A 72,089-nucleotide genomic window follows, 5' to 3' on the forward strand; every position below is an offset into this window, starting at 1 on the left:
TGTACTTTGGAGATGTCGATAGAATGGGACACACGTTGTATTAGGAATCAGACTCCAGACAGAGGCTGCCTAGCAACGACGTTTGGATCTTTCTCGATGCTTCCAAAGAGTATACAACAAATTCTTGGCAGAGTCTGCCTAGCAGCGGCGATTGGAAGCTTCTCGATGCCTCCAGCGAGCATATAACGAACAAAATGCAGTGGTACAGCGAAAAAGATTTTCATCAGATATTCATTCGTGTGATCGCCTTGGAAAGTGATACATCGAGCAATTTACCGAGTGCCTCAGCAATCGTATTTTTTTTGTGTTTAAATTATTCTACGCATAGTATAGAGTTATCCCGTTGACCGTGGATTCGTTTGGAATCATTAGTTAAACTTATCATTTGTTAATCTTATCATTCATTAAACTCAATACTCATAATATTTTGTAAAATCTTGTATATTCGCGTAAATATAATCTCTGTTTCATAAAACGATGGCTAATTCAAACGAAGAATCGTTACACGCCTTAAATTCTAATGTTAACCCGACATATACATATATATATATATATGTCGGAGATGAAATGAAAACCGGAGCCTTCCCTATGCAATTTTGAGGAGGCCTTTTAATGCTTTACCCCAGATCTTATCATAACTGTAATTAAGTAATTGTCATCTGTAATTGTTTGACATTTGTGAAAAGCGAAAGTGGGTTCGAGGTGACAACTGGTCGCTGAACGTAGCCACGGTCACGGGATAAACGTTTTGCCTGACGAAGGTGTGGATCGGTTGTATTGTTCTCCCTGGAAATCACATGGAATTGTACTTTGGAGATGTCGATATAATGGGACACACGTTGTATGAGGAATCAATCTCCAGACAGAAACTGCCTAGCAACGGCGTTTGGATCTTTCTCGATGTTTCCAAGGAGTATATAACAAACTTCTGACAGATATTGCCTAGCAACAACGATTGGAACCTTCTCGATGTTTCCAGCGAGAATATAACAAACAAAATGCAGTCGGATTACGAAAAAGATTTTATGCAGAGAGGCATTCGTGTGATCGCCTTGGAAAGTGATACATCGAGTAATTTTTTCCGAGTGATTCAGCAAACGTATTTTTTTGTGTTATAAAATTGTTTAAAGTTTTCCCGTTGACCGTGGATTCGTTTGAACCCCGGATCATTGTTTATAGCGTAAATTAAATTCAATATTTGTAAATTTATCAATCGTTAATTTTCATTATTCGTTAAATTAGTAAATCGTAAGATATATTATTCGTTTCTTATTGTTCGATAAAACTTATTATTCTTTAATCTAATTAATAATTTAATTTATCATTTGTTAATCAATCATATCATTTATAAAAATTCATTATTCATAATATTTGTAAAACCTTGTTTATTCGTGTAAATATACTCTCTGTTTTGTAAAACAATGGCTAATTCAAACGAAGAATCGTTACGCGCCTTAAATCCTAATGTTAACCCGACATATATATATATATATATAAAATATATATATATACATGTATATATATATATACATATATACATATATACATATATATATATATGTATATATATATATATAAATAATATAATAATAAATCAAACTTGCTCGAGCCTGCTTGAATCTCTGTATCATTGTATCATAATGTGAGAACTTTCACAAGCCTAAATCTTGGCAGTCTGACGATCGAGAATATTGCTATCGGAAGAATCGCTCTCATCCGTAAACAAGATATTTCCAAGTATTGCGTTATAATTTTCTTTGCGGCTAACCATCGAATATTCGTCAAACGACATAATTTCGCACACGGCGAACCTTATAACGTACACCTTTTTGGCGTATTATTTTTCCCACTTTTTTTTTTTTATTAACGTGGAGGAAATCCGCACGGACACCAGGTCGCTTCTGGGAAAAAGCGGCGTGGTAGTGGCAGACGCCAACGGTACCCGGGGGCCAGGGATTTATTTCGTCGATAAGTTAGGTTATTAAACTTATGTTCTTTCATTGAAGACATCGATGGACGCTGTGTTCCAGAAATAGCCAATCACACTTGGCGAAGCATAATAGTAATTTACAATAACAAATACTTAAGAATGCCTAATTTTGTTAAACATAGGGTTCAATTTACAATTATGTAAATATTACTTCTTGAAAGTAACTTCTTAATCAATTTTAACAAATTTTGTAAAATCATGTAATAAATCTTTTTATTTATCGGAATAGTTAATACACAAATAAACACTGTACATATGTCGTGACAGAAATAAAGAGAGAATTCATATTTCTAGAACAGTCATATTTATGATAACATAAAAGCTACCATATATACAATAATATAATTTCGCATGCGAAAACATTTCTTTCGTTTCCATAAATCCCATGATATTCAATTTTTATCGTTGTAATCTGTGTTATTGTTTATACGTCTGTATTTATCTCTGAAAATTCTCGCTATTCAAATGAATATGAACAGAACGAAATGATGAAACCACATTGTAGCAATAACAATGCGATAGAATAACAGTTTTATATTGTGAATAGAAATAGTAACATGGTGCAAAAATGAGTAAATATACGAATTAAATTTGCTCTTAATCAACAAAACTAATTACTTATTCCAATGGTTGGCTTTGGCAAACTGATTCGACTAAGCAATTGATTACCTAATGTATCACAACAGCATAGAAATATTAGTTTGACGTCAGTAATTTCTGCACATGATTAATACATATTTGGTCAGACAAACATAACATGGCTGTGTGACTGCAAATGAAAGGTTCTATTATTTCTGTTCAATATCTCGCGTATTATATATTAGTATATAATTGTAATTACGTAGTAATACAAATGGGAATAAAATATTTGGAATTCTCCATCTTCGAAGAAAGATACCAAGTTGGAAAATTGTATTTCTAATGATTTGTACCAATTTATATTTTTAACGAACGTATATACGTGTCAGTATCAATGGTATACTTTAATAACGTGTGACACGTAAGGGTAGAAGTGTTAAAAATATCTGTAGACTACTTTGTTTTAGAATAATAAAATAAGAATTAAAATATTTAATTTTTTGATTCGTCAAATTTAAATTTATTGTTACTCGTATCGATTCACAAAATCATAAAGGTATGTTTTGTCAATTCCACAGGATATACACCATGATAACATATTTCAAATAATTCGTCAATAAATTATTATTACAATCAATTTTTAATTAAGTAGTAGATAACAAAAAAATATGGAATACAATTTTTTCACACAACGCATTGTTTGAGAGAAAAATAATAAGCCAATTGCCAACCGAACATGTTCAAACTGTATTTTTTTCAAAACGGGACCTTAAGCTAAAAAGCTTTATTTCACATATTCGACTTGTTCTTGTATGTGGTATCAGCACCTAGTCGGATGCCCGCGTTATGCAGGACACTCTGATGGCGTTGAACGCAACGATTCAAATTGAACTGAAAAGTCGTTATGTTTTTAGAGGATTTGTAAGAATGATTAATAGATATGATTGTATGTACAATTTTGTAGAGTACAATTAGATTTGTAAGTACAATTTTAACAAGCTGTCTTAACAAGATCTTTATGAACACATCATACATCAAATATGATACATGCAAAGTATGTATAACATTTAAGATACATGTATGTATGTATAGTGGAAAACAAAACTGTTCGTACAGTTGGAATGTAAAAATAAAAAGAGCAATATTTCCTACATTATTCAAATATATGTAATTGTACACCATAAGAGACATTTATATAAATAATGTAATTGTATAATAAATACACACAAAACATTGACATTATTTATTGTTAGGGAAAATTGTCGTTTGTAATGATCGAGTTTATTTTATTGACCAGTGACTCATCGGCTTATTTTATTTTTGCCGAGCACCCGCGTTTTTGTGTCTTGGCGGCAAACTCGACCTACCCAGTTTTTGCTTTACCTTGGTCTAGGCTTTAGAACACAGACTTACTCACACAAGAGCGACATACATTGTTATTTATTTAATATTAGTAATAATTATATAAATTAAAAATAAATTTTTAAAAAGATTTTTTAATAAAAATTTGAATAATTTATATTTAATAATAGATATAAAATTTATTCTTATTTAATATATATGTATATAAATATAATTTTAATAAAATTATTTAATAAATAATTTAAATTATCATATTATTATTATTATTATTATTTGAAATAAGATTATTTAGATTAATAAAATATTAATTATGTTTAATTTGTAAAATTAAAATTTTTATTTTTAAAATTATATTTTAATATATTATAAATATTATATTTATTAATAATACATATATGTAATATCGTGATGTAATATGTTCACAAAAAGTGGACAATAGAGATGTTAATCAGACAGAAAAGACGATTGTGGCTTAACTTGAACTATTCACACCAAACGTACAGAAAACAGCGCAATCCACACTCTCTCGGCAACGCCACTCGCAACCTCCGTCTCCGCTCGACTCGCACTCGGCTCCTCGACTCGCACTCTCGTTCTCGACTCGCACTCTGCTTTTCGACTCGCGCTCTGTTTCTCGACTCGCACTCTGCTTTTCGACTCGCGCTCTGTTTCTCGACTGACACTCTCTGGCCGTTGTCGCATTCCGTTGTCCTTTTCCTAGGCCCACCGCACACTTGTTCTGCAGACGCTCGTAGCCAGGGTCACGTAGGTCTTTTCCACGAAACTATGCACTTGAAAAGACCGATGACACATTGATGGGCCCGACGGCGCCTCGGCTCTCGCGACATTGTTCATAGTTCGCCCGATATTTCCCAGGCCTTTCGTCCACGATACTACATATATAATATAATTATATATATATAATTTATTTAAATATATTTACATTTAATAAAATTTTAATTAAAAATTATATCATGTATATATATATGTATATTAAATATATTAATTATATAAAAATTTTTTTAAACTTATCGATAGGGTATGAACCTATAAGCTTAATTTTAGCTTATATATATATATTTTTTTTTAAATTAAAATTAAATTTGCTTAGTTAATAATATAATAATTAAATTGCATTTAATAGTAATTTAAATAAGATATATTTGATTTTTATTTAATAATTATGTTTGCAGAGGATTATGTTTTAGAGGATTATGTTTTCAGAGGACTTGTGTGTAGAGGATGGTTGATCGTGAGATTTATTAGACAAGATTGCTCGTTGTTGAAACCTTCAAGTATATTTTCAAATGATTAAATAAATAATTATAGATAATGTTCGCAAAGACGGTAGATACTCGTAGATACTGATCCATAACTCTCGTGAACTCCTTACGATTGCGTCCGTTTAAACTGGTGTAGTATAAACAGGTCGGGGGAGAGTCGGAGAATTCAAATTCGTCTTTGTTCGACGGTTCGACGGTAACGTAACGGCGACATTGTTTTGCCCGGAGTTTATTTATTAATATATTATGTATGTCCTAACGATCTTGATACTCCGAAGCAAAAAAACAACAACATGATTTGAAATGTTCTCTAGCTCATGTACCGCTGCGTGTACTTTCAAGGAGCAAAACCGGCACAGTTCCGCTTGTGACGCGAACGGAGATTATCGTTTCACTTTCTTTAACGCATTTTTGCCATTGAAAGACACTAATTTCTGTGACTTGCTTTATCTCTGTTATAAATCTCTCTTTATATTTAAAATTTTATAGTTTTTGTGCAAACGTAAAACGTAAGTAAATATTAATAAATATTATAATAATATAATATAATGCTATATAATAATATTAATAAATACTTTGCTATTTACTTATTTTATTTCCATTAAAGTGTATTGTATTTTTCATTGCATTACTTTCATTTTTATTTAGTGTAATAATAAATGCATACGTTAATATTCATTGGCATTAGTGTAATTGTAAGCTTCACTGTAAATTTAATAAAATTTATAAGAACGGAATTGTTAAAAGGGTATATATGTGTAATTAAACTAGATTCTATTCTCAATGTTACTTCATTATTTTATTATTGTTTCATATATATATATATTTTTTTTTAATTTACATGTGCTTCTAAGTTAATAGAACTAAACACATGTGTATGTATTAATTGCTATATACGTCATAATTTCAACCATAATATTAAATTATGGTATGTATTATTAAAAAGTATAGTTTAATGTATATATTAAATACATATCATTTATTCGTAGATTTTAAATATGGATACTGGATCAAAGAAGGAGATTAATGAAATGATTACCAAATCAGTCCCTGGCCCTTCAACTACAAAGAGGCCGAAAGTTTTGAAGGAAAAAGGTTGTCGCCGTAAAGAGACTATCCCAGAAAATGATATTATCAATACTGATAATACAGTAACAGATTCAGCAGTACATGATAAAACAGAAAATAAAGATGTAAAAACTGGGGATGTGCTGGAAACAACAATTGACCGAACAAAAAGAAAGGCTGCAATAAAAGCTGCAATTAATATTAAAAAGCAGCAGTCAACGTCACTTGTTACAAAATTACGAAGGCTATCTCTTGATGATGACAGTAATGTAAATGTTTGTGTCATATTATGATGAAATTTAATACTTTTAATCTTATGTTACTAATCTTATCTTATCTTATGTTACTAATCAATACTAACCCTTATATGTAGTACCCAATAATGTTTGATATCGGTTAATTAATACGTCAAAATCTAATTGCTTATATAATTGTATGTACATTGTGTATATAAATACTACTATAACGTTGTTAAATATATTCTAAATTTTTAGAGGAAACGTGGAGGCCGACCTAAAAAAAAGGAAAGTGCTAGAAGTAGTTCAGATGAAAAAAACGCAAAAGGTCCTACAAAACATAGTAAAACAAAAAAGAATGTTTTAAGCGAAACAATTTCAAAAGAAGATGCAATACAGCCAGAAAGGATTGAACCATTAAAGTCTTCAATGACAACAAGAGATAGTAATATAAAGAGAACTTTTTCACGGAGTGAAAACACGAAGGGTAAATATTCTAATATTATTGATGATACAGTAATTCCATCAGCAAGAAATGATATTGAAGATCCTTCAATGTGCGAGGATGCACTTGAGAAATTTACTCCTCTTATGAATTCCACGATGGACATCAATTCTACTTATACGCAGAAGATGATGGACGCTACCGCAATTGTAGAACCTTTATCACCAATAAAATCAAACGAAACGGTAGTAATTAATAGAAACTTGGCTAGTAGTACAGGAAAAAATAATGAACCTAAATTTACATCACGGTCGCCAATAACTCTACAGGAGGAGGTTCAGCAGCTGAATCAAGCGATTGGACTCACCGAGTTCGAAGAATTATTCGCAGAAGATGAGCCATCCCGTGAAAGGGAAATGTCTAATAGAAACATGACGAAACAGGACATTCAAAATGAAATGAAGAAAAATGTGCCCGTAAGAAGGAGAATCGAGGCCTTTGAAAAAGAAAAAATTTCAGAAAAAGCCATTGTTCAAAAACTGGCACGAAGATCTGTCGAAAAAGCAAAAAAAATCTTATTAGCGAAACAAAAGAAGGAGACTCGGATGATGACATTGCAGGTAACATTACAAACAGTATCAAAGTATTCTTCTGTTATAAAAACACAAGCTATTATTCATTCGATATTTTATCCAAAATATAGCTCCAAACAGTAAGATCCACCTGACGACCTGACGACGACACATCGGACGATGAAGCCAGACCAAGTCGTACAATTCCACATTAGGCGCAATGTAAGTGTTGTTTTACTTAATGAGTTAATAAACATTATAATGCATGGAGTACTGGAATTTTTATCAATTTTAGCGTACATACGCGAAAATGAACTTGCAATGCAACGATAAATTCCGAAGAAAGCAGTCTATAAATTCTTTGATAGAAGAATGTGCACACCAGATTTAACTGAAATGTTTGAAAATATAGATAGGAGTAGATTACAACGCACGTCCAGTGCAATATGGAAGACACCACCGCGTTATTCCATGATGGAAAACGAATAGAAGTTATAATTTGTTAAACTGAATGTTGTTGATTTCAAATTGTGCCTTGGAGCAGGAATACTTGCCATACCTTGCGTGTAATATAAAAATGATGTTACATTGCAACTATCGTTAAAAGATGTATGTGTTCTTAAAATATACCAATGAACGTAAGACTATTTCACTTTTTATACTTTAGAATGATCATAGGCATATATTACTTTTATTATACTAATCAAATTTTACCATTTTTTCGTATTTATATGTATCTTCTTAAGAATTAATAAATAAACCAATTAATAAATAATTGTTTTGGTACGACTTTTTAATGAGAAGTAAATTTTATTAGATTTGCCTTATTATCACTGTTGTGTAATAATTCGCGAGATACTCTATGCTTAGCTACGCTAAGCGAGATACGCTAATATACTCTATACTCTATGCTTTATACCGTTCTTTTGCCCGCTAGTTACCTTGTACGCGAACTTTTTATCGCTAGTGGATTGTAAAAAGCTCGAAGCGGCGGTACCAAAACATAGTTATCTTCTATTAGCAAATAAAATTCTATTTTTGATGAAATTTAGTAAAAAATATTAAAGTATCCGAGGAACAATTTCTTTTGCCTGCAAAAGTCTGCCTAGTATCGGCGTTTGGATCTTTCTCGATGTTTCCAAAGAGTATACAACAAACTTTTGACAGAAATTGCCTAGCAACAACGATTGGAACCTTCTCGATGTCTCCAGCGAGCATATAACAAACAAATGCAGTCGTATAGCGAAAAAGATTTTCATCAGATATTCATTCGTGTGATCGCCTTGGAAAGTGATACATCGAGCAATATAGTCGTTATTTTTTAGCTTTGCCTCTATTTGATCTTCATCTTATCTGCTTACGCGCTTAATAATAGAACTAGGTTTGGTCTACGTAAAAAGTAACTTCTTTTTATTAAGACTCATATTTATTAAGATTTAATAAGATACAATTTATTAAGATACATGTAACGAAAGGCAGGAAGTAGTAACATTTTACGTGAATTTGCATGGATCGAATATGCTGATGTGCTTACGAATAAGAGAGTATTGATCGATAATTATTAAAGCCAATTGTTTGTGACATGGGAATAAGCAAAAGTCATTTTTAAGTTTAAAGATCTTTAGTTTAGTATTGAAATGTGTTTAATGTATTTTAGCAAAAGTAGATAAAATAGGAATATTAAAAAGTTGTGTTTGGAAGACAAAATTTGACAAAAATGATGCATATACAAATGCTATCTGTGGTCATTAATATATTTTTTCGTTATCGACAGAACATTTTCCCTTGATTTTATTGACATACTGGATTAATCACTTCTTTAAGTTACTCGTTCTTGAAACAACATCAAAATCGTATATTGTTTCGTGCTAAAAAATCTACTAAATCCATTGACAGTGAAACGATATTTCGTATACGGTTCTTACAAGAATTATTATTATTTAAGACTTAGGAAAACGTATATACAGTAGCCACGCACACTGTGCGTATTTCTGGCGCGCGTTTCCGTTCAGTGACAGTACTTCGGCGGACTGGATTGCCGAAGCGAAAGGGTTAAAAAAATACGATAAAATCACATGTAGCTCTCTATTTGTCTAGTCGCTTTTGTAGCAATATCACTATGTCCTCTGACATACTTGAGGTTTCTTACAATTCACAAATTAAATGAACAACTGTGCAAGCGAAATCGCTGCTGTAGAATCCCCGCTTCTGTAGAATCAGTCGTATGGATTTCAAAATTTAGTGTGTCGCCGGGATTAGCGTTATCCAAAGTACGCCACAGGAATAGAACATAAAGATATTTCTCAAAATTTGTTATTGCTGGTATGATATTGCTGAAATACAAGGCTGCAGTTTCGTAATGTCGTCAAAACATTCAGTTCTTTTTTGGTCAGTCACTTTTCGCGTGCTTTGTATTGCTCTGTCGAATTTGAAAGTTTCTATTACGATAGCGGATGGTGCGAAAGACGCAAGTTTCTAGTATTTTAGAGATGTCTGAACGTCAGCTGCGTGATTATGTAACAAAAAATGGAGATATCCACTGAAATATTTTAACACGCAAGAGATTTCATGTTAAGACAATACACGCAAAGTAAATACACACGAATATAATAGTATATCCCTTTCGATGTCATTCGATTTTTGTATCATTCATTTTTTCCCCGATATATTTGAGCGATTCGAGATAAACAGGATACACTTCTAAACAATTTCTCTCAAAAGTGGCAGGAATTAATATTTTTTTATTCTGAAAACAAATAACTCTGGAAATATTGAAGATGTAAAAGAATAGGAAGCTTAAAATCCGTTCACTTGTCGATGCAATGAGCAGAACAATACATATTTGCGATAATAAGAAGAATATCTCTAATGATACTTTTAATACATCAAAAGGCAAATACTATAAAAAGATTCGACGCGCTCTTTGAATACAGCTACTATCAAGATGTATAAACATTAGAACACATAATTAGCCTAGATCGTGTCGAAGTAGTAAGTACGTATGTACTTTTGACGAATTTTTAAATTCAAAATTCTTTTGAAATCACGTTTAAAATACAGTTATTCTTAGAATATGATTTAAAATATAATCTTCTTTTTACTTTTTGCGTAATTTATTACGCAAATCATTACTAAAGAAAGTTACTTTCCAGTTGTGTTACAAAGTAATCCACTTTGTATACAGGTATGTAATAAATTGCCAGAAACTTTGATGAGAACGAACTTTTTATTAAAAAAAGTGACATCTTTCATGTATGATTTCCTCTTCAATCTAATATTTGCTTGGTAGTAGTATATCAAATATTTTTGAGCTAAAAGTAAGTAATAAATATTCGGTAGGTTTATATGCGGAATGCATAAATAATTGTTATGAATATTGAAAGTATTACATTTTTCTGTCTAAATCGTTTCGGTTCAATTTGGAAAATCTTATTCTGCGTGTGCAATTAATACCAGCAGCATGTCAACTCTAAAGTTTCATATCACGAAAAGAGTTTATGCAAAAGACGAATAAGAGTTAAGTTTGACATCGAGTAAAGAAAACCCAATTTGAAATTGATCTAACAGTGTTTTTCTAAATTATTTCTAGGTATTGTTCAATTTGTTCTTTTCTCAATATTGTTGGATTTAATTATCGCAGCGTCATATTTACGCTAATATCTGCTTTTTAAGCATAATTTTAATATACAATAACATGATCTATAACTCTTTACAATTTATATTTTATCATGGCATATGTTTTATAATATTCTCCGGCTTCTTGTAATTTTTATTCATACCTATTCCACGTGTATCATGTTCTCTTTATTAACTTGAAACGTTTTACACGCACAGGTGTACGCGAGTACTATCAATTACACGTACATACAGAACTTCCTCAAGCTAATATTATCAACTCTAGAGCTATTAATAAATGTTCATAAAGGGGATACTTCTTCACGACATGTAGTTTAATAGTTTATTAACACATTGACTGCCACGCGTGTTTTCAAAAAAATCTGCGTCAGGCCACGCGTACAGCAGTACCAAGCGTTCTCTGCTAGGTGCTCCTATCGATATTTTAGTAATGCGAATCGCTCAAGTGGTGGTCTCAAGAATGATCTTTCGTTTCGCTTGTTCGCTACATTAAAACCGCTAGCTGTTGTCGAATATAACGAAGGAAAGTGTGGTATAGATTATTCCGATCAAATGGTTTCTTATGCCACCACAATTAGAAAAGGAATCAAATGGTACAGAAAACTTGGCATTCAATTCCTTCTGGGAATTTCTGTTGTAAACGCTTTGACGGTTTACAAAATTGCAACAAGGAAAAATATAAATATTGGAATATTGTTATTCTATAAATTTATTATTATTATGTTATTTTTATTTATTATTATATTATTTTTTTATTATTATTATATTATATTATTATTATTATTTATTATTATATACTGTTATTTTATAAATTCAGAAAGATAGTTATATCCACTGTATATACTACGTACATATATGTATAAAATATATGATTTTTTAGGAATATCTCTCTACTTTAAACTGTTACTAGCAAAGATACTTTGCAAGTAGCATTCTTATATGTTGGATTACAAGCTATTTTAATTAGCCTTGTAGTGAATATACCGTACAATATTTGTAATTTTAGCGAATGTTGTGATACTGTTCTGTAGGAGTACCAAAACATAGTTATCTTCTATTAGCAAATAAAACTCTATTTTTGATGAAATTTAGTAAAAAATATTAAAGTATCCGAGGAACAATTTCTTTTGCCTGCAAAAGTCACTTTGAGCCGGTGAAATCGAATCCTCAAGATTTTGTTTAACTTGTGATGATCCGAGATACAGTAAAACTTTGCATCGCTCTATTGAAAAATATTGGTGCGCTAGGAATAAATCTCGAGTAAATAATGAGTTTGCTATTTTAAAGATAAAACGTGTAACAGGCATTACATGTAAGAAATACGATGCGGGCAAAATAACAGCTCACTTAACACTTCTGTTAATTTCTAAATACATAGGATTTTTCACCAGATATTAGCGCTTTTATTGGAACAAACAAATGAAAATGAACAATTCCGTGTAACATATTTCGGAGCCATATTGATCTGATATGTCAAACATATACATTGATATTTCGAAAATTAAAAATTATTTTCTAGAGTTGACATGTTGTTTTTCAGGTAAGTAAAATTTTTTTAATGTATACTATAACTAATTTATTAAGTGTAATTACCAGTTATTTGCCCCACTTTTATAATTTCCTTTGTATATTATATACATTATAATCTAAAACGTAACGTAAAACTCGAAGCATAGGGTCTGCGTGTGGCGAGCCACGGGACAGAAACCGTTGGAATGTTTACTGTCGCGTGTCGCCACGAATATTTCTTTTAAGGAGAGCTATAGAATTACTCCATACCTTTGTTAGGCAAAGCGTTCATCCCGTGACCGCGGCTACGTTCGGCAACTGACTGTCGCCTCGAGCCCAAGCTCACTATCACCAACCTCGAACAATTACAATCGGATTGAATAACTACAATTGTTCAGTTACAGCTATAGTAGACTCTAGGTTACAATGTTGCGGGATTATCCAAAATTCCAAAGGCTCCGGTGTTCTTTCATCTCCGACATATTTATGTGACACAGGTATATTCGTGTCGATACTTGTCTATTTCTACCGAATATTAATATACATATTTATAAGTACCACGAGTATATTCTCAAATGTACATGTTTCAACTAACTATTAAAAAACTAATTATTATAATCGCGATGTGCGAGAAGACCTATCCTGAACTAATAAATAAAGATTTGAGAAAAATGTTACTACTCACGAGTTTAAAAAATATCCGCGGTCATTATGCTCGCAAAAAGTTCTACGTAATACAACCCCACGCCGATTCGCATCTTTCCATCCTATCACACGATTGAGTGACCGGAGGAACAGAAATGCATGCGACTCACCGTTAGGAGGAACAGAGGAACAGAAGCGTTACGCCATCGAACTGCCGTGCTATCCCAGCAGAACAAAACACGATGAATGACTGCTGATTATTTGGAAAGCTGGAGATAATGAAAAATGCAAGTTTATTGAATTTGTAACTTTGCTAATAATAAAGATTGAAATGCTAATAAACTTCGATAAGTACAAAAACTGAAACTCTGATATGAAAGTTTAAAATCTAGAATAATTCCTGAAATATGTTAGTTATTTGTTTTACACTTCGATATTAAGACTTTAACTAACACTCTTTTTATTTTAATAGAAGAATAACCCGAGAAGATCCTAACCTCCCAAGTTTTTAATCAAATTGTATTCCCTAATTAATAGCGTTCAAAGCAAAATATACAAAATATACAAAATATACAAAATATACAAAATATACAGAATAGACATAATTAAAGTACGATATGTAAAGATACTTACGTTCTTGGCTTCTGAGCCACTGTTAGAACATTCCCAAAGAAGACGGAAAAGTTGAAGCTGTGATATGTCTACAACAAAACATAAGATATCGTTTATATCGTTAATACATAATGTTACGTCCGGTGACTCTGTACACAAACCAGGCCCCAATCCGCGGGCAACATGACAGCCAGTTGTCTACGCATCGTTACTGCGTACCCTCAATAGTCTTCAGGACCCACCATAAATCTTGGCATTTTCATAGTTCTTTTATTTCAAGTGTTCCTTAAATTTATTGTCTACTACGGAATGATACGGGAAAGTTGGTTTTTCTCACGTTCGGTGTCTCCGGCTAGCAACTTTCTCTCCGGGGCGGTTAGAACATTTCCTTGCCCACCAACCTTTTTCTCATCCAATCAGAAGCAATGACTATTGCCCTCACTTTCCTAGTCAAAACTGTCATCTACAAATCCGATGGTCCCGTGCGCTAGACACACCCATCGCTAGCCTTCCTCCGCCATAGTGTCACGACCGGCATACTTCAAATCCGACGGACTGACGATAGAGATAGAGATAAAGATGTGGCGGCACTCAGCGACAATGTATATCGCTGAAGTGCCTAATGAACCATCAACATCCCAACGGTCCTTCCACCGAAGGTTCTAGAAGAAAGAGCACGTGGCAACGATCGCGGACGCCTAGCAAATGCATGGACGGTAGGGATGTTGAGGGATGACAAAAGAAAGTAATCGAATCCGATTGAAAGTAAAATCGTAAGAGTCAGTCTTAGAAAGTCACGTTTAGAGTTCGGAAGTAGATTGTAAAGTGTATTGATGTTAGAAAAAAAATAAAGTTTTCTTTTTTTATTTTTTTACCTCAAATTCCTTTTTTATTTTGTTATTTTACGTGACAATAGCATCGTCACCGAACTTTACTGATTTTCCATCTTTAGAACAGTCGACATCTCTTGACCGGGTTTCCACCCTTAGATCAGTCACCTACTTCACTTATCTATACGCACCAGCTCAACTATCTTCTCTACAAAATTGTTGGAATAAAGTGCGAATTGTAAACCGTTATCTCAGTGTAATACTTCATATAACCACCTCTATTGTCCTAACCGAAATAGGGAATCGATCATTTCATTTGCGAGAATCATACCACGAATGTTCGTTATTAGAACACGAAACATAGTTAACACACAACGGTCGCGTGTTATAAATATCCGAAAATATTTCCAAGAATTCAAAAGTTCACAACTAAAAGAATGCTTAAAGAATGCTAGAGAAACGCGCGCGAAGCCTTGCTTTGAAGTATTTCAGTCTATTTGCGCGCCACCTCTATGAAAAAGACACAAGTTACAAAGTTGCAATATATGACGGAAACTATAGCAAATTCACGTAATATAGAAAAATAATTTGAATTCGATATACCAATACCTAGTGTGTTACAATACCTATAGAAATAGTTAAAGCTGTTATTGTTAAGATTTCTATGTTTCAAACTGTCTACACGAAGCTATCGTTAAATTATCAAGGATTCTACATTATGAATTACATTGAAACAATAAAATAATTTGTTACAAGTTCGTTTGAAATAAGAGAATGATTTCATATATTTGAATGAAAAAAAGTGATTTGTTTAATCGTATTTACTTTCATTTTAATATTCCAAATAATTACGAAACGATCTATTATGAAATATGTATCAAGTATATTTTAAAGTAGACATAAATTGTATATCAAATGTTACCCATGCTCGAATAAAAAGGCAATAGAACCGTTCATACACAGCTGTCTTAGTTAAAATAAATTAAACGTTACCAGATTTCCATGAAAATTCATCAGACTGATCGTTGATCGTCGTTGCGTCCATATATTAATATTCCTGTTACTTCTATATTATCCCTGCCATCGATCGATAACCTGCACAAAAACAAACTAGAAATGTATAAAATAATTACATGAAAATACGATCAAACGATCAATAACGATTTTATTACGAAAGCTTACGATACAAGCTACCAGTAACAGTATCATTTTGTAACTAGACGATTAAAGAGAGATACAAACAAAAAATTTCAGAAAACCACCTAATTTCATTATCTGAATGTTCGACAAATCGTTAAATAAACGTGGATTGATTAAACGATATTAATAACGAGATATAAACGATAGTAAAAAATATAGTAATGACAGTAATGAAGAAGTGACGCCGCTAATAGGTTAGAATAGGTTACAAACCTGACGCAACGTGATCCATGTTATCGATAGAAAAGAAGACGACTGAATGGACTCGTCGCACCTTAGTTTCGCTGAGCAGCTTCCAAAGTGGCGTAGTGGGAAGGATAACGGAGATACAAGCAGATACGGAAAGTCAAACGATCTACACAAAACGATCTTACACGAATCTTTCCAAATTTCAAACAAAGGATACATCGCGCAATATCTATATCTCACACAATGATTACATCCATCTTTATAAACATCGTACTGTAAGATCGAAAAATAAGGATAGAAATTTTTTTTCGCTTACTTACAATTTATTAATATTAAACTGAATATACAGATATAAATTGGACAGAGAACGATATTTATTTAACGGAACTAAATGCAATACTCGTATCTATATCAAATAACTTTACAGTTATTTGATCACTCTCGTCACAACGAATCTAACACACACACTCTCTCTCTCTACAACTCTATCAATTCTCACGACTCTACTCTTCGACGACTCGAAACCTCTAACGACTCTACTCTTCAACGACTCGAAAGCTCTAACGACTCTACTCTTCAACGACTCAATTAGCTCTGCTCTTCGCCAATACAATCCTGCCCGGTCGTGCTCGCTCTTGTTCTCGTCCTCTCACACACACACACTTTTCGGCTCACATACTTTGGCCTCTCGATTCCTTGAAATATGAAACCGTACCTCTGTTTTGACACTGCTTATCCTTTCTCGCGTCGCTGTTACTAGGCGCTCTTGGATGTAAACAAACCACGAAAGACGACGTACACGGTGCTTTCTAATTTCAACCGATCTCTAATTCAAATCTATTCTACGATATTACAGTACGATAATTCGTAGCCCCACTGGTTTGCATTCGGCATCAAAGACACATTTGTCTAACCTGGGACGAGAGAAAGAAAATGAAGCTACTGACGCTGTATGTGCCCCTAAAAGTAGGCAGAAGCCAAAGAGAAACTGCAATCAATCGGAAAATCAAATAAAAATCACGGCACGAACGAACGAGTTTGCGATCTTTCGGAAAAATCAATGGACGCGTGTTTCGGCAGAAAAAGAGAATAGAATTTTAATTTTCCTTGCAAGATGGATAAGTATCATTGTACACGATGAGCTCACAATGCTCTTAACATAGACTAATCTATCTTACGAATAATTAAGGCTAAAACGCACGCATTCCACGGTGTCTCACGGCGTATGTATTGAAATTTATCAATTAGAATAGGTACAGCATGTGGTTCCAAATAATTATACATGAACATTGAACTTATCGTCGAAGAAACGAAACCATGCGACTTACCAATGGTAGCACGCATCAATGGATGATGAAAACTGGTTGGCTTTGATCTAAATTGCACTTGCTCCCTTGATTCCATGAATACATTCTATGAATAAATTGATATAAATGAATAGAGTAATTATCATAAATTATTAGTTTAACTGTAGGTAAGGAATTAATTAGGAGAGATAAATGATTTTCGATATCTTACGATTGGTATAAAAGAAACTAGAATGCTTATGCAAAAATATCTTAACCGCAGAGAGAATTGTTTTATCAAATGGCCGTCATTGAACGCTTGGATCGATTGATTAGGACGGAGTATTTAACGCCACCCTTCGGTGCAAACAATAACTGTATACGCCGAAGGTAAAGAATATGAACTAAACCACCGAGCTTACTCAATGAATAAACCAAACTATCGTTCATCATGCATCTAAAGTAGTAAGTAATAATAATATACATAGTATCTGATTATTAATATATACGTATTGTTATTGGCAACGAAAATGTTTAACAAAATAGCAACTTGCAAATCAAGTATGCATACATATATCTAATATTTTTATATTCCAGATTAAACAAATTATACCCTGAAGCGCAATCTTATTTCGATCTTATCTCCAATTATTCTCCGATATTAATTGGCTAATTAATACATAGAACTATATTCGCAAAAACAACACCATAATACCTGCTATTACAGTAACAAGTACAGTATCAATTAACTAGAGTAAGGGAAAAAATGAAAGAAATGGGCAGAAGAAAATATCCGTATTATTCGTTATCATAACTCGTTTGAAGCAGTCGACTAAAGTGGAAAATTGTTCGAAAATAATTTATTTGATCTTATAACTTAAAGTTAGTTTGTTTCTATGTTATTTTAAAAATAAACATAATAAAACAGTTAAAATGTTGGTTTCAAGCTCGTTCGGCTTATTGGGCTTATTAATAATAAAATAAGCAATATCGAATATTTATAACATTGTATATTTTGCCGAATATAATTAAAAAGATGTAATCTAGATAGAAAATTATTTCATCTAATAATTTGTATACTTTGGATAATTTCGATATTTTTGCATATTATATACGTTCTGTGGATCGCTTCGCTTTTAGATCTGTCGTAAGTGCAGAAGAATCTCGCGCTACAATGCCTTAAGAATTATACTATGCGAATTATATTATTGAGAAAGTAAATAGATGTTTTTAAAAATGTTATTTCCACATAGCATAGCATAGCATAGCATAGCATAGCATAGCATAGCATAGCATAGCATAGCATAGCATAGCATAGCATAGCGTAGCGTAGCGTAGCGTAGCGTAGCGTAGCGTAGCATAGCATAGCATAGCATAGCATAGCATAGTATAGTAATAGCGGTATAATTTTTAAGCAACTTTTTTAATTCAATCTATATGTAATGCTGGAAAAATGTGCAAAGCGCAGAATTCGAGGAGGATAAAAAGTTTGGCTGATATAATACGCGAGGGAGAGAGCGCGTTGCGGTGCGGCGTCGCCGCGTCGCCGCGCCGTCACGTAGGTCGGTTGGTAGGGTAGAAGGAGACAGGCGAATGTATAGAGAGAGCACGCACGTACAGGTCGCGAACAGGAAAGGAACGAAGCCACCGCGGTAAGACTGAAAGCATACGAGATAGATCTCGGTTGAGAGGGGCGGAGGGCGTCAGAGGAGGGTCACGAAAAAGAGCCAATGAGCTCGACGACGTGGCGCCAGTCGTCGAGTCGCCGTGTTAGTAAGAGTACTTGCTCTCTGATCGTGACTCGCTGCATCCTCGTTCGGAAAGGGTCGTGTCCTGACTCTGTCAGTAGGGGTTGGAGACCCGTGGCAAATTCTTCGATTTTTAATCCATCCGATACTCGATCGATTCGTCACAATTTATCGATTTCGTGCTTACCGACGCGGTAACGTCACTGCTACCGTGTGTTATCGTTTCACTCGCGTTTTCTATCCGCGCCTTTTCGTTTTTCTTTTTCCCATCGATACGATACGTAGGCTGAATCGACGACGGCCGAGATCAAGGTCGTCCGGACACGAACTCGACGACAGTGGCTATGTGCAGCTATTACGCTCGAACGAACCGTTGATCGTCGATGATCGACCGTGAGAATCATCGATAATGGAACTGTTTGGTGGCTATGTGACGGGTATGAGGCTGTAAGAAAGCCTTTCCATTGGAAGATAATGTGAGATCGATTCGTTTTAAAGTCGTTCGACGATCAAATAATGGTGACGGTGGTCGCAATGCGACGAAAAGGGCATCGTAAAATAGGTAATGAAAACGATTGCCCGAAGATCTTGGCACTTTTCGCAGTGTGAACGAAACTGCATAGAACGTTACGAAATTCGTAAACGAAAGATTTGAATTTTTGTGTATTTAACCAACGAGTATATGCCCGTTTGATACTTTGAAGATTTTTTTTACGAGAAAGGGGAGAAAAAACGAAGGGATCGACGCTTTGTTGTTGCAAGACGATCGATATTTTTGCGAATTATACGGTGTCATTTGAAATAGTTGGGAAATTAATAACGAAAAGTGAAAATTATTGATATCGATATCGTGAATATCGAAGTAATATCGTTCCTTAAAACGTTCTTTCTTCGTTCGTTCTTAAAACACGCGTACGACTCTATCGTTGATAACGATCGATAAATAAAATTAATCGAATTGAAAATGAAATTTTTTACAGTCAAGCGAACGCTCGATCGGGTTGAGGAAGTGGAAAGGCAGAAATTATATTAACCGATTCAGCATCGAATATCTTTTAGACTGTGAGAAAAAGATCTCTCTTGTCAATTATCGATAATAGAAGTACATTTTTTTTATCTCTCTTACTTTCCTACATCGAATAATCGGACGCATTTTTTTTGTGGAGGTGGAGGAGGAGGAGGAGGGCGCTTACAATCCAGGCGCGATAACCGAGCTTCAACGTGCCAAAGCTGAGTGAAAGGGAGAGAGAGAGAGAGAGAGGAAGAGAAGTCTGATTATTAAAATCAACCTATCGACTGCCGCTTCGTTCAACGTGAAAGATCTGGTTAAGCAAAAAGTGAGAGGAAAGCAAAGGCAAAGGGACTCGGTCAGTGCCGTCGGTACTCTTTTCCATTATGTAGCCACGATCTTCAAAAGGGTTAGAGACCTGCGGAACAGGGAAACTCGGTCAATGATATCGATGTCCGCGCGCGTTCGACAGCCAGCATGTTTAAAAAAGGTGGTTTATCGATGGTAATAAATCACGCAACTTGGCACCAATGCTACGAACCTCGAAGCTTTCAACGGATAACTAGCGATGGTATCAAGTTCGTTATATACTCGGAGATCTCTGTTTAAGGCTGTAGTTTAGACTGTTATCCAGATTTCTTGTTACATTTGCTACTTTTGCTACTACTTTGCTACTTTTGTTCGGAATTGTCGCATCTTTCGCCCTCGAGCGATTTTCCAGCTACGTATATACAAAATTCAGCATCTACGTATAAATCGGAATGAAATGTAAAACTCGCTAACGCTCGCTTTGTAGCGTTCGAATTCGTTTTTGGAAAATAAATTTCTCGCTGTCGTATGAAAATACATACGACTAAACGAGTAAAGATACGAAACTTTGTATATTCGAGCGCAATTAAATAGTAATAAAATAGTAAATGCTGTAATACTTAGAAGGACGTACAAATACTTTTCGTAGCCGTTGCAACAGTTGGTGGCTACAGTTACGCTGGCCAAGTATTGGAATTCGTTGTAGCTCTTAATGAGGATGAACCGAGAAATTATTATAATTATGCGAACGGAATACTGGCCGTGGTAAGGTGTTGACAGAGTAATTCCGACTCTGTTTCTGGAAATACGGATTCGAGGCGCGGGAATTCGAATCTGGTTATCGGTCGACCTTCTCTTTCTTTCTAATTAAATAATGAAATTTCGGAAACGATCCTCGAATCGGATCGATTCGACATCTCTGAACAATGTATTCGTTTATCCGTTTGCCCTCTGCTCGATATTTTGTACGCTCTTACAAAAAGTATTTACATTCTACGACATCGATACGAAGATAATATCTTGACTGGCTGATTTTAGTAAACGAGACGAAGCAAAGAAGAAACTAGAATTCAGAAATTAACAAACGTTCTTTTTCCTTTGCAAATGGTAAATCTACGATCTTCTTAGCGTAAATCGGTGGTTAAGTTGGTATTGTTCGTCGTTGAACATAGTAATCGTTTGTAACGTATCTAATACAGCGATCGATTTGAAAGAGGCAAAGAACGTAACAGAGCTACGGGGGAGCTACGGTATCGACGTATTATCGGAAGGTTGCAGTGTGCAAAGTTTTCGCACACGACGAAAGTGTACGACGTGCTTTCTACGATTTTCTGTCGTTGCTGTGGCTTTGGTAGGAAAATGACGCTGTACACGTTAATATCTCGCGTATAATAAGACGGACGTTTTTTACCGGATCGGATTAAAGGTGAACATTTCGAGTAGAAGAAAGGTGCTGTTTCGAGCAATTACGAGATCGTGGAAACGGAAACGGAAACTGTGCATCGGTAAAGATGGCGGGAAAACTATTTAAAGGGGGAAATTTAAGAGGAAAGAGAAGAGAGAGTGGAAAGATGTTGTGCTTGGACATAAAGCTGGTGTCTCGTTTGCGAGGAGTCTCGTTGACGAGCGGCTCGTCGACGAACGTGTCGGCAGTCTCGTTGCCGGTGAGCTCGACCTCGTCGACGACCGTCGGCATAGAGAAGAAGAATTTCTCGAGCAAGCGAAGCAAAGGGGGAAGGGAGAGTTGCGCTGGAAATGGGAATTCGGTGACGGAAAGCGACGGCGACGAAGAGACGTTGCCTGCTTCTCGGACGATCCAGAGGAACAGGTCGAGATCGGTTTGCGTGCCTGCCTTGTCGTCTGCTGCTCGTTGCGCGCATCTTCACCGACGATCTAGCCATCATGCGTACGTTTCTTTAAACACGGTCTATTATCGTTGTGTCGGAAAACGGCTGAGCGATATGCGAGTTTGCGATACGATATAGCAGTTATAACGCGTGTCGTATAGTAACGCGCGCTATTTTATATATTCGATATATTGGGTTTGCCGCTACGAGGCGTTCGAAGTAACCGGTTCGATGAAAACACGCATGAAAACACGCATGAAAACACGCATGAAAACACGCATGAAAACACGCATGAAAACACGAAGAACGATTGGAAAGCGGAAAAACGCGAGGCGAAAATCTCGTTGCGGATAAATTCTCGTTGGAAACTTCCTTCGCTGCTCTGCTAACCGTTTATCATCGCTTGCGATTCTACGCATCGCTATTGCATCGAATGAGACGGCGACGCGTATCGCTCGTATCGTTATACGAGTACGAACGTAATTCGCGCTGTGTCGAAGGTCATTGCTAGAATCGAGGTATATATATACCATATCGTACGCTATGGCTAAGATCGTACACAGAGTTTAGGTCTAAAACTCCTAAAATACCCGCGAGAAGATACGAGGACAAACGGCAAAAGGCTGAAAAATTGTCCACTCCGGATACTATAGTTTATCCTTTGAATTTTCCTTACCTTTTCGGACCTAATAATTTCTCCGAGTTACCTGTTTCCATATTTTTAATCGTTTGTTCTTTTAGAGATACGCGTCAACGACGATCGTATCGACGCGTAAACGCGACAAAGTCGGACGGATACGCAAAATTGGACGGATGTATTGGATAGAGCAGTGTTTATGGGCTGGTTGTAGTTTGCTACTGGTTCGACGATCGTCAACCGATCGCGGTTATACGCTTTGGTAATCGATGAACCTTGCTATAGAGATTCACTCGCCACTCTGAATTCGACTAGAAACAAGAGCAACGACACTATTAGAGAAACTATTATTCGATGGTTCGGATATCGTGGAAAGTTTTAACGAGCACCGGCAAATCGTTCAGCAGAATTATTTGGATAACTCGGGTGAAAAATAATTGCGACCGAGTGTCTGCCGTAAAGAAAGAATTTCATCGGGAAACGTGTGGTTCGTTTCTTAGGGGCCTCGTTAACCCAGATTTTTTGCTGGGAAAGAAGCAATAAACACGGGCAGGAAGCTGGGCAAAAGAGACCGCGACCGTTTCTTCGTTTCGTCGTGGCCGCGTAGAACGTTAAACGCGTATTGTAATATCGTAGAATAGCTTTGATTGGAGATCGGCTGAAATTAGAAAACACCGTGTACGTCGTCTTTCGTGGTTTGTTTACATCCAAGAGCGCCTAGTAACAGCGACACGAGAAAGGATAAGCAGCGTCAAAACAGTGGTACGGTTTCATATTTCAAGGAGTGGCAATCGAGAGGCCAGAGTATGTGAGCCGAAAAGTGTGTATGTGTGTGAGAGGACGAGAGCAAGAGCGAGCACGACCGGGCAGGAGTGTATTAGCGAAGATCAGAGCTAATTGAGTCGTCGAAGAGTAGAGTCGTTAGAGGTTTCGAGTCGTCGAAGAGTAGAGTCGTGAGAATTGATAGAGTTGTTAGAGAGAGAGAGTGTGTGTGTTAGATTCGTTGTGACGAGAGTGATCAAATAACTGTAAAGTTATTTGATATAGATACGAGTATTGCATTTAGTTTCCGTTAAATAAATATCGTTCTCTGTCCAATTTATATTTGTATATTCAATTTAATATTAATAAATTGTAAGTAATCGGAAAAAAAATTTTCTATCCTTATTTTTCGATATTACAGTATGATATTTTCAGATGCAGCACGGATGCCATTTCGAGGCGGGGTGTCCTCTCCAGGCGATATTACGGCAGCGTGGAAATGGTGAGTTTGGAAAGCAGCGCGGTGGTCATTTGTATGGAGAGTGGGCGATTGAAAATCGACTTGATATAGATGTGCGCGCCGAGAGAATTTGGCAGTAACGCGTAATACGCGAGACATGGTACGCGAGACTATTTTTAAAATAGTTTTTCGTGCACGCGTTCCGAAAGGAAGAAAGGCGCGCGCAACGATAGCGCCGAGAAAGGGGACGGTCTATCTGTTTCTCGTCTCCTTTTCCTTTTTCCGTGTGTCGTCGGAGGAGATTCGCACGGTCTCGCTAACCTTAGTCTCTCGATATGGTGCGTTTCAGCTGCCACAAATGGAGCAAGACGGGTCCGACAATGGAAGAAGATTTCGAGTGGAGAACGGTGATTCGCCGGGCGAGAAAGAAGAAGTAAGAGATCGGTAATTATACGAATCCGTTTGCTTTTTAACTGGTTCTCTCAACTTGATAAAATTCCTTCTTCTTTGTTACGGCGGCATGTTAGTTTCAACGACGTACAAAATACTCGTTAACGCGTTGGAAATATTCGAAGAACGAGCAAACTCGTAAATATCCAGAAACCGGATATGCCATATTGAAACCGGATATTGTTTAATTTTCATTTTTTATCGAGAAGCGAGTACCATCCATCCATCCGCGTACCATGGACGACTGATCGTCGTGGTGCTTTTCAACGAACCATATATAAGTTATCGTTAACGAATTGAGATAAGATCGGTGGGAGTACCGGCTTCGCAGATAATTCGATAAAACGATGCTGGAATGCGTTTACTTTGATTATTCGTGGACGATGCGCGACAAAGGTATTCGTCGCTGTAACTGACTATGTAAATGGTTTCTAAAAGGCACTTGTTTATTAGCGATCCTAATTCGTTCGATGTAATGCGATGTAATTCTGTACAGTTAGATAATTAATTAGTAAGGTAGAAATTAGGCATGAAACACGCGATATTCCTGCTTTCCGCTTTCCACTTGCGCCGTTTCTTTCCCCTCGTTTAACAGAAAATTTGATTACGTCCGTGGCGAAACTGATTTTGCACGTGTGCAGATGTTCGGATCACCGAGTACGCCGATATTGGAAAATCCAGAGTACCAAACGCGCTGGTACTTCAAATACTTTCTCGGAAAACATGAGTAAAGAACATGCTGTTATGTTATACGAGTCTTTTAGAGTATCAGTGTACGTATATTCGATATACATGTACAGGATAAGAGGAACGACGGATGAACAATATCCTATTCAAGCGTTTTTCAAGCAATATCCTATTCTTTTATTTTGGATTTAGCTCGATCCGTTCTCGTCCGACAGTCTTTTACGTTTATTATCGTAAAAAATTCGTTATCCGTATAATTTCTTACTTTACTTACTTACTTACTTACTTATACGTATATCGAAAATATTTGTCACTCGATGAAAAATTGGTTTACAGTGCATCAAAATTACGTTGCCGCGGACCAAGAAAGGAATCCCTTGTTTCTATCGGTGGTGACGAGCGAAGTCAGCGATCAAAGCGTGCCGCATTACAGAGTTATTTTATGGAGAAAAACTGTGAGTATCCGCCTGTACCTCTACGTACCTCTACGACAACTACTGCAACTTGTCAGATACTTTTCTATTCGAAATGAACGATGATTTGATCGAAACTAATGAAAAAATAAAACGTAAACGTAAATATCGGCGATAAGACGATAAAAGTAAATTATAGAAAATAAGAAAGACTAAATTTACCGCGGAGCTGACCGTTTCCAACATCGTACTTTGACGAACCATATGTTTTTCGTGTACCGGGTTTCGCGTACAGCTGATCGCGTTTCGTCGTTTTAAAGATTATTCAATGGACGAGTAACGAACGAATCGCGGAATAAATTGACGATCCCGTTGTGCAATTATCTTGGACAGAAATCGAAAGCGATAAAAAGTTAGGCGTCGGTACGCTTGCTACGAATGAATTTCTAAAAGCAGATTTCTACGTGAAAAATGCCAACGCACTTGCACGCTATACCCATGTATAGTTATATATAGAAGAAGTATCGGCACATAGCCTTATCTCGCAACGAAGGATACCGTTATCTACTTATCGCGTTCTCCGCGTTTCATTTTCATAGAACGAAACGCACGAAAGTCTACCGCTAAATGCTAGAGAATCGAACGTTCTTGCGAATCTCTCGAGAATCGATTGATTAGTAGGTGAACGGTAGAACGAACCGTTTTATTACTAAACAGTGTCGATACTGTGACTTTTTATAGCCACACTTTTTCTTCGAATGTTATTACGTATTAAAAGACACTATGTAAGAGAAAAGCGAGGCAAAAAAAAGTTTACAGCGATCGATGAATGAAAGAGTAACGAATTTAGGGCGCACAGAAGATATCGCTGCCATACTCTGCGAACAAAACGATGACGATCAGGCAGATCTTGAGGTACGGACTTGCTTACTGCTCGTTGATTGCTAATTTTCTTCGGTTAAATTAAAATTAAGTCAAGTTGAAGTAACTAATTGGTAAAATTTCAGCAATTTCTTTGGTCTTGAGAAACTCGATAAGGCTCCGCGCGAGGTTTTCAGAAGGTAAGTGGCCAATCCTGCGATTAACTTAATAAGAAACAGCTTTTCCGTCTTTATTTCTACAAGTGTGTGTGTGTGGGAAAACGGCAGAAACCGTACGAAATTGCGAGAAACTGTAGGAAATCGTAAGAAGGAGACGGTGGAGTTGAACTTTTGGAAATTTTTGCATCGCAGGATCTGCTGTTGCTGGAAGAGCAAGAGGGTTCCGTCAACTTCAAGTTTGGCGTGATATACGCGAAGAAAGGGCAAACGACCGACGACGAAATGCTATCCAACGGTAAGCGGAGGAAAAGTTTCGATTGAAATTTAACCAAGACGAATCGACCAACCCTTGAAACTTGGACGACTATGCGGAAGAACGGCGGTCGCTTTCGCTTAAAGCGTACGTTCCACCTATTACGACCGTTTTAACCGTTTCGATCGTTTCAAGCATTTTAACCGTCGTACGAAAAAGTAGCTTCTCGCGAGTCTATAGCACTGTTACGCGAGCAATTTTTCACCGCCTTGTATCCGTTTCATAGCGAGTTTCAAGTTTTAGAAAAATACGATTCCAACGTTGATTCGTAATTCGTCTCGATACGCGATCTGTTCGCTCGGTTTACAGAGAAGGGTAGTCCAGATTTTGACAAGTTCCTGGAAATTGTGGGCGAGAGGATAGAACTGAAGAATTGGGACAAGTATCGAGATGGTTTAGACGTAAAAGGTACCGTTCTTATTTCCGTTTCTATGTAGTTAGTAGGTGGTAGCTATGGTTTGAAAATATGGTCGACGGTAAGGTAAACGCTAGTTTTTCATGTTCGTTTGTCGTCGTTGTTATTTTTTCTTCGTGTTGTATTTTTTTCGAGTTTCTTCTTCAAAGTGCGAACTCTCTCTGAACGTTTGCAGGCGACATGACTCGCAACGAGAGTTATTATACGGTGTACGCGGGACACGAAGTGATGTACCATGTGAGTACGATGCTTCCCTATTCGAAGGACAACCCGCAACAATTGGAGAGAAAGCGACACATCGGTAACGATATCGTTAACATCATTTACACGGATGACTCGAACGCCATAGACACTTTCAACCCAAACTGCATCAAAAGTCAATTTACCCGTAAGTCGATACGCCATTTATCTACATTTTTTCGATCTAGGCTGAGTTTCTAATATCATTTTTAATCGATCGGTAAGATAAGGAGGAAAGAACAAAGTAAGATAAAAATATAAATACGTCTATCCGTGTAGGCAAGAGCTGCGATCTTTTCGGATATAACGGATATAACCGCGATATAACCGAATCGTGTGGAGAAATGTTTCGAACGAGAGCGAAGCGATTGGTTTCGAGGTCGAGGGAGACGTTAGTCGACGTAATTGTCATTTTGACGAGCTAATGCCTGGTCGCAGCTCCTAAGAATCCCGTAATATAACGACGGTTACATAACGATATACCGTAGACGATACCATTTTTACCGTAAATAACCTGACCCACCGACCGGCCGGCTGCAAAGTCGCAGACCTGTTTGTCGGTTCTGCTACAACGGGCGATGCGCGGCGCAAATTTGCAGCTGGTGGTCGACGAGTTCGCACCTTTGCGAACAATGTGTCGGCCCATTCTCGCAAATACACGCCACTTTTGCGGAGAAAACTCTTTCTTCCAACGTCTTGTTTCACCATCTTCTTGTATATTTTCCTAAGGATAAACAAGATCGTTAATTCGACGTTCACGCGATACATTTACAAATACAGACGTGTTTGCCGTGGTATCGGCCGAAGAAAACGGCAAAGGATGGTGCGTGGCCATTTACTGCGACGAAAACGTTCCTCTGTTTGGCCCGAGCCTTCCATGCCCGCCTGTGTTCGAGGACCCGTACACCCTGCGAGAATTTCTTCTCGTCAAGTTAATAAACGGCGAGAAAGCCACGTTCAACACGCCAACGTTCGCTCAAAAAAGGGAAAGGACCCTGGACGCTCTTCTTCGGGATATGTATCAAGAACACTCGCAGGAGAGCAAGAGCAACGTAAGTCTAATCGATCAATCATATTTATATGCATTTCCTCTCGCTTTTAGATCCTTCTTTGATAAAGTTGCTCTTACTTCCGACAGTATTATCGGCACCTGTGTACTCGTTGTTATCCAGTATCGAACATCTCTGTATTTATACGTGCTTGCGGTATTATTCGTTGTTATTAATAAAACACGGTTTTGCTGTTATTTGTTCGAGTAATGCGTTTCGATTCGTTCGTTATCGCATCTATAATATTCTTCGTGTTGAAAATTCGTCCGACGACTTGTAGCTAGAAAGCCAAATTAGGGAAATCCGAATTAGAAGGCATGTAAGAAATACTAGAATACTTTGGATAAAATGCTGAAAGATTCGGTCAAGCTGCCTTTAATTAGTACGCTGTTTGTAATTGCAATCGCGAGTATTTATCAGGAGTATTTATCGCGAATTCGTTCGTCTACGCGGATAAAACTACTCGAAATACAATATTTACACAAGCTTCGACGCGTTTTCTTGTACGTAGGCGTTATTCGACCAAAGCTATCGCACGATAACGAGTACGTAAAAGATGATACAACGTGAATTCTGGCTTCAAGCGTCTCTTTTAATAGCGCGTTGCCGTTTTTTGCGTTGCGACATTTCGTCGACGACGTCTCGAACAACGCGCTATCGGAGAACGCGATCGGAGCACGGACAAGCGATAAAATGATCGTGAAAACGGTAAATTGCCACTTTTCTCCGCCTTTGCACGAATTTCCGAACCGCCCGCGTCGCCTGGCGAGCAACGAAAACTGTACTAGCTGTATATATTAACTGTTGGCGGCACACCCTCCCCGTAGAAAGGAAAATCGATGAAATTTTCGCAGAGTATGTTAAACCGACGAGCATTGTCGGATGTCGTGGAGGCTCCAGGTCGACGTCGCGAGGAGACCCGTGCCGTGGAGATGGTGCGCGTCGGACAGGCCCTGAAACTCGAAGCGATCGTCAGAGGTTTGGCGCCAACTTCCTTGGCCACTGCTGGTCCTTTGAAGCCTAGACCGTGGGAGCCGAGGTGTATCTATCCGGATTTCCCGCACGAAGTCGTATGCGGCGACGTTTGGCTGGATAACAAGCTGATCTTGGCTACCGAGAATGGAACTTTTCTGATCGAAGGTGAATCGAGCATTATCAAAACCTTATTTTACCATTACAGGGAATATTTTCGAAAATACGTCTTCTCTTACAAATTGTGCGAAACTGTACAATCAGAAAATTGATTTATTTATTAAGCGAAAACCTCGTTAGTATAAAGGAAGAAAGGAAAGAAAGAAAGAAGATGACGCGTGTATGAAATAACAATATGAAATATATGAAATAATAAAATATATAAAAGGAGAGCACGCTTTCCTTCGTCGAGGACAGAGAAAACCGATGCTCTCTCTCTCTCTGTTCCTAACTACGAAATTACAAAACGCAAGAACCTTCCAATGCATTTTCTGTTTCAGACAGTTTATCGCACAGACTGATCTTCGACGAGTTCGTGCAAATTAAACAGCTAGACGTGGTCGAGCAACACGGAATATTGTTGTTTCGAGCCGGTGATAAAGGCAAAGATAGCAACGTGTACGTTTTTCGTCTAAGAGAATTCGAGAATAGCACGACGAGTAGGCCTGCCGAAATTGCAAACGATCATGAAGACGATCAAGAGTGCGAAGACAATGGCGACGAGGACGATGCGGACGACGACGGCGACGAAAGCGAAGAAAACGATTGCGACAATTTCACGCGAGCCACTACAAAATTTAAGCCCTTGATTCGTCGTACTCGTGTTCGTGTTCGTGTTCGTCCCTTGGCTGTTAGAGGACGAGCGCATATAAAGGAAAGAAGACTACCTAGAACTCGGGGCTGCCATTTATACACCGTTACTATGCCTGGTGGCTCTCATTTGCGCATGGTATGTACCGAACAAGAGAAAAGGAAAAAGGAGAGAGAAAAAGAATAGACGACAGTGGCTTTTCAAATTTTTCCCAAGAATTGAAATTGTCGAGTGGAGAGAGTTGATCGTTTCGTACGAGCAACTTTTATATACATTTTTCCTCTTATTTCGATTTATCGTTTTAACCGAACGTACGCAGTACGTAGCGCGTATGTTTATAAAATAGACTGTATTTGGACAATCGACTCGAGACGACGAAAAACGTTGCTGTCAAGGAAAGGTCAGTGGCGGCTTAATTTTTCGAGTTGTCGACAATTTACGTAATTTCTCGAGTAAAAACCGCTGTACAGATGTAACTCGCGTGGATCGGCTGACGCAAAGCAATCGTGTTTGTAACGTGTAAACAGACGCGAAAAACGATCGTTGCTTCGCGTTGCTGAAATATTTAAAGAAATTATTTTCGAATTAGCGCTTATACTTGGAATCGATTCTTCTTATGTAATTTTGCTTATTTAAGCTTTGTTTGCACATGGAAACTACAACCGCTACACTGCTGCGTATATTTATATCCGATAAATATATCCGATATATATTGATTAAAAGCTCGATAATTTACGATCTTGCTGTCGAAGCTTTGGCTGTTCGTATAAAGATGAGTTTTTCTTTGTTTTTTAACGTAATACGCGTATTGGGATCGCAAAAGCTTGAAAATCGCTTGGAACACGATTCGAAGCTGAAAATATCTGGATCGTATGGCGAGTAGTAAGTCGCGAAAGTTTAAATGTGTTTCGTAGGCGAGTGTTTTCCATTGCTTTTGTCGAAACAGCGTATCATCGGACTCGGAATTGTCGTAAAAATACTAAAAGATTCCAGACTCCGATCGAATTCGAATCGTCTGCCAATTTATCTGATATATATATATATATATATTCTATCAGGATTCCAAGATTTTCGGATCGTGTCGCTAAACATAGTATAGTATAGTATAGGTGCGTGTACGATGTATCAATGGCGATGGCATCGAGACCCTAGAATCTACCGGACCGAGTAAAAAGCAAATTTATCTAATCTTCCATTTGTCTAATAATTACTTGAACTACTCGTACGATAGTTATGTATATTTTTGTTAGTAGTAGTTTTGTTCGAGTAAATTATAAATATAGGAATTATAAATATAGGAAATATAGGAATAAATATAGGACGATAATAGAGAAATTCAGATTACCTTGGTAATTCGGATATCGTTTTTTATTTTATTTAGTGCCTAGCGGTCGGCCGACGTTTGATAGTTTTCCAATGGAAACATAGCGCCGCGTGGACCGCATGGTGTTCCGCTACGGACACAGACACCGTGGAAGGATTTTTGCATTTGAAGGAGTTGAACGCCAGCGAATCTCCGACGTTGGTAACGATAGTAGAAAATACAGATTCGAACAACGAATGGACGCTTTGCTGCGGTGTCCGACATCATTTTGAATTGATCTCAGCTTCTGGAAGCACGAGAATTCTTCACATCGAGGGAACACCGAAACCACACGTGGTGGCTGCTTTGGATCTCTGCGAAGACGAAGAACCCGAATTGTTACTCTGCTACAACAGTACGTATTTATATATGTATATAGTATAGAGGTTGGAGCAAACGCACCGCTATACGCTAAACCGATCGAACGTATCAAAGTCGTAAAGTAAAGTAAAAAACGTAAAGGTTCTTTGGCCTGTTGTACTTACTGCAGTATACTCGACGAAAGAGCGACGTAATACGAAAGTACAGTTGAAAATTGTAAACAGCCGAATAAAGGTGAAAAATGTAAATTTAAAGGTAGACAAAATTTAAAGATAGAAGGTCGTCGTTCGATTTCAACGATACGTCGTGCCTACGTATATCGATCTAGCTAAAAGTCGAATAAGAAGCGAAATGGGAAACCGAAGAATTTAATAAATATAATAAACGGTAGAATTATGGTTAAACGGAGGAAGAATTGGTGGCAGCGATGCAACAACGACGTGGTCGATCGATACTCGCTTACCTGCCTTTCTTACCTCAGATACGTGTCACTTTCAAAAACTCTTAGAAGAGAATACCGTAGCAACGGAATTCGATTTCAACTGGAATTCCGTTCCTGCGGCAATAGGTAACGTATCTTTGCATCTTTACGTTTCGTCGTTCTTTATTTTTCGATAATCCTTCGTGTCCCGATACAAACTTTCAGCCTGTGCCTTTCCCTACGTGATCGCCTTTACCAACGACACCATGGAGATACGATTGATAATCAATGGAAATTTGGTGCACACGATCGCCATGCCAAACCTGAATCTAATCACTTCGAAGCAAGACATCTTCTTCGCCACAACGGCTCCGGAATTTCTGCCTGGAAAATGCGAAAGAATTCGCCTGGACTCGAAACCCATGGACAAGGAAGAACCGGTTTCCAGTCCGCCTCCTTTCCCCCAATCTTCTACGTCTCGATCCAATCAGCAAAGTACGTGTCCGTCTTCTCCAAACCGATCGTCATTTTCTACTTATTCTACTTATTCTACATTTATCCTAATAGGATAATTTATTTTATTTATTTATTTATTTATTTATCTATTTATTTATTTAGAACGATATCTATACGGTATATATATATAAAATACGCTTGCAGCGATAAACACGTTTACGCGCCAACACTGTGCCAACAACTTGCTAAATCGAAAAGTCTAGAAAACCATGACGTACTATATCTGGCGTTATAGTATAGTATAGTAGCTAACGTTGATACGAGTAGGAAATCGATATAATCGAGAATAATTGTCTTTTGCTTTCTATAGACAGTCAGGGCGACTGGAAGCCGATAAGAATCTACCAAATACCGTTGCAAACGTTATCGAGAAGTAGCTTGTCAACGTGCTCGCAACGACGCTGTCCCAGCCCTGCCGAGCCAGAAATCATCTCGGCGCCGCCGACCAGCGACAAGAGTTTCCTCAGCGTTGAGCCTCACAGAGCGTTGAGCAGATCGTGTAGCAGCAGTCCAACGCCATCGCCGACCAACGTGCTTCCGCCTCGACTCAGAAAATAGGCTGGATCGCTAGCGATCGCTAGCGACACTCGCTCCTTACTAAGTTAATCCCGTAACCTTTTCCATATCTAACCGATGAAAAATGCGCCATTTTCTTTTTAACGCGTTTCTTAATCGTTTCTTAGCTGTATAACGATAGATGTTTTTCCAATACTCTACGTCTTACGTTCTTGCTGCGTTTAGTAACTTACGTTTAAGTTACGATAAAGCGTAAAACGCAAGATAGGAAAAGCACGTGTCTTCGTAAATACGAAAATGTGATTTCTATTAGTACAAAAAGTTACATGGTTGATCGAGCGTGCCTGCTATTTATTAATAACGTCGTTGGTAATAATCGTCGTTGATTGGTTGCGAGTGCATGAGCGCCGACGGGTGAAACAAAATTTCCTTTAAACTCGAGCTTCGCGCACAACGTATAAACGACCTTCCTTCCGACAGATCGCAACTGCGATCACCTGAAGCTCGTGCCTCGATCGAATTGTAAAAGCGACAACGGATCGTGCACGATTCGGTGCGTTTCATCTGTAGCTAGAATTTACTGCCGTTGCAAAGAGCAATCGAGATAAAATACACGTACGCGCGCCGTTTCTTTCTCTTCTTTTACAATTAGACCGTTTAATTAACAGTTTTACAATTTTTATGCGAACCTGACTTTGTCCGCGTTAGCGTTTATTCGAACGTTGATCGAACCCAGATCAAATTTATGTTTCTATCGCGTTGGAAAAATGTTAGAGAAAGAGTTGGAAAAGTATCGGACGGCGGATATTTATGCATTTGTGAGAGATTTAGAATCGCGGAGATACGCAGCATGGGTAGGAGTGAGCGACAGGCAGAAATATTACAAATGCCAAAAGTAAATGCAAGTTAGAACGTGCCATCTTTGTTTTTCCTCGTTTCGCCTAAAATATCTAGTCGTATATATTATAATTATAGACGTATATACAGTATAATTTCCAAACAGTCTATACGATATGATTGCGACGTATCTTGAGAAATGAAAAAATGCCGGATAGCTTGTTTCGATCAAGGAGAGAGCGATACGACGCTTGTTGTAATTTAGCCACGTTCCTACAAAATTCACGCTTCGCGAGATACGTACAAGCACACACAAGCGTCCATCGATTCGATTCAACGTACGGAGAACGAAACGTACGTAAGTGTAGGAATTACTCTACAAACTGGTTTCTATATCATAAACGTAAACAACGAAAAAATATGTTTTTTAAATAAATCTATACGAACGTATTTGTTTTAACGACGTAGTATCCGAGGAAATAATTACACAGAGTGTCCCGTTTCAAGTTTCGCAGACTATAGCTATATTTGTCGTTATTCGTCAAACTATAGAAGCACAAAGCTTATCGGCTGTTTCAGTTTCTACGAAATTACGTCTACGACGCGATTTCGTTCGCTGCTCGTGAAAGAAGCGTTGATCTTGATAAGTTCTTGTCGCAAATACGAAAAATCACTCTATGCCTATATAATAATAATAATAATAATACTAATAATAATAACAATAACAATAGCAATGATAATAATAGGTAGAAGAATGTTTAGTACGAGACAAGGCACCGGATAAAAAGATGCCCCGATAGTACTAGCACGATGGTAATAAATAATAAATAATAACTAATAAATAATAAATAAAAGTAGAAACTGAAAAGAGAATGATACGAAATTTTACGTATAGTTGGATCTGATCGTAAAAAGTACGTGTAAAGGACTCGTGTAAATCGGTATATATGATAAATAGTACGTACAGTGTATTTTGACGGGTATTATATCCCGTAACATACAACAAGTTTGATTATTCTGTTAATGTTAGAACGTTAAAGCGTTATCTTAACGACAAAGTCGAAGAGTCTGCATAAATATCCGCAGTCCACGTGTTACTTTTATTCCTTTCTCGTCTTATTCGTATTTACTCGGCTTTAAATTTCGATCAAGGGTTATTTAAAAGCTGAACTCTTTACGGAGAACTGGAAAAATCAAAATGATATACGCGATCTAATTTAGCCGCTTTACGAGAATTATTTTACCGACTTATCAACTCGAGCGAACGAACGATAAAGAGCAAAGGATTCTCGTCGCTTTCAAAGGTTTTCCAAGGTCTACGCGCGAGTTGTACCAAGTTTTACGATTACTTTTACGCAATTCGTAGATAACTTATACGTCGATGGTCTCGTTCGATGGTTGTCGTGACGAATTACCTCTGCCGATAATTACAACAGGTACGATAGGAGCCACGGTTAATACGTAAAAGGATAATTAAAGAAAATGTACGCCGTTAAATCGCCTAGCGATTTCTATATGTATGTATTTACCGCAAATAAAAGGAAGATGATAACCTATTAAACGTTCATATTTAAACAGGAATTTGCTAATTATGCGATCCGATCGAACAACTTTTCTTCTGTAAGTAATTTTTCATTCGGACGGTATATGTATATTTGTCGTACAGTCGACCGACTGTCGAATCGAAGATGGACTCGTCGAATTATTATTATTGCAAACCGTATTGCCGACTGCATATTTATCTGGTTCAGCCTACGCTATGTTTATTTATTTATACGATATTAAAAATGATTATCGCGTTGATAAGTTTAAGATTAAGCTAGGTTGGCCTATGTGCGTCAAATGTACATAATCTGTCGTAACATAAAAATGTATTCGATGAATTTGATCCAAGCTTTTTACTACTTTACTCATATTTCTCTGTCGCTAACGTAATACGTCAGAGTCAGAGGAGGACAAAGTAAGGCCGAGCCCTTATAATCGTAGTATTATATGTACACGTACATTGTATCGTGTTTAACGCGTTTTAACACAGTTAAAATTCATTTCCTCGGAGACGTATCTTAACATCCTCTCTTTTTTTTTTATGACACTCTTCTTTTTCATCCTTGTGACGTAATTGGATTTGATTATAGAGCAATTTTAATGTTTTAATGTTTAATCTTTTAATGTTTCGAATGTTTTCAAATGTAATATTCCAATATAGATATAGATATATACACGCACAATTGGTACATTAACAGTGTTTGGTTACGCATCGCACCGATCCGTGGAAAGGACCTGGTTTTATTATTATTGCCGCGTTACAAGTGGTACTCGTATTGCTGAGCGCGATGCCGGGCGCATCGTAAAACTGCTACAGACCTCGAGGAATCTTTCTCGGACCGTACTCCAGCGGAGGGAGTTTCTTCGACGGCGAGGACAGTCTTCGTCTACCCTCGTTAACGGACGATCATCGCTCGGAAGCAGTTGATCGTTGCTATCAAACACGCGTTCTAGCCACGGAAAGCTGTCTGTAATCATCTTATCGTATACGCCTATTTTCTACCTTTCGTCTACAGCGCTTCTAAACTTGCTAACTGGACGCCTGTTTCTGACAGTGTGCGCGGAATCTTGTCGCAACGGAAAACGTCCTTTTGCTCCAGTCTGTCTCGTATCGACCACCGACCACCGACCACCGACCAGCTGACGCCGATACATCACAACGCATATTGAAAATTTATTCAAATCCACGCACTCGCGTATTTCATCGTCCATCTCCGCTTAAAAAATGTACAGGTGAATTTTTTTACATTTGCTCAGACGATTAACTCCTTCAAAAAACTATATTACATTGTATTCTGTATCGTTAGTTTTTTTCCATATACGTATAAATAATCTTCTTCGCGAAAACCACTGAAAATAATCTGAAAATGTTATTCTCACGAAACTTTTCTCTTAGTAAATTCGTCGATGAATTTGTCGAATCTTTCCGTTCTCTCCGATCTCAATGTATTTTTTTCATATGCTGTAAAACTCGACATTTTTCTATTACAATCAATTTTCTGTTTTCTATTGTGTCTATTACGATCAGTTGAATATTCGCATGTAAGAAAATGTTCTCTTCGATAATTTTATTTTTTCGATTTAGCACCAGTTTCTTCTCGATTCTCGTATTTTTATAAAATGATTTCTAATCGTCAATTTCACCGATTGCACAACGATTGTTTACATAAACAAAACCAACAAAATTGTACATATACGAAAAGATACGTAGTTCAAGGTAAATGTTGAACTTTCATCTATACATATTTTATAAAGAATTGCTGAAAGTCTGAAAAATCCGCTCTCGTAAATCTATAAAATTTCAAATACTCTTCAAATACTTTCGCAACCCTGCCTAGATTAATTTATTTCCTTTTTCTCTTTCCTAATATTTATACACCTTTCGTGCTTCGGTTATAATCGCTTAAAGGAAAACGATCGGTTCGATATGATCGTGACGAGTGGAAAGGGCTGGCTCACGTTTCCTGAAACGCGTTTAAACGGGTTCAAATCAAACGCATTCCGCGACTTTTTTGCCACACCGCACCGTCGAGAATTATAGATGCCAATCGCTGTCAAGCGGAGCTAAAGGAAAATGCTTTGGCGACCCCGGTCAGTCTCGAGCGTTGAACTATGATCATTTACGTTTACCTGACTTATATGCCACTATCAGCCGAGTCTTATAATAATAATTGTCCGCGTTCTTTCCTCTAATTTATCTGACATTAACGTACAAAGAATAAATTCCCGTCTTATTTTCCAGATTCGTGACGACATTCAACGGGTTTTCGGAAGATAGACGAAAAGAATTTTAACAAAAACCATTAATTATAATAGCGATTGCACAATTTCACAGAAGAAATATTAGTTTCCCTATTGATCTATCGATACACTTTAATTTAACGAACTTTCATGTCAAACATTAGATTCGATTTAATCGTTCAAGTCGAACCGTAATTAATAACACTAAATATAATCCAGCTAATGGTTTATTCGCGCCAGTAGCAAAACAATCATTTTCTCTAATTAAAACACCTTGTTTCTCTACAAAATCCCATACAATCATTTCTGTACAATTTATTTAATATTGCGCCGCAATCTACTTGTCGAATGGAATCTAATTCATTTCAATTGTTATGAAATTTTTTTATTACTTTCTATACTTCGAGCTTGTCAAGTTTTACTGATTTACTTTAAATTAATAACTAGCGATATTACTAACAATTTAATTAAATTAATAACGCTAGAATCATTTTTTTGCAATCGGTAAAATAAGTTTTCCCCGACACTTGATTAACGCCGAATTCAATATCGTAATCGAACTCTAATATAATACTGTAATATCAGCGAAATTCGTTTTAACCTCGTTGTTCACTATTCACAGACTATTATATATTTTTTCATATTTTCTAATTATTTCCTATATCTCTATACCAAATAATAATGAGCGAAGAACAAGTACATTAAATTAACGAAATATTTCATAAATGCTAATTGACGTAATGAAATATACGTAATAAAACAATACGATATAACATATATACAATAATAATAATAATAATAATAATACTAATAATAACAACAACAGCAACAACAACAATAATGATAATAATAGTAGTAGTAATAATGATAATAATAATAATAATGGACGAATAAGTAAAATAAAATGTTCGAATCTCGTAACTAAAATACCTATGAAAAACATTGTGCACAAAATAAAATCGATCGATTTCGTTGATCAATCAGTCTGTGAATAAAATTTTAATTAATTGTAAAAAATCATGAAATACAACAGTAATTACTAGACTGCGGATTTTCATGAGTTTATAGAAAGTTTGAGAGTGCAGGATTTGAGAAGATAAAATACAAATAATATAAAAAAATATGTAAAACGTGCAGGGTGCGGTGCTTTCTACGATACTTGGTAGGCACAAAACAATTTTCTATCGAGGTTCTACCTTTTTTAACTATGTTCTCAAAAATGATAGACTGCATACTTAGTTGATTGCAAATCTACACTTATACCTTCCATATTCTTGCAAAGATCGACTTGTGTTTCTCTAACTTGTTCTATTCCACTAAAATCACAGGATAAACGATAACAAACCGGGTACACGTAATACTCTATTAGAAAATAAACGATGCATTATGACGAACCATGTGTTCGATCTACTAGCGAGATTTCGGTTAGATCAAGTTGCGCGTCCGCCATATTGAAATCCTGCTTCCGTGTAACGTTTCGGTTGTTTTGCACGTTCCTCGATTAAAATTACCCCAAAAATCGACTCTAAAGATTATCTCGCTATAACCTATCTAATAAATAATACGACTGTTTAGTAAGATATTCGGAGAGGTAAAATAAAAGGTATCGATTTACCAGTTATAATTAAATAGGTTATTCGTCGTATAAATCTGTACTAACATTGATAATCTAAAACGTTTTACAATCATTCTTTAAGTTGCTTCGATTATCGATGGATCAAAGTATTCTAAAAAAAGAACATCCTAAATAAGATAAGGTTTTCTTAACATTTATATAATTAATCTGTAATTTTTCCTTCGTTACTTAACAATTAAATTCTATTATAGCAATAGAAGTTAAGTTCAAGCGTTTAACATGTTTCTCCAACTAGTCTTTACGATTGTACCACTGATTATAATAAAAAAAGTTACGTTTAAACATATTTATGCTCAATGATTATTACGAGCTGTTACGTTTTATCTTATACCTTATCAGTCCACTTTAACGAACGTACCTGTAGATACACTCGATGAAACGCCGAATGGAGCAATTTCTGAAATTTCTTTTCTTTGGTGTCCATTTCTCGAGTATCGTTTCAAATCAATTTCGTGTAGAATCGCTCGCTATATGCATTATGTACATTGATACACACGTCCATCTGGTGGCAATGCACTGTACTACCGGCTGCTGGCTCGGAGCACCAGCGTAGAAAGAGAAAAAGAGAGAAAGAGAGACACAGGTACGAGACGAGCTTGTGGTGCGAGGTAGCCACCAGTCAACAGCGGAGACGGAGACGGAGAGTCCGAGGTAGCCCGTGACTGTAGCTGCCCGTGGCTCGTTGTAACGTGACGCGAAGGTGTGCCAAGCTCTTTCGCTTGCCTGTTACTTCGTCCGAAGACGCCCGATCGTACGTCTACCATAGTGTCGCGTATCGAAAGTGTCGGTAGTAGTGTTGTGATCTATTGGCCTGTCTGTCCTCGTGTGCTAGCCGAAAAAACTATACCAGCCGAGCCGTACATCATCGCGGAAAACTGTCAAGAGTGTTGTGTGATCTCAGACGCTGGCTTCAAACGCGAACGCTTACGGGCAATCTTCATCGCGATCGTAGGGTTGCACGAAACATAAGGTAAGTGTAGGATACGCGGAAGTGTATCGGAAGTGAAGGTAAAGTCGAAAATTACTTCGGTCGGTTACTCGAACGTTGCGCGTACAGAGATTATGTTTCCCGATGACCCCTCGACTCCCGCCTCCTTCTCCTCGTTATCCCCTTTCCCTTCGTCGGTCTCTTCTTCTCTCCTCTTTTACTCTACCCTTCTTCCACGTCTCGCCCTTCATTTCGCATTTCGCCTTATTTTTTCCCTGACAAACGTGTTCTTTCGCTTTAAGGGCATCACCGCAATTTTGGTAGGACGATATCCTAGCGACGCAGTGAATTTCGATCGCAGATCGATCGATTACCGATTTCGCGCATTCTCTCTCTCTCTCTTTCTCTCTCCCTATCTATCTATCTATCTATCTATCTATCTATCTATCTATCTATCTATCTATCTATCTATCTATCTATCCATCCATCCATCCATCCATCTATCTATCTATGTATCTACCTACCTATCTATCTGTCTGCCTATCTCTAACTATCTATCTCTCTCCGTCTCTCCCTTTTGTCTCTTCACGTCCTTTTCCTCTTTCTCTTTCTCGACCGCGAATGCACTCGCGAATGCACTCGACACGCACGTTCTCACACACCGACGTGTTCCGTTTCTTTCCTGCGAGACTGTGTCGTAGCCTTTCTCGTGGTAACGAGTTTCGTAACTTCCCTCGATACAAAAGTCACGAACTATCAGCTGTCAGCCTCCGTGTTTGTACCACCTGTCCTAGAGTCGATTATCCGCCTCTCCTTCCCTTTTATACTTTATACATCACAATTCTATCCCTTTTTACTCCGCTCTGTATATTAATCCATGGGACGGAATTGTTGACACAAAATTTTCATGATTCCGCGACTTTCGTCCGCGACAGAAGAACGAGAACGTGATATAGCCGCGTGTCTACGAACGGGGCGAAGTAATCGGAGCAGCAAGAGAGGCTAACCGAGTTGAACAGTCATGATATTTCGGCGCGCAGGCTTTCTGGCATGACGGCGTGACCGGTCTTGAGCCCCTCTGCGCTCCCCTCTTGCACTCTGCACCTCTATCCCCACCTCCCCGGGGTAATACACGATGCACAGTGCGGATCAGTGCTCCTTAACGCGAGATTCTTGTGGCTGAAGGTTTTCTTCTATCGCGCGCGCGCGCGCACGCTGACTTCTTTCTCTCGCAATGCGCTGTATATGGACGTTTCGTGTTCTAAGTGAATCCGTCAAGCCAAGAAGACGAGTTATCGAGCTCCAGTTCGACCTCTAACTCGTCTACGAAACCACTATGTTGACTCGTCGACGCTCGACACCTTTATGTGTTTAAAGATCGACATGGAAATTGGAATTCACCATCTCATGATGCAATTTGGTGACTTCTGTATGTGAAACGGAGCTATCGAATTCCAGCCCATGCTTGTCTACGCATCCACTTTATTATTATGTCGTTATAGATGTTTAACGTCTTTATGCGTTTAAACAACTACAGAAAAATTCGAATTTCGAACGTTGGAAAAATTCGAACGTTGGAGATTCTAGTATGTGGAAAGAAGGATCGTCGTGGAATAAGTAACGAATAAAAATGTGCAGAGATCATTTAATTGAAATCATTTTCATTTAAATTTTTGGTTGTAGTAATGCAGAGAAAAAAAGTAAATATTGTTTTAATATAGGGGGAAAGTATTTGTAGAGTGCTAGCAATATTTTTAGTAGTTTTAGTTTTATCTATTTGTGGAACGCTTTTATTAGTACTAGTATGTCGTGTTTCGTTTTTCTTTTAATAAGGATATCACTTTTCACGTGTATGAAATCTTATGTGAGTCGGTTTAATCGCTCCGCGTGAGGTGATAAATGCATTCTCATCGAAATGTTATCCTAACGTTATCAAATCGAAGGTCGAACGCGAAATCTAGCGCGTAGTCAAGTTATCTTCGATCAAGGAACTTGAAACGAAAGTCTGACATTCTATGATCGTATTGGATTTTAATTAATGTTCGCTAATGGAATTTCTGTATTTATTACCAAATCGTATTTTGATATACCAGAATTATGAAAACTATATAGAACGATGCAAGAATTACACTGTTATGTAGACTAAAAATTATGTAAGAATAATTAGCTGTCCTGTTTAGGTTATACGATTCTTTCATCTCAATATCGATCTTTTTTACTTTCCTCCGACCTAAACTATAGTACTTCTCATTCCCCCCTTTCACGATGAAGTTTTTATAATGGGAAGTTACTCGAATTAATAAAACACTCCATTTACAAGAATTATTTCGAAAATGTAAACTATCGTTGAATCGAATCGATTTAATATATAGTGTATAGCGTACAATAATCTTGTTATGCCAGAGTTTATAGTTTCTTGCTAGTTCATATATATATATTTATTTATTTATTTGAGTTCGTGACAAGAGAGTATAGGCAATTAGAGGGATCAGTAATAGCATATATAGATATTTAGTATAGGAGAGATAAAGAACAAAGGAGTAAAAATAGGGCTGTAGACTGATGAAGAAATTGGAAAAGAAGAAGAAGGACAGTGCGAAGATAAAGTGCGTAGCTAATTAACTAGGTAAATTAGATAAAAAGGTAAAGATTTGTGCAATAAATAATAGATAGACGTATACACATAATGGTTAGTAGTTGGATAACGTTCGAATACGTTAGATTGAATAGACAATAGCAAAATAATAAAATAGCAAAATAGCAAAATAGCAAAATAAATGTAATAGCAAGATAAGGGTAAAATAAGGTTGTGCATTAAGATAAGCAGTAAAGAAAATAATTAGAAAACGAGTTCATCTTACGACATATGGTGTACAATCAAAGTTATACAACTTTCTCAAACAATTTAATAATGCTTTCTGTTCTACAAAATGTATGTTACTAATAATTCTTTACTGAAATTGTATCGTATCGCATCGCATCGTATCGCATCGCATCGCATCGTATCGTATCGTATCGTATCGTATCGTATCGTATCGTATCGTATCGTATCGTATTGTATAGTATTTCCTTATTACATCGAGGCTTGCGCATATTACAATCAATCATTTTTGAGTATGTACACGAGCACGCTGGATGTATTTTGTTTCTGCTTTAATTTATTCCTTGAAGCTAAATCAATCTTCGTATAATAAATTAAGAAGAATTCGTACAGTAAATTCATTCTTCTTATATTCTTTATCGAAATAATGAACTAAATTGAGAAAGACAAAGGAAAACGGTTGAGAGAATAGGGAGAAGAAGTAGAAGAACACGAGAAAATCACTGACTCGAGGCTGGCTGTTACAGAAAAAAGGAAACGGGATCGAATGAATGGGGCGTTAGCCTATAGCGGTATACGTGAGAATAGCGAACACAATCAGTAATGACGTTATTGATACAAATTTTAGCACCGACATACTTTCTTCTATATCTATCATGTCGCTTGTCATTTTTCAAAAATAATACAAGGTCGTTAACCTGAGTAAAGCATTGCGAAGATTTCAATTAGATGTCGCCGTTTGTTAAAAAGTTATTGTCACATTGAAAAGTTTATATTACAATTATTTGATATTTCGATACAGTAGGATCAATATACATATATACATATATACATTGATTATTATAATTGAATATAATAATATTATACTTTATCATATATATGATAACAGTGATGCAAATCGAATTTTAAGTTAATCAAGAATCAGCTTGTATTTCAATGTAAATAATGTGCGAAAAATGATGTACTTTCGTTTAAACATTTTTTAAATAATAAGTTTTTAACGAACGGCGACACTCGAACAAAAGCTTTGTAACACTGCTCGGGTTGATGACCTTGACGACATGTCAAAGAATCATGGACATGTTTTGCGAACATTTACCAATAATAATGATAAAAATTCGCTGCATTTATTTATATATCTATTATATATTTATATCTACCTAAGGTAGATAATTGCTTTACTAAGATTACAGGAATTACGGTTGTTTACGTACTACTGCCCATTTCGGAATTAGCCACGTTCGAGCATAGAATCATTGACAAATTTTCAAAGCCGATTTTCTCGAGAACGAAGCGTCACATAAGAAAACTTGTATTCTATATGTCCTTCTTATTTCTGCATAAAGAATCGCCTCGTGTTATTATCAATTATTATTAATCACGTTATTCGGCCGAATCCTCTGTCGTATATACATGTCGGAGATGAAAGAACAGCGGAGCCTTTGGAATTTTGGATAATCCCGCAACATTGTAACCTAGAGTCTACTATAGCTGTAATTGAACAATTGTAGTTATTCAACCCGATTGTAATTGCTCGAGAGTCGTGATAATGAGCTTGGGCTCGAGGCGACAGTCAGTCGCCGAACGTAGCCGCGGTCACGGGATGAACGTTTTGCCTAACAAGGTATGGAGTAATTCTATAGCTCTCCTTAAAAGAAATATTCGGGGCGACACGAGACAATAAACATTCCAACGGTTTCTGTCCCGTGGCTCGCCACGTGCAGACCCTATTCTTCGAGTAAGATGATTGCCAGATGTCGATGCGTCTCCGCAGGACATGTTCGGCTAGCCCGAGAGCCCGTTATAAATCTTAAGGTTTAGTTAACTAAAGTCCTTCAAACAGACAAACAGTCTTTGTCCCAACTACGGGAAGATAGGGGAGACATATTTTTCAACTAGTGGCGTCTCCCACTAGCAACTTTCCCTCGAGGGCGGCTAACATCCTTTTCTAACCACCGATATGGAGATTGACCAATTAGCAGCAACGCCAATTTCCCTTACTTTCTGAACGAAGGCTTTTCTCGACGAATCCGATGATCTCGTGTCCTTAGACACACCCCATTATAGTTTTCCTCTGTGGCATCATCGGGACAGGAAAGGCATTCTCGCTCGCGATCTCATCGATGAAAGGAGTAACCCTTTACGACCAGTGAATATTACGCGTCCGACTTAGATTTTGTGAGCACGTTCATCTATCATCCCGTCGACCGCGGATTCGTTATTGAACCTAGGATCATTGTCATTAGTTTCTCGAGCACCTAACTACCGCGGTTACTTGTCCGGTTCTATAATAATCGTATTTGCACTAGTCAATGTCTTCTCCATTGCATAACGACAACGTGTAACCCAAACGAAGATTCGTTTCACGCCCCTAACCCTAATTCTAATGTGCGCTCCGACATCAGAAGTGGGATCAGTGCCGGTTATAACAGTGCAAGAGCTTACGACCATCGTGCGCGAGTTAATTCCGTCGCTAGTGCAAGAATCGAGTGTGGAACCTAACAATTTTTCGACTCCGCTGCATGGTGCGCAGCTACCAATCTGATTATGGAGGAAAATCCTTTACAAAGCAGTTTCCTGAATATAATTTCAATACCGAGTGTCGAATCGACTTCCACGTAGTGGAGGCGCCAACTGGTAGATCAAGCCATCCGGGTGAGTCGTTTCCATTTTACCCCGATTTCGGAGCCGAGTGTTCGCTAATTAAAGAATCCGTAGTCTTGAGAATTTCTGGCAAAAGAACGATTGATATAGTAGTAATGCGAGGAATAAGAGATATTGGTACTAAACGTATCGCTCAAATCTTGCCCGTTGCAGGTGTTAGTGGTTAGAGATAAATTTTTCATGTCCTGGCTGATAGTTATTTAAAAATACGATATCGCGATTGCTCGTCAAATTTTAAGCCAAGATCTTGACGTAATATTACACAAACTAGCCTCGCTATGTGTAAAACAAAAATAATTCATGCCCGTAATAAAACCGCTGAAAACGAGATCGATGTCAATGCAGTTGACAATGAGGTACGTGGTAGTGATAAAAGTCGATTAATCTTTCTTTTCGAAAATTCAGAGATTCATCCGTTACGGGTTCCCTACGTACTCGTACAAAAAATACAGGACAGTTAGAAGTACAATTAATTGATCCTAACATCGCCGTACAAGGAGTCCTAATAGACTTCGCGAGCGCAGAGTAGTACGTGATAGAACAAGCGACTTAATTACAGCCAAAAATCATAAAGCCTAGTAATTCACCGTTCGCGAGCCCCGTGTTACTCGTGAAGACGAACAATGGTACAGATATATGATAGACAGATTTTCGAGAACTAAATAAACATACGGTCGCGGGTCGGTAGCCTTTACCCCTCATTGCGGATCGAGTCGCGAGATTGCAAAAGCGAGATATTTTATTATTCTGGACATGGCCGGTGGGTTTCTCCAAACCCCTATTCATCCTAATTCTAGGAAGTATACAGCATTGATTACCCTCGATGAACAATTTGGATAATAAGTTGTTGTTTTCTTCGAATTCTTTTGTGCCTTTGTTCGATCCATTCGATGTCCTTTATTTGCATAACATAAGTGCGTGCGCGTTTAATGTTTCTTCCGGAAGTCATTTTCGGGACGGCGATACTATGCTGACTCCGTCGAAAATGGGGATTCTTATATCTTTGGACAACCCTAATAATTTTGCAACTCATACTTGTCTAAATATTCTAATATTTATGTTCTTCCTTGCTACAATTTTGTAAACCATCAAAGCGTTTACTACGGAAACCCTCAGGAGTAGTCGCGTGCCAGGTCTTCTGTAGCATTTGACCCTTTTTAATTGTGGTAACATGGGAAATCATTTGGTCGGAGTGATCTGTACTACACTTTCCTTCATTGTATTCAGCAGCGGCTGCTGATTTCGATGTTGCGAACAAACGAAACGAGAGATCGTTCTTGAGATTCCTTTGAAAACACGTATAACAGCCAACGTGCCATTCGTACGTTGTCGTCTATTTGGATGATGTCCTAATTATTGCCGACTCGATAGATCAAGCTCTAAAAGTATTGCACACCGTACTAGATACCCTTGTAAAAGCCGGATCCTCCTTTAACTTTTCAAAATGTTCTTTTCTAAAGGCATCGGTACTCTATTTGGAATATGTAATTTACGTCGGAGAAGTTCGTCCCAATCCGGGTAAAATGCACGCCTTGAGTTCTTTACCTGCGTCAACGACCGTCACACAGCTCAGGCAGTTCATAGGTTTAGCCCTTTATTTCCGAAAATTCGTCCCTAAATTTTCACGGGTAATGAAACCCTTGTATGCGCTTACTTCCGATAATAAAAACATGACTTGGACAGATAGGCATGGAAAAATAAGGCAAAAGTTAATTTCCGCCCTGACCGACGCGCCGGTGTTAATGGTATTTGACCCGAACTACCCGATAGAACTTCGTATCGACGCTAGTTCGGATGGATATGAGGTCATTTTAATGCACAGGGTTGAAGGTAAAAATCAAGTAGTGGAATATTACAGCAAAAGAACTAGCCCTGCAGAATCTAGGTATCATTCCTACGAATTAGAAACGCTAGCAGTTGTAAATGCCGTCAAGCACTTCCGTCATTATCTCCACGGACGAGAATTTCTTGTCGTCTCCGATTGTAATCCTTTGAAGGCTCCCAGTAGTAAGGTAAATTTAAATGACAGGGTTTACAGGTGGTGGGCTTACTTACAAACTTTTACTCTTGACATTCTGTACCGGGAAGGTAAACGAATGGCCCACGTAAATTTTGTCTCGCGAAATCCCGTAGACTTGGATCACCTTACGATCAACGAAGTCATAGAGAAGGAAATCAATCTGACCGAAACCTCCGAAGACTAGCTATTAGTGGAATAACGTCGCGACTCCCAAATTTCTGGGATCGTCAATAAATTACAGAACGAAGAGCTCGCGGAAGACGTCGCGAATACGTATGAGTCACGGTCCGGTACCCTTCATCGTAAAATACAGAGAAAAGGCAGAACTCTCTGCTTGTCCATTGTCCCCAGAGGTTTTAGATGATCTGTTATTAACCATGTGCAACAGTCAATTATGCACTTAGGTTGGGATAAAACGCTTGAGAAACTGTGCGAGTGTCACTGGTTCGAAGGAATGGCGGAGTATGTTCGCCAATTCGTAGAGAACTGTCACGCTTGTCAAGTTTCAAAGGCCAGTTCAGGTAAAATACAAGCTGAATTACATCCTATACCTAAGACCAGCATACCTTGGCCTACAGTTCACGTGGACATAACGGGCAAACTAAGCGGTAAAAGTGGTTCGAAAGAGTATGTCATTGTTTTGGTCGACGTCTTCACTAAATTCACATATCTGCATCATACTCGCAAAGTAGATTTCCTTAGTACCGGTAAAGCACTTAAGTACTATATTTGTATTCGGCAGTCCTTGCCGGATAATAGCGGACCAAGAGAGGTGTCCTAACGGGTAAAGAATTCCAAGATTTCTGGCAAGGTGAAAACTAAAACTCCACTTAATCTCAACCGGTGCGAGTAGGGCCAACGGTCAGGTAGAGCGTATTACGGTACGTTGAAAATTATGTTCACGATCATAGAAACGACCGGGCGATCGTGGCTAGACGCGGTTGGCAAAATACAGCTGGCTTCGAATTGCACCACCAACCGCGTGACTAAATCGTGTCCATTGGAACTATTAATTGGTGGAACAGCAAAGACCTTACGACTCGTTGATACCCGATAATATCGAAGAAAAAGAAGTAGATATCTCTAATGTAAGACAGCGGGCAATAGAGGATATAGAAATTGGTGCTAGGTACGATAAAGGTGGAGTTGACAAAACTAAAGCTAAGGTAGTTAGGTTTAACCTTGGTGATTTTGTATTATGCAAAAACGAGGAAAGAAACCAGACGAAGTTAGATCCGAAATTCAGAGGTCCATTCGAGATAGCAAAGATTTTGGAAGGAGATAGATATACTTTAAAAACCTTAGACGGCAAACAATCATATAAGGACAGACATGACAGACTGAGAAAGATGCTAGAAAGTTGCGCCCCTGCTGAGATTGACGTCTGCGGTGATGATAACGATGGTGATAATAACGATGCAAGTGCACTGACCTCAGAGGATCATTAACACCACGTTGTGGTCGTAGTGTATACCCACAGTGACGTTTTGCGTATCTGCAATATATCCACTGTGATGTCTCATATATCTGTAATATACCCACAGTGACGTTTTGCGTATCTGCAATATATCCACTGTGATGTCTCATATATCTGTAATATACCCACAGTGACGTTTTGCGTATCTGCAATATATCCACTGTGATGTCTCATACATCTGTGATATACCCACAGTGACGTTTTGCGTGTCTGCAATATATCCACTGTGATGTCTCATACATCTGTAATATACCCACAGTGACGTTTGCGTATCTGCAATATATCCACTGTGATGTCTCATACATCTGTGATATACCCACAGTGACGTTTGCGTATTTGCAATATATCCACTGTGATGTCTCATGTATCTGTAATATACCCACAGTGACGTTTTGCGTATCTGCAATATATCCACTGTGATGTCTCATACATCTGTAATATACCCACAGTGACGTTTTGCGTGTCTGCAATATATCCACTGTGATGTTTCATACATCTGCAATATACCCATAGTGATACACCCAACGTAGCAATATGATCCAACCAACTGAGATTCATCAGTGTACGAAATCGAACATGATCTGTCGTGTCATTACGGTCTGGCGACTCACAGAACGCAACTAGCACTTTGAATACAAATTATAACGCTACAAATTCTTGTTCTCTTTTAGTTTTGTGTTGTCAAGCCTCCGAACGAAATTTTGTTATTGCACTGGACCCTTGACTTGCTTGGACATTTAGTTAAATCGTAAATAATGTCAGTTGAATCTAATGAAAGAAAACACGATATTTTAGTTACACACGAGGACGTGTGATAGTCAGGAAGGCCGTGTCGGAGATGAAAGAACAGCGGAGCCTTTGGAATTTTGGATAATCCCGCAACATTGTAACCTAGAGTCTACTATAGCTGTAATTGAACAATTGTAGTTATTCAACCCGATTGTAATTGCTCGAGAGTCGTGATAATGAGCTTGGGCTCGAGGCGACAGTCAGTCGCCGAACGTAGCCGCGGTCACGGGATGAACGTTTTGCCTAACAAGGTATGGAGTAATTCTATAGCTCTCCTTAAAAGAAATATTCGGGGCGACACGAGACAATAAACATTCCAACGGTTTCTGTCCCGTGGCTCGCCACGTGCAGACCCTATTCTTCGAGTAAGATGATTGCCAGATGTCGATGCGTCTCCGCAGGACATGTTCGGCTAGCCCGAGAGCCCGTTATAAATCTTAAGGTTTAGTTAACTAAAGTCCTTCAAACAGACAAACAGTCTTTGTCCCAACTACGGGAAGATAGGGGAGACATATTTTTCAACTAGTGGCGTCTCCCACTAGCAACTTTCCCTCGAGGGCGGCTAACATCCTTTTCTAACCACCGATATGGAGATTGACCAATTAGCAGCAACGCCAATTTCCCTTACTTTCTGAACGAAGGCTTTTCTCGACGAATCCGATGATCTCGTGTCCTTAGACACACCCCATTATAGTTTTCCTCTGTGGCATCATCGGGACAGGAAAGGCATTCTCGCTCGCGATCTCATCGATGAAAGGAGTAACCCTTTACGACCAGTGAATATTACGCGTCCGACTTAGATTTTGTGAGCACGTTCATCTATCATCCCGTCGACCGCGGATTCGTTATTGAACCTAGGATCATTGTCATTAGTTTCTCGAGCACCTAACTACCGCGGTTACTTGTCCGGTTCTATAATAATCGTATTTGCACTAGTCAATGTCTTCTCCATTGCATAACGACAACGTGTAACCCAAACGAAGATTCGTTTCACGCCCCTAACCCTAATTCTAATGTGCGCTCCGACATACATATATGTATGTATTTACATGTGACATGTGAAAATAAGAAAAATGTTAAAAATTTAAAATAAGAAAAATAAATTAGTCGTGGAATTTGTAACATGTGAATAAATGTCTAGCGAAATGAACTAGTAAATTGAAAGCAATCGTATTAATCGTATCGTTTGCATTTTCAATTGTTCAGATTAAATGTAAAATCATATAGGAAATCCAATAATAACGTCTATAAGTTGTCAAATGTTGCTCATCCACGATGTTTCACGCTGCGTATCTGAAATTTCATGGAAACGCGTATTGCTATCAGACATTCCGATTTTGCAATCGCCTCTTCCAAAGCCTGCAAATCACTTTCGAGGTCATCTCGCGGATTTGCAATGAACGAACGGTACGTATTTCCTAACCTAGAAAAATATTCTGTAAACACTCGGTCGATTAAAATTTCTTCCTTCGAAACTTCAAATTCTGGATACTAGATAGATGGGAAAAAAATAAAAATGTAATGGCAACTATTACGCGATACATGCGATAGAGATAGCCTAGCCTCGTTGTATGTATCTCGTGTTAACGTAACCTTTAAGCACCGACTTGAGAATATGGCAATGCAAGATAAAAGTAGAGTTACCGTTGGAAACATTACGAAAGTCATTTTCATTAAGAAGTTTCATACGATTCTTGTATCTATCTCTATATCTTAAAGTTTTAAGGTAACGAGTAGTTTCTCCGTTAATAGAATAGAAAATACAAGATACAGGTAAAATCTATCGACAGTGGCGGCGACGGGTCTGTCCACGACAGTGGTAATCGCAACTCGAGATTGCGCAAGTTCCTTCTCGATCTTATCACGACCGCAAACTATATACTGTACATGTGTATACATTACACGTGCAATACGTATACGAATACGCGTACGCATACACGGACTGTCATGACTATATGTACAAATACATATGATCTACATACGTATGCGCGTATGTATGCACGTACAAGTAAACGAACGAACTAAGTAAATGTTATAAAGACTATGTTAAAGAGAAATTGGCATTAACAGAGAATGTTTTTTAAAATTATAACGTAACGTAGGATTGGATAAAATTTGGTAGGTATTTTCGGCGAGTATCAAAAAGGAGTGAGCAAACATTTTGTTATAAAGAGATTAAATGTTAAAATGTAAAATTAAATGTTGAAATAATTATTAAATGGTAAATGAATGGAATTTCGAAGAAAAATTAAATTGTCAAATATTTATTTTAGATTAAGTCAATGTTTATAAGCCATCTTGTACAATTAAGGTTATTAAGAATATGTTAAACTTTTAAAACAACTCGACTCTTATTGTGATACACAGCTTATCCATTATACATTCTAAACGCACCTATCAACGCACATTTAAATACAACTAATTCGTAAATAATGATTTCTGATATAACTTGTTTGGTTTTAAAAAGCAATAGAAATACAAAGAAAAATAAGAAACAAAGACATCTATATTCGTATTATCCAAATATAAAGAGTCAATATATTGAAATTATTATGGAAAAGTTGATATCTTTTGTTTGGCTGAAAAATAGTTGTTGACAATACCGATATTACATATTATCTAGTCTCTGCGCATGCATGCATACGTTTTAAAGTTAATTATTTGAATAATTTCCTTCTAGTTGGAAATCTAGTTGGAAGAAAAATTTGCAAATGCCGTTACCGTTTGGTCAACGTAATAAAACGTAATAAAACGTAATAAAAATGATTAAAGTTCGTTATTATAATATCGAAATGTACAGGTTGTTTTGCAAAATTTTCTTATTAAAACTGAATATTATTTACATATAGAATATATACATACTATATAATATCGAAACGAATATTTCTTAATTAATCTTGGTCCTGTTTGTTTAAACGGTATTCGATATTTTTGTGAAAACGACGTAATTCCAGATACAGCTAACTTGAACGATGAGAAAGCGTGAAATACTTTAGATTCAAATATATAGCACAGCTGATATTTCAGAGTATTTGTCTTTGTTTATTTTGCGATTTTATCAGAGGTAGAAGGAGTATTGAGGTAGAAGGAGACATCCAAATATATGTTTGCCCCGACGCACACAGGGATATGAAAACGGTAACGCGATATGACAATGTCGATATAGAATGCAGTTTATGCAGTGGGAATAGGTATGCGCGCATACGTGCAATGTGCGCATTACGAAGACAAATCCGTGTCGCGCGAATGGCTTTCGTCGGGTATACGTAGTCGCACACGACACGTACATGAAAAGAGAAAAAGAGAAAAATAGAGATAGGGAGAAGGAGCGTGTACTGGAAACTCCCTGGATCCTTGAGACGTGGATAGGCCTAGTGAGACTTATGAATATTGATGAACCTTTCCCGACGTACTTACTGGCCCGACCGCACCTCGATCATTTGTTGCTACTCGACGGCAATCTTCCTCTTTTCTTCCTCCTATTTGTTTTCACAAAGTAAGTTCTTCGAGCATGCCGCGTACTTATTGCTAGCTACACTTATTCCTCCGCTCATCTACTTTCTTATCCAATCGACTTACGACGATTGTAAACGTACCGCCCCGTGTATTATAAATATTGCCAACAGAGAAGCGTTAAATACGAACGTGCTTCGGTTGCACACGATGATCGTTAATACGAATCCCTTTTAAATCTGTTTGTTTCCCATTGCCAATTTGCTATTAGCATTTAAATGTTTTTGGTGAAAATAAATTAGCCTGAATGATTTTTTAAATTAATCAACCTAACCCCAAGGGGTTCTGGAGGACAATTCTTCGATCTCATCTATATGACGATGAACGATGCGTTTGGAAATATGCAGGATAATAAATCTGTATTTTTGATTCAGCAGATACGCGACTGTAAATGCAATTAGGCGGTGATGTGGACAAGTCGAGGGGAAAGTAACGCAGAAACGCAACATTCCTTTACGTTCCAGTAGAAACGTAAGATACGCGACGTTATAATTAGTTTTTATTTATTTTGGGGTTAGGTTGACAGGACTTGACAGGATTGGACAGGATTTGACAGCATTTGACAGCATTTGACAGCATTTGACAACATTTGACAGGATTTGCCAACATTTGACAGCATTTGACAACATTTGACAACATTTGACAGCATTTGACATCATTTCACAGCATTTGACAGCATTTGACAGCATTTGACAACATTTGACAGGATTTGCCAACATTTGACAACATTTGACAACATTTGACAGGATTTGCCAACATTTGACAGCATTTGACAACATTTGACAGCATTTAACAGCATTTGACAGCATTTGACAGCATTTGACAGCATTTGACAACATTTGACAGGATTTGCCAACATTTGACAGGATTTGCCAACATTTGACAGGATTTGCCAGCATTTGACAACATTTGACAACATTTGACAACATTTGACAGGATTTGCCAACATTTGACAGCATTTGACAACATTTGACAGCATTTGACAGCATTTGACAGCATTTGACAGCATTTGACAGCATTTTACAGCATCTGACAGCATTTGACAGCATTTGACAGCATTTGACAGCATTTGACAGCACCTGACAGTATTTGACAGCATTTGACAGGATTTTACAGGACGCGTGATATAACCTGGAAAAGAAAATTGCGAATCGAAATATTATGATTTACATTTACTTATTTCTATATGAAATAACTTTTTTGTCCAGTTGTAACTCGCGTCTTGCCACACCCTATATATATTTTATATATACATCGGATTTTCCTTTTAAATAAATCATACAACAATAGGGTAGAGGCTGCGAATGTTACGCTATCTGTATATAATGGGAATCATGGGAAGGCGATCTAACTAAGCTATTAGGCGCCGCTACCGATCGTTTTCTATCGGCATCGGCGGTGTGAATTTTGCCGAAGCGCGAAACCAATTGGACGCGATCTCGTTGAGCCAGGCGAAAACAAAATGCGGTACTGTACTTACACGAGACGACGGTAGCTGGCTATTGCAGCCGATGCCAAAGCGAACCGGTTTCCCGATGCTGCTGAAAAATGCTTCTCGACCGGCTATAATAATTTTAATTGACACTCAGACCAGACCGCTGAGTATCCTCGATCGGCATGCATGTACATATAACCTCGTATAAAGTGTCGTATCCAGCAAATGAAAAATGGGCATTGTTCGTATTTTTATGTAATCTTGGTCGTCTTATCTAGAACGTTTTTATGTTTTTCCACCGCTTTCGATCGCTCGCCGATCAACTATCGTAGAATATATCGTAATACAAGATCGATCGCGAAAGCAACGTATTTGAAATTCACGTTGATTATAATTTTTCTTAAAATGATCTTTAGCTGTGAAAGATAAATCCTATCGAATATGTTACATTTTGGCTCGATCGCGGATAACAGTTTTATCTTTAGCGCTGTACAACGCCGATAATATATTAATTATAAAAATCTTGATTGTAGCAAGTATTTTGAAATTTGTTTGGTATTTCGATTTCGATTTCGATTTCGATTAATCGTCGTCCGTAAGTAAAAGGAGAAATCGGAGAATGCTGAGAATGGGTAAAATAAGAGAAAAGAGGAAAAAGAAGAAACGAGAAAACGAGAAAACGAGAAAACGAGAAAAAGGTATATGCGATTAAGGTTAGAAGGCGCGTTCATAAGCGCGCAGCCATGGAAAATATTCCTGTGAAGTTGTTACGTAGGAACGTATGCGCGTTCAACGAGATATTAAGCGTGTACGTATGTATATGCAGTTAGGCCTACTCGAGCTGACTGGCCCGGGTGAAAGGAAAACCCGCGCCTACCTTGCAAGTGAAGCACAGAGAGGGGGCAGAGAGATTCCACGTCGAATCTAGTACTTTTTGTACTTACGTGGAACGCGATTGCAAGGAAAGCTTCTATGAAATACCTTAGTATGCTCATTGTGTAACGTACAGTCTTTGTAAACGTGCAATTATCGCACGTTATCGTTCGGTAGAAGCAGCAAGACAATCGATCGTATGAAATTTTTCGACTCGCTCGCATGTTTCTCCTTGCTCGCAGCTTTAGCGTGTACTTTCTAAGTTGAGTAAAAGTGTTTCTTCTATCGTATTTAATTCTTCTATCGTATTCATTATTAAATAATTCGATTGTTAAAACGTCTGCTATAATTTTAAATATAAATGTTAGTTTCTCACTAAACTATCGACTCAAATATCGACTAGGCTATAAATTTATAAAATGTTGTTTCCTAGCAACCGAGTCTAGCGATTCTCTCGTAGTAAGTCTCTCGGTAACTTTACCATACAATCTGATAAAGTAACTTTAATTTAGATACGCCGATATTTTGTTATTTTGACGTAACAGAAAAATACGTAGGTGAATTAGAAAAAGGATTACATAGGATTACAAAGGATTGCATTGTGCGATACCGTTTGTACCGACATTTGCTTAAAGAAGCGTACGTTTCGAATACGTCAATTCTTTTTACTTTGACATGGCAGAAAAAAATATGTGAAAAAAGTTATATGCGTTCTGTGTACGTAATTTTTGTATTAATTTTTTTATTCATTTTTGTATTCATTTTTGTTCACGGGACGAACGCATTCGTTCGTTTTATATAAATTTGAGTTTGACAGTTTGTCTGATTTATGCACTTCGTAACTCGTTGCGCACGTATATCCTTCTTTGATGTCCGTTTAGAGAGGGAGATATTACGTCGCCGATACGCATTTCCGCGAAACATGGCGTTTTTTTTGGTAATTAAAATTTGTCTCTTGGACCCAACCAATTAATCCGATAGTTTTTAACGATTATAAGAGAATCAATGTTAATAATAAGTTGCATTTGTTGCAAATGTTAATAATAAGTAACGTAGCATTTACGAAAGAAGACGCGTTTCAGTCGCTCGAACGTAAATTAACTTTTGTTCGCGCCAGCGTCGATTAAGAGAAGAGGTACGGGAGGAGGTTGTAACCCTTTTTTCTTTACCTTTTTTTTAAATTTACCCTTTAAAAAGATACATTTGAGGGAAAACTAAACTAAACATTTTTGTTTATATTTCAAAGACCATTTAAAGAATGTTTCTACGAAGGAGGCCTGCGGAAGCTTTAGTCCGACACTGTCTTTGCGTCATTCTGTAAGTTATGAAAATCATTCTGCAGCGTAACGTTAAAACGACGCGAAACGTTAACGATAATCTCTAACGAAAAGTCTGGACGTGGAACGAACGGTGGATGTGCTCAACGATAACGTCTTACTTGGCCCGCGTATTATCAGCATTGACAAGACTAATGTAATAGGAAAACAAACGTGGCTCGTCGTACTTGCTTCTTTCATGGTCATTCTGAATCTTAATCGGGGCCTACGGTATATACATATGTACGACCCGCTCGAAATAGAGCCGGCGTCGTGTACTCTTAAGGTCATCGATCCCTCTTCCGCGTCACCTGCCATCCTCGTATCTTTTATCTAGGCATGAACCTAACATCGATCGATAAGCAAATCGAAAATACCGTAATTATGCGATTTCCTAACTTTTCCCAATTTCCACTTTTTATATTTTCAAATTCGATTTTATGGCGAACGAAGCGTTGTATGAAAAGAAATTCTCTTTTGTATTATCGATTTATTCCCTTTTATTATCGTTTCTATTCGTTCATCGCGAATCATACAGACCCTTGTCGATCGTGCGACATACGATTACATAATCGTGCCGATTAGGGGCAAAATTTTGTTTGCCCTGTAATCGAAAATCGATTCTCGGATATAAAAACACCGATGAATTTTTCAAATTAGCGACAGAAAGTATAGCCAGAAGCTTACTTTTTTTCCAAAGCTTTATTCTATTACCAAATGGACAAGTGAATCGGCAGAGTTCGAGAAACTAACGTACTTTTTAATACACGTTTATAATTCGCATAAAGAGAACGGAGTAGGTACCTGTGGAATACTGATAATCGATACACTCGATCGATAACGAATCTTTGTATATTTACAACCGTAGATGAAATATGAACGTCGTAATTACGCTATAGGACGATTCAGCAACGTTATTCGTTCCACTTGAACGTATTAAAGTTACTTTTTTTTACTAAAGCTTTTACTATCGTTTACTTACTATCGTCCAGTTATAAATAACGTTAAATTCAAAATTCAAGGATTTTATGGTATATCGAAGTATATAGTTATATATAAAAATAATAATAACAAGTATACAAAAATAATTTTATTTCCTTTTGTTAATTATCATATAGGAAAATTTGCATCGTTTGTATGTCTATACACTGTACACTGTACACTGTACACATAAAATACATGTACATATACGGATGGTTTTTGAAGAATGCGTAACTATACGAAACATTTTTCAAGGATCATTTTTCCAGTAGAATGGTAAATTGTGCGATACTGTGCAACGTAACGATAACTTGTATCAAAGATTTATAAATAATTGCGTACGGAAAATCAATCTGCAAGTGAAATAGTAGTACTGTTAATAATATTATACCGCTTTTACCGTATAAAATATTCGATTAGAACGAGGCGGCTGGCTAAGGACGCGATCATGCCGCTCTCTGAGCGGCGGACGCTGAGCGGCGAACGCTAAGCGGCAAAATTGGCATGTGAAACGGTGGCGTTGACTGTATCGTCGCTCCTTCTGCTGCTTACCGTTTACCTCTCTGTATGATCACGGTGTTGGCGGTTCTGCAGTTGGCATCTTTTTCCGCCAAACGTTCGTAAGGCCGAATTTTCATAACCGTCCATTTCCGTGAACAGCGATCCTCGTTTACGGCTTTAGCGACCCAAAATACCCCCGAAAAGACACATCCGAATGAAAAATTGTCCATTCCGTGAGAGAATAATAATTCTTCGTCGCCAAATTAAAACATGTACGCAGATAATCGGACTAAGGTAAAAAAACGACGTGTTTTAACCACTTGACTAATTAACTGCCATTCTTATATCTTGATATATATATATCGATATTTACGAATCGAAACTATACGATATCCGATACCATATCGATAATATGCGTAATACGTATGATATATCTGATAAAATATATACCCGTTCTCGTTGGTTCGTTGCGTTTTATTATACAAAGTCTTCGCTATATTCTTCTATATCGCTATATTCGCTTCGCTAATAAAAGAAAAATTTATATTAGAAGAAAAATATATGAACATTGTATGTAGAGTGTTGGGACAAAGAACAAGTTTCGAAGTCTGCGGATAGAAGCGAAACGGAGAACTTGGAAAATAGGCTGGAAAATAGAGAGAGAGAGAGAGAGAGAGAGAGAGAGAGAGAGTGACAGGAACGAGAACGTTTTCTCAATTTCTCGATAAAGGTAAAACGTTATGAGACTGCGTTCGTCCAAATATACGAAAAAAAGTGCAATCCTGGTGCATCGTGGTGGATGGCGTGGTTAAAGTAGGGAGAAAAGACCTTGAGTCGCGTCACGTGACCACGAAGCTGCATGGGAGTTGGGTAGGGCGGTTGCAGAGGGCCTTGACCTTACCGTCGGCGTCGCAGCCATAGTTGTAACTACCATCGTCGTGGCCTTTGCGAACATCCGAGAAGAGGCCGATATAGCCGCGTGACGCTTCATTTTCCTACGGTTTAATTCTTCCCGTTCTCCCGCTCGTTGGTTACACCAAAATTTCCACTCTTCCACGATATCCTACCGACTAGTAGTTACCGCTGTACGAAGCAATGTCGTCCGTTCGTCGAACAGATGTTTTTAAAAACTTTACGAGTCACAAGTTAGTAGTATGAAAAATATATACAAGATCGTATACTTGAGATTTCAAGTGTATAATCTAACTTTACGTAACGTAACGTAACGTAACGAAAATAGAATTAAATTTTATGCGAACAAAATTATGTATAAAATTGGTAATTTCTATAGAAATAAAATGAAATTTTCCCCCGAGTCGCATAGCTTTATGCGAAATTCAACGCGCGAGCGAAAATTTATTAATTAATTAATAAAAAGCATAGAAAATTAGCTAGAAAATTAAATAGAAAAATAGTCGGTCGTAGTATGTTTTACAATGTTTCTTGTCGCTTTCTCGCTTTCTCGCTTCATTTAGCGAATAGTTCTTACGGTATATGATGCATATTACGTTACGAAGGAAAGAAAAGACTTGTATCATGAGTATTTCTGGAATATGTTCAAGGACTGAACGGTAATTGCAAAAGAAATAAGGTAATACGAAATTTATCGGTAATATGAAATTTAGCATATACGCGTAGTTAGGAAAGTTATTTTCTTTTTATCGTACGATTCGGTCCGTCCTATCCGCCACAGTCCGAAAACTATATTTTCTGAAACTGTATTTAAAGATAATATCTTCCGTAGAAAATGACAAAACCGAAACAATGTTTTTTTCTCCTTTCGTATCTAATTAATAAATAATCTCGTATAAAGATATATTATACGTTTTTGTGTGTGTGTGTGCGTGTGTGTGTTTGAACGATATCGCAAATTTCTTCGCATCTTGGATAAATATTTGGTCACTGTGATTTACAATACTCGATTTACAAAGTAACCATGGTAGTTTTTAGTAGGTATTAAGATTAAGCGATTTGGAACGAATTAACGACGAATTGGAGGTAACGTTTAAGCGATAGCGTTTTTCACGAGAAATCAGCGTATTATAAATTTGCGTCTGTTGAAAGACGTAGCAACGTGTTGCCTGGACATACGTAATTAACGGTATTGACGCATCCAGAGTATCACGCGCATCCACGTTCTGTAACGGACAAAGAACGGAATTTCGTATAATAATTTTTGTTTTCCCTTGCTCGGTGCATTATATCGTGTTGCATGATCGCCGAGTTACAAACAAAAGATACGAGTACGAAGCGCGTTTATGTTTCCGCGCGAAGGTCGATCGATGGTTCTGCGGGACCGGAAGTGAACGGGATGAATAATGTACGCGCTCACAAACTCTAAGTCGGACTCTTTGTTAATAAAACGCCTAATATTCACTGGCCGTAAGGCGTTACTCTTTTCGTCGATGAGATCGCAAGAAAGAATGAGTTTCCGTCCCGATGATGCCACAGAGGAAAACCATAATGGGGTGTGTCTAAGGACATGAGGATTCGTCGAGGATAACCTTCGTTTATCAAGTAAGGGAAATTGGCGTTGCTGATAATTGGTCAATCTCCATATCGGTGGTTAGAAAAAAATGCTAGCCGCTCTCGAAGGAAAGTTGCTAGTGGGAGACGCCGCTCGTTGAAAAATATGTCTCCCCTATCTTCCCGTAGTTGGGACAAAGACTGTTTGTCTGTTTGAAGGACTTTAGTTAACTATACCTTAAGATTTATAACGGGCCCTCGAGCTAGCCGAACATGTACTGCGGAGACGCATCGACATCTGGCAATCATCTTACTCGAAGAATAGGGTCTGCGTGTGACGAGCCACGGGACAGAAACCGTTGGAATGTTTACTGTCGCGTGTCGCCACGAATATTTCTTTTAAGGAGAGCTATAGAATTACTCCATACCTTTGTTAGGCAAAGCGTTCATCCCGTGACCGCGGCTACGTTCGGCAACTGACTGTCGCCTCGAGCCCAAGCTCACTATCACCAATCTCGAACAATTACAATCGGATTGAATAACTACAATTGTTCAGTTACAGCTATAGTAGACTCTAGGTTACAATGTTGCGGGATTATCCAAAATTCCAAAGGCTCCGGTGTTCTTTCATCTCCGACATATTTATGTGACACAGGTATATTCGTGTCGATACTTGTCTATTTCTACCGAATATTAATATACATATTTATAAGTACCACGAGTATATTCTCAAATGTACATGTTTCAACTAACTATTAAAAAACTAATTATTATAATCGCGATGTGCGAGAAGACCTATCCTGAACTAATAAATAAAGATTTGAGAAAAATGTTACTACTCACGAGTTTAAAAAATATCCGCGGTCATTATGCTCGCAAAAAGTTCTACGTAATACAACCCCACGCCGATTCGCATCTTTCCATCCTATCACACGATTGAGTGACCGGAGGAACAGAAATGCATGCGACTCACCGTTAGGAGGAACAGAGGAACAGAAGCGTTACGCCATCGAACTGCCGTGCTATCCCAGCAGAACAAAACACGATGAATGACTGCTGATTATTTGGAAAGCTGGAGATAATGAAAAATGCAAGTTTATTGAATTTGTAACTTTGCTAATAATAAAGATTGAAATGCTAATAAACTTCGATAGGTACAAAAACTGAAACTCTGATATGAAAGTTTAAAATCTAGAATAATTTCTGAAATATGTTAGTTATTTGTTTTACACTTCGATATTAAGGCTTTAACTAACACTATTTTTATTTTAATAGAAGAATAACCCGAGAAGATCCTAACCTCCCAAGTTTTTAATCAAATTGTATTCCTTAATTAATAGCGTTCAAAGCAAAATATACAAAGTATACAAAATATACAAAATATACAAAATATACAAAATATACAAAATATACAAAATATACAGAATAGACATAATTAAAGTACGATATGTAAAGATACTTACGTTCTTGGCTTCTGAGCCACTGTTAGAACATTCCCAAAGAAGACGGAAAAGTTGAAGCTGTGATATGTCTACAACAAAACATAAGATATCGTTTATATCGTTAATACATAATGTTACGTCCGGTGACTCTGTACACAAGCCAGGCCCCAATCCGCGGGCAACATGACAGCCAGTTGTCTACGCATCGTTACTGCGTACCCTCAATAGTCTTCAGGACCCACCATAAATCTTGGCATTTTCATAGTTCTTTTATTTCAAGTGTTCCTTAAATTTATTGTCTACTACGGAATGATACGGGAAAGTTGGTTTTTCTCACGTTCGGTGTCTCCGGCTAGCAACTTTCTCTCCGGGGCGGTTAGAACATTTCCTTGCCCACCAACCTTTTTCTCATCCAATCAGAAGCAATGACTATTGCCCTCACTTTCCTAGTCAAAACTGTCATCTACAAATCCGATGGTCCCGTGCGCTAGACACACCCATCGCTAGCCTTCCTCCGCCATAGTGTCACGACCGGCATACTTCAAATCCGACGGACTGACGATAGAGATAGAGATAAAGATGTGGCGGCACTCGGCGACAATGTATATCGCTGAAGTGCCTAATGAACCATCAACATCCCAACGGTCCTTCCACCGAAGGTTCTAGAAGAAAGAGCACGTGGCAACGATCGCGGACGCCTAGCAAATGCATGGACGGTGGGGATGTTGAGGGATGACAAAAGAAAGTAATCGAATCCGATTGAAAGTAAAATCGTAAGAGTCAGTCTTAGAAAGTCACGCCTAGAGTTCGGAAGTAGATTGTAAAGTGTATTGATGTTAGAAAAAAAATAAAGTTTTCTTTTTTTTATTTTTTACCTCAAATTCCTTTTTTATTTTGTTATTTTACGTGACAATAGCATCGTCACCGAACTTTACTGATTTTCCATCTTTAGAACAGTCGACATCTCTTGACCGGGTTTCCACCCTTAGATCAGTCACCTACTTCACTTATCTATACGCACCAGCTCAACTATCTTCTCTACAAAATTGTTGGAATAAAGTGCGAATTGTAAACCGTTATCTCAGTGTAATACTTCATATAACCACCTCTATTGTCCTAACCGAAATAGGGAATCGATCATTTCATTTGCGAGAATCATACCACGAATGTTCGTTATTAGAACACGAAACATAGTTAACACACAACGGTCGCGTGTTATAAATATCCGAAAATATTTCCAAGAATTCAAAAGTTCACAACTAAAAGAATGCTTAAAGAATGCTAGAGAAACGCGCGCGAAGTCTTGCTTTGAAGTATTTCAGTCTATTTGCGCGCCACCTCTATGAAAAAGACACAAGTTACAAAGTTGCAATATATGACCGAAACTATAGCAAATTCACGTAATATAGAAAAATAATTTGAATTCGATATACCAATACCTAGTGTGTTACAATACCTATCGATATAGTTAAAGCCATTATTGTTAAGATTTCTATGTTTCAAACTGTCTACACGAAGCTATCGTTAAATTATCAAGGATTCTACATTATGAATTACATTGAAACAATAAAATAATTTGTTACAAGTTCGTTTGAAATAAGAGAATGATTTCATATATTTGAATGAAAAAAAGTGATTTGTTTAATCGTATTTACTTTCATTTTAATATTCCAAATAATTACGAAACGATCTATTATGAAATATGTATCAAGTATATTTTAAAGTAGACATAAATTGTATATCAAATGTTACCCATGCTCGAATAAAAAGGCAATAGAACCGTTCATACACAGCTGTCTTAGTTAAAATAAATTAAACGTTACCAGATTTCCATGAAAATTCATCAGACTGATCGTTGATCGTCGTTGCGTCCATATATTAATATTCCTGTTACTTCTATATTATCCCTGCCATCGATCGATAACCTGCACAAAAACAAACTAGAAATGTATAAAATAATTACATGAAAATACGATCAAACGATCAATAACGATTTTATTACGAAAGCTTACGATACAAGCTACCAGTAACAGTATCATTTTGTAAATAGACGATTAAAGAGAGATACAAACAAAAAATTTCAGAAAACCACCTAATTTCATTATCTGAATGTTCGACAAATCGTTAAATAAACGTGGATTGATTAAACGATATTAATAACGAGATATAAACGATAGTAAAAAATATAGTAATGACAGTAATGAAGAAGTGACGCCGCTAATAGGTTAGAATAGGTTACAAACCTGACGCAACGTGATCCATGTTATCGATAGAAAAGAAGACGACTGAATGGACTCGTCGCACCTTAGTTTCGCTGAGCAGCTTCCAAAGTGGCGTGGTGGGAAGGATGACGGAGATACAAGCAGATACGGAAAGTCAAACGATCTACACAAAACGATCTTACACGAATCTTTCCAAATTTCAAACAAAGGATACATCGCGCAATATCTATATCTCACACAATGATTACATCGATCTTTATAAACATCGTACGATAATTCGTAGCCCCACTGGTTTGCATTCGGCATCAAAGACACATTTGTCTAACCTGGGACGAGAGAAAGAAAATGAAGCTACTGACGCTGTATGTGCCCCTAAAAGTAGGCAGAAGCCAAAGAGAATCTGCAATCAATCGGAAAATCAAATAAAAATCACGGCACGAACGAACGAGTTTGCGATCTTTCGGAAAAATCAATGGACGCGTGTTTCGGCAGAAAAAGAGAATAGAATTTTAATTTTCCTTGCAAGATGGATAAGTATCATTGTACACGATGAGCTCACAATGCTCTTAACATAGACTAATCTATCTTACGAATAATTAAGGCTAAAACGCACGCATTCCACGGTGTCTCACGGCGTATGTATTGAAATTTATCAATTAGAATAGGTACAGCATGTGGTTCCAAATAATTATACATGAACATTGAACTTATCGTCGAAGAAACGAAACCATGCGACTTACCAATGGTAGCACGCATCAATGGATGATGAAAACTGGTTGGCTTTGATCTAAATTGCACTTGCTCCCTTGATTCCATGAATACATTCTATGAATAAATTGATATAAATGAATAGAGTAATTATCATAAATTATTAGTTTAACTGTAGGTAAGGAATTAATTAGGAGAGATAAATGATTTTCGATATCTTACGATTGGTATAAAAGAAACTAGAATGCTTTTGCAAAAATATCTTAACCGCAGAGAGAATTGTTTTATCAAATGGCCGTCATTGAACGCTTGGATCGATTGATTAGGACGGAGTATTTAACGCCACCCTTCGGTGCAAACAATAACTGTGTACGCCGAAGGTAAAGAATAATGAACTAAACCACCGAGCTTACTCAATGAATAAACCAAACTATCGTTCATCATTCATCTAAAGTAGTAAGTAATAATAATATACATAGTATCTGATTATTAATATATACGTATTGTTATTGGCAACGAAAATGTTTAAAAAAATAGCAACTTGCAAATCAAGTATGCATACATATATCTAATATTTTTATATTCCAGATTAAACAAATTATACCCTGAAGCGCAATCTTATTTCGATCTTATCTCCAATTATTCTCCGATATTAATTGGCTAATTAATACATAGAACTATATTCGCAAAAACAACACCATAATACCTGCTATTGCAGTAACAAGTACAGTATCAATTAACTAGAGTAAGGGAAAAAATGAAAGAAATAGGCAGAAGAAAATATCCGTATTATTCGTTATCATAACTCGTTTGAAGCAGTCGACTAAAGTGGAAAATTGTTCGAAAATAATTTATTTGATCTTATAACTTAAAGTTAGTTTGTTTCTATGTTATATTAAAAATAAACATAATAAAACAGTTAAAATGTTGGTTTCAAGCTCGTTCGGCTTATTGGGCTTATTAATAATAAAATAAGCAATATCGAATATTTATAACATTGTATATTTTGCCGAATATAATTAAAAAGATGTAATCTAGATAGAAAATTATTTCATCTAATAATTTGTATACTTTGGATAATTTCGATATTTTTGCATATTATATAAGTTCTATGGATCGCTTCGCTTTTAGATCTGTCGTAAGTGCAGAAGAATCTCGCGCTACAATGCCTTAAGAATTATACTATGCGAATTATATTATTGACAAAGTAAATAGATGTTTTTAAAAATGTTATTTCCACATAGCGTAGCATAGCATAGCATAGCATAGCATAGCATAGCATAGCGTAGCGTAGCATAGCATAGCATAGCGTAGCATAGCATAGCATAGCATAGCATAGCATAGCATAGCATAGCATAGCATAGTATAGTAATAGCGGTATAATTTTTAAGCAACTTTTTTAATTCAATCTATATGTAATGCTGGAAAAATGTGTAAAGCGCAGAATTCGAGGAGGATAAAAAGTTTGGCCGATATAAAACGCGAGGGAGAGAGCGCGTTGCGGTGCGGCGTCGCCGCGTCGCCGCGCCGTCACGTAGGTCGGTTGGTAGGGTAGAAGGAGACAGGCGTATGCATAGAGAGAGCACGCACGTACAGGTCGCGAACAGAAAAGGAACGAAGCCACCGCGGTAAGACAGAAAGCGTACGAGATAGATCTCTTTGGAGAGGGGCGGAGGGCGTCAGAGGAGGGTCGCGAAAGAGAGCCAATGAGCTCGACGACGTGGCGCCAGTCGTCGAGTCGCCGTGTTAGTAAGAGTACTTGCTCTCTGATCGTGACTCGCTGCATCCTCGTTCGGAAAGGGTCGTGTCCTGACTCTGTCAGTAGGGGTTGGAGACCCGTGGCAAATTCTTCGATTTTTCATCCATCCGATACTCGATCGATTCGTCACAATTTATCGATTTCGTGCTTACCGACGCGGTAACGTCACTGCTACCGTGTGTTATCGTTTCACTCGCGTTTTCTATCCGCGCCTTTTCGTTTTTCTTTTTCCCATCGATACGATACGTAGGCTGAATCGACGACGGCCGAGATCAAGGTCGTCCGGACACGAACTCGACGACAGTGGCTATGTGCAGCTATTACGCTCGAACGAACCGTTGATCGTCGATGATCGACCGTGAGAATCATCGATAATGAAACTGTTTGGTGGCTATGTGACGGGTATGAGGCTGTAAGAAAGCCTTTCCATTGGAAGATAATGTGAGATCGATTCGTTTTAGAGTCGTTCGACGATCAAATAATGGTGACGGTGGTCGCAATGGGACGAAAAGGGCATCGTAAAATAGGTATTGAAAACGATTGCCCGAAGATCTTGGCACTTTTCGCAGTGTGAACGAAACTGCATAGAACGTTACGAAATTCGTAAACGAAAGATTTGAATTTTTGTGTATTTAACCAACGAGTATATGCCCGTTTGATACTTTGAAGATTTTTTTTACGAGAAAGGGGAGAAAAAACGAAGGGATCGACGCTTTGTTGTTGCAAGACGATCGATATTTTTGCGAATTATACGGTGTCATTTGAAATAGTTGGGAAATTAATAACGAAAAGTGAAAATTATTGATATCGATATCGTGAATACCGAAGTAATATCGATCCTTAAAACGTTCTTTCTTCGTTCGTTCTTAAAACACGCGCACGTCTCTATCGTCGATAACGATCGATAAATAAAATTAATCGAATTGAAAATGAAATTTTTTACAGTCAAGCGAACGCTCGATCCCGCGTTGAGAAAAATCGTAGGGTTGAAGAAGTGGAAAGGCAGAAATTATATTAACCGATTCAGCATCGAATATCTTTTAGACTGTGAGAAAAAGATCTCTCTTGTCAATTATCGATAATAGAAGTACATTTTTTTTTATCTCTCTTACTTTCCTACATCGAATAATCGGACGCATTTTTTTTGTGGAGGAGGAGGAGGAGGAGGAGGGCGCTTACAATCCAGGCGCGATAACCGAGCTTCAACGTGCCAAAGCTGAGTGAAAGGGAGAGAGAGAGAGAGAGGAAGTGAAGTCTGATTATTAAAATCAACCTATCGACTGCCGCTTCGTTCAACGTGAAAGATCTGGTTAAGCAAAAAGTGAGAGGAGAGCAAAGGCAAAGGGACTCGGTCAGTGTCGTCGGTACTCTTTTCCATTATGTAGCCACGATCTTCAAAAGGGTTAGAGACCTGCGGAACAGGGAAACTCGGTCAATGATATCGATGTCCGCGCGCGTCCGGCAGCCAGCATGTTTAAAAAAGGTGGTTTGTCGATGGTAATAAATCACGCAACTTGGCACCAATGCTACGAACCTCGAAGCTTTCAACGGATAACTAGCGATGGTATCAAGTTCGTTATATACTCGGAGATCTCTGTTTAAGGCTGTAGTTTAGACTGTTATCCAGATTTCTTGTTACATTTGCTACTTTTGCTACTACTTTGCTACTTTTGTTCGGAATTGTCGCATCTTTCGCCCTCGAGCGATTTTCCAGCTACGTATATACAAAATTCAGCATCTACGTATAAATCGGAATGAAATGTAAAACTCGCTAACGCTCGCTTTGTAGCGTTCGAATTCGTTTTTGGAAAATAAATTTCTCGCTGTCGTATGAAAATACATACGACTAAACGAGTAAAGATACGAAACTTTGTATATTCGAGCGCAATTAAATAGTAATAAAATAGTAAATGCTGTAATACTTAGAAGGACGTACAAATACTTTTCGTAGCCGTTGCAACAGTTGGTGGCTACAGTTACGCTGGCCAAGTATTGGAATTCGTTGTAGCTCTTAATGAGGATGAACCGAGAAATTATTATAATTATGCGAACGGAATACTGGCCGTGGTAAGGTGTTGACAGAGTAATTCCGACTCTGTTTCTGGAAATACGGATTCGAGGCAAGGGAATTCGAATCTGGTTATCGATCGACCTTCTCTTTCTTTCTAATTAAATAATGAAATTTCGGAAACGATCCTCGAATCGGATCGATTCGACATCTCTGAACAATGTATTCGTTTATCCGTTTGCCCTCTGCTCGATATTTTGTACGCTCTTACAAAAAGTATTTACATTCTACGACATCGATACGAAGATAATATCTTGACTGGCTGATTTTAGTAAACGAGACGAAGCAAAGAAGAAACTAGAATTCAGAAATTAACAAACGTTCTTTTTCCTTTGCAAATGGTAAATCTACGATCTTCTTAGCGTAAATCGGTGGTTAAGTTGGTATTGTTCGTCGTTGAACATAGTAATCGTTTGTAACGTATCTAATACAGCGATCGATTTGAAAGAGGCAAAGAACGTAACAGAGCTACGGGGGAAGCTACGGTATCGACGTATTATCGGAAGGTTGCAGTGTGCTAAGTTTTCGCACACGACGAAAGTGTACGACGTGCTTTCTACGATTTTCTGTCGTTGCTGTGGCTTTGGTAGGAAAATGACGCTGTACACGTTAATATCTCGCGTATAATAAGACGGACGTTTTTTACCGGATCGGATTAAAGGTGAACATTTCGAGTAGAAGAAAAGTGCTGTTTCGAGCAATTACGAGATCGTGGAAACGGAAACGGAAACTGTGCATCGGTAAAGATGGCGGGAAAACTATTTAAAGGGGGAAATTAAAGAGGAAAGAGAAGAGAGAGTGGAAAGATGTTGTGCTTGGACATAAAGCTGGTGTCTCGTTTGCGAGGAGTCTCGTTGACGAGCGGCTCGTCGACGAACGTGTCGGCAGTCTCGTTGTCGGTGAGCTCGACCTCGTCGACGACCGTCGGCATAGAGAAGAAGAATTTCTCGAGCAAGCGAAGCAAAGGGGGAAGGGAGAGTCGCGCTGGAAATGGGAATTCGGTGACGGAAAGCGACAGCGACGAAGAGACGTTGCCTGCTTCTCGGACGATCCAGAGGAACAGGTCGAGATCGGTTTGCGTGCCTACCTTGTCGTCTGCTGCTCGTTGCGCGCATCTTCACCGACGATCCAGCCATCATGCGTACGTTTCTTTAAACATGGTCTATTATCGTTGTGTCGGAAAACGGCTGAGCGATATGCGAGTTTGCGATACGATATAGCAGTTATAACGCGTGTCGTATAGTAACGCGCGCTATTTTATATATTCGATATATTGGCTCCGCTCTTGGCCACTTCCTCGCATGTTTTGTTTGTATTTGTTTTAGGGTGTAAACCTCTGATTACTGCTTTGTAGCTTTTGTCAGATTTGGGTTGGTAAGTATGATACCCAGCGTTTCTTTCCTTTAGCGCTTTTGTCACTTTCCTATAGGTTTCTGGGGTATTAGTTTGTACTTTTACTTGATCCAGTTTGATCTGTTTAATGGTGTAGTTTTCTTTTCCTGCCGTGCTGTTTAGCAGGTCAATGAGGGGGTCTATTATTTTAGCGTCTATGTAGATTGGTGGTGGCTTGGGGGTGTGTTCTTGGTTTTTCTGTAGGGCCTGTGTCCATTTCTTCTGTCAGCGAGCTGAAGGAGTTTTGTGTAGGAATTTATTGTAGCCATTGTTGTTTTTCTGTTTCTGTAGTCCTCCTATCGTTTGTGTTTGTATTTTTTTTTTTTTTTCCTGGGAGTTACAGTCTTCCAGCTTTCGTTATGTTGTGGTAGATCCTTGTTGATGTTGTTCTTTTCGTCGTCTTTTTGTATTATTTCCATCTCTATTTCGTTTGTATTTGAGCAGTTCTGTACTTAACTTGTTGGTTTATTTGGGCTCTGTTGGTCTACTGCCCTGTTTATAGCGTATGTTTCTCCTTTGTTTAGTATTCTTATTGTTGGCATCTTTTGGGTGTTTTCCATCATCGATTGGTTCGGTCCCTTTTCTTTCACTCTTGTCGCGCTTACGGAGGCACTAGTTTTTACGTCTGCATAACTCGACTGCTCGGGCAGAACTGATAGCAATTGAACTGACTGACTTTCCGCTCTCATGCAATTACGGAGGAAAGCTCGGTGT

At 37.7% G+C, this 72,089-nt stretch overlaps 3 protein-coding genes and 1 pseudogene across 10 annotated transcripts; 2 read left to right on the forward strand and 2 right to left on the reverse strand.

Moving 5' to 3' along the window:
- Positions 1 to 6,197: 6,197 nt before the first annotated feature.
- LOC117162469 (uncharacterized) lies at positions 6,198 to 8,222 on the forward strand. Its single transcript, XM_076626866.1, has 5 exons — positions 6,198 to 6,551; positions 6,777 to 7,208; positions 7,293 to 7,583; positions 7,667 to 7,757; positions 7,831 to 8,222. The coding sequence occupies exons 1-4, from the start codon at positions 6,213 to 6,215 to the stop codon at positions 7,688 to 7,690; spliced, it is 1,086 nt and encodes a 361-aa protein (XP_076482981.1). The 5' UTR covers positions 6,198 to 6,212; the 3' UTR covers positions 7,691 to 7,757; positions 7,831 to 8,222.
- Positions 8,223 to 13,213: 4,991 nt separating this feature from the next.
- LOC143304424 (uncharacterized) lies at positions 13,214 to 17,383 on the reverse strand. 4 transcript variants are annotated; one of them, XM_076626884.1, is made up of 5 exons: positions 16,181 to 17,171; positions 14,813 to 15,862; positions 14,099 to 14,492; positions 13,959 to 14,026; positions 13,214 to 13,594 (listed from the first exon to the last, which is right to left on the reverse strand). In XM_076626884.1, the coding sequence occupies exons 3-5, from the start codon at positions 14,141 to 14,143 to the stop codon at positions 13,498 to 13,500; spliced, it is 210 nt and encodes a 69-aa protein (XP_076482999.1). In that variant the 5' UTR covers positions 14,144 to 14,492; positions 14,813 to 15,862; positions 16,181 to 17,171; the 3' UTR covers positions 13,214 to 13,497. The 4 variants fall into 4 exon arrangements, 3 of the variants coding, with proteins under 3 accessions (XP_076482999.1, XP_076483000.1, XP_076482998.1); XR_013061113.1 differs by having other exon boundaries at positions 13,959 to 14,492; positions 15,761 to 15,862; positions 16,181 to 16,771; XM_076626885.1 differs by lacking the exon at positions 14,099 to 14,492 and having other exon boundaries at positions 15,761 to 15,862; positions 16,181 to 16,773.
- Positions 17,384 to 21,757: 4,374 nt separating this feature from the next.
- LOC117162339 (GTPase-activating Rap/Ran-GAP domain-like protein 3) lies at positions 21,758 to 36,153 on the forward strand (annotated as a pseudogene).
- A 19,054-nt stretch (positions 36,154 to 55,207) lies between these two features.
- Positions 55,208 to 71,691, reverse strand: LOC143304409 (uncharacterized). 5 transcript variants are annotated; one of them, XM_076626869.1, is made up of 8 exons: positions 71,071 to 71,683; positions 66,189 to 66,273; positions 65,697 to 65,848; positions 65,470 to 65,611; positions 65,050 to 65,151; positions 63,248 to 63,315; positions 62,758 to 62,856; positions 55,221 to 55,343 (listed from the first exon to the last, which is right to left on the reverse strand). In XM_076626869.1, the coding sequence occupies exons 5-7, from the start codon at positions 65,068 to 65,070 to the stop codon at positions 62,760 to 62,762; spliced, it is 186 nt and encodes a 61-aa protein (XP_076482984.1). In that variant the 5' UTR covers positions 65,071 to 65,151; positions 65,470 to 65,611; positions 65,697 to 65,848; positions 66,189 to 66,273; positions 71,071 to 71,683; the 3' UTR covers positions 55,221 to 55,343; positions 62,758 to 62,759. The 5 variants fall into 5 exon arrangements, 3 of the variants coding, with proteins under 3 accessions (XP_076482983.1, XP_076482982.1, XP_076482984.1); XM_076626868.1 differs by lacking the exon at positions 65,050 to 65,151 and having other exon boundaries at positions 55,208 to 55,343; positions 65,720 to 65,848; positions 71,071 to 71,691; XR_013061096.1 differs by lacking the exon at positions 65,697 to 65,848 and having other exon boundaries at positions 55,218 to 55,343; positions 71,071 to 71,690.
- Positions 71,692 to 72,089: the final 398 nt, after the last annotated feature.

This window comes from Bombus vancouverensis, unplaced genomic scaffold (genome assembly GCF_051014615.1).
Source record: "Bombus vancouverensis nearcticus unplaced genomic scaffold, iyBomVanc1_principal scaffold0034, whole genome shotgun sequence".
Lineage (NCBI taxonomy): Eukaryota > Metazoa > Arthropoda > Insecta > Hymenoptera > Apidae > Bombus > Bombus vancouverensis.

Coding starts and splice junctions, on each gene's coding strand:
- LOC117162469 (XM_076626866.1), top strand. CDS start 6,213: ATGGATACTGGATCAAAGAAGGAGATTAATGAAATGATTACCAAATCA. Junction 7,209..7,292: donor CAATAAAATCAAACGAAACG/GTAGTAATTAAT, acceptor ATAACTCTACAG/GAGGAGGTTCAGCAGCTGAA. Junction 7,584..7,666: donor CTCGGATGATGACATTGCAG/GTAACATTACAA, acceptor TCCAAAATATAG/CTCCAAACAGTAAGATCCAC.
- LOC143304424 (XM_076626883.1), bottom strand. CDS start 16,375: ATGTATCCTTTGTTTGAAATTTGGAAAGATTCGTGTAAGATCGTTTTG. Junction 14,027..16,180: donor CATGGATCACGTTGCGTCAG/GTTTGTAACCTA, acceptor GTTTTGTTGTAG/ACATATCACAGCTTCAACTT. Junction 13,595..13,958: donor GTGGCTCAGAAGCCAAGAAC/GTAAGTATCTTT, acceptor CATTATCTCCAG/CTTTCCAAATAATCAGCAGT.
- LOC143304409 (XM_076626867.1), bottom strand. CDS start 65,664: ATGTATCCTTTGTTTGAAATTTGGAAAGATTCGTGTAAGATCGTTTTG. Junction 63,316..65,469: donor CATGGATCACGTTGCGTCAG/GTTTGTAACCTA, acceptor GTTTTGTTGTAG/ACATATCACAGCTTCAACTT. Junction 62,857..63,247: donor GTGGCTCAGAAGCCAAGAAC/GTAAGTATCTTT, acceptor CATTATCTCCAG/CTTTCCAAATAATCAGCAGT.